We start from the raw sequence: 72,089 nt of genomic DNA on the forward strand, positions 1-72,089 counted from the left end.
ATGGATACATGTAGTTGGAACTCTAAATCAAACACGGTTTGTGCTAGCTCTTTGCATCTTGACACAATAAAGTAGGTCCAAGTTCTATCTCTATGGTTTGTTTCCTATTGATGTAGCCCTAAGCAGTGATGGCACAAATCACTTTCATGGAAAGGGGTTGCCAACGTTCCAAAAAACTACGAGTTTCATGAAATCTCAGCACACATTTTTTCACCCAATCTTGATGACACTTTCAGGTAATGATCAGTACCCCAATCCCACTTGGCTCACCAAATTTCGTTCTTCTAGGTTAAACCGTTCGTTGGCAGTAAGAGTTTTAAATTTTAGGTTTCACTCTGTTTTCTCCTATATGGATACATGTAGTTGGAACTCTAAATCAAAGACGGTTTGTGCTATCTCTTTGAATCTTGACACAATACAGTAGTTCCAAGTTCTATCTCTATGGTTTGTTTCCTATTGATATAGCCCTAAGCAGAGACTGGCGCAAATCACTTTCATGGAAAGGGGTTGCCAAGCTTCCAAAAAACACGAGTTTCCTGAAATCTCAGCACACATTTTTTCACCCAATCTTGATGACACTTTCAGGTAATGATCAGTACCCCAATCCAACTTGGCTCACCAAATTTCGTTCTTCTAGGTTAAACCGTTCGTTGGCCTTAACAGTTTTAATTTTTAGGTTTCACTCTGTTTCCCCGATATGGATACATGTAGTTGGAACTCTAAATCAAACACTGTTTGTGCTAGCTCTTTGAAACTTGACAAATAAAGAAGGTCCAAGTTCTATCTCTATGGTTTGTTTCCTGTTGATGTAGCCCTAAGCAGAGATGGCGCAAATCACTTTCATGGATAGGGGTTGCCAACCTTCCAAAAAACTACGAGTTTCCTGAAATCTCAGCACACATTTTTTCACCCAATCTTGATGACACTTTCAGGTAATGATCAGTACCCCAATCCCACTTTGCTCACCAAATTTCGTTCTTCTAGGTTAAACCGTTCTTTGGCAGTAACAGTTTTAAATTTTAGGTTTCACTCTGTTTTTTCCTATAAGGATTCATGTAGTTTGAACTCTAAATCAAACACGGTTTGTGCTGGCTCTTTGAAACTTGACACAATAGAGTAGTTCCAAATTCTATCTCTATGGTTTGTTTCCTATTGATGTAGCCCTAAGCAGAGACTGGCGCAAATCACTTACATGGAAAGGGTTTGCCAAGATTCCAAAAAACTACGCGATTCCTGAGATCTCAGCACACATTTTTTCACCCAATCTTGATGACACTTTCAGTTAATGATCAGTACCCCAATCCCACTTGGCTCACCAAATTTCGTTCTTCTAGGTTAAACCGTTCTTTGGCAGTAACAGTTTTAATTTTCAGGTTTCACTCTGTTTTCTCCTATATGGATACATGTAGTTGGAACTCTGAATCAAAGACGGTTTGTCCTAGCTCTTTGAAACTTGAAACAATAAAGTAGTTCCAAGTTCTATCTCTATGGTTTGTTTCCTATTGATGTAGCCCTAAGCAGAGGCGGGCGCAAATCACTTCCATGGAAAGGGGTTGCCAAGCTTCCAAAAAACTACTAGTTTCCTGAAATCTCAGCACACATATTTTCACCCAATCTTTATGACACTTTCAGGTAATGATCAGTACCCCAATCCCACTTGGCTCACCAAATTTCGTTCTTCTAGATTAAACCGTTCGTTGGCAGTAACAGTTTTAATTTTTAGGTTTCACTCTGTTTTCTCCGATATGGATACATGTAGTTGGAACTCTAAATCAAAGACGGTTTGTGCTAGCTCTTTGAATCTTGACACAATAAAGTAGTTCCAAGTTCTAACTCTATGGTTTGTTTCCTATTGATGTAGCCCTAAGCAGAGACTGGCGCAAATCACTTTCATGGAAAGGGGTTGCCAAGCTTCCAAAAAACCACGAGTTTCCTGAAATCTCAACACACATTTTTTCACCCAATCTTGATGACACTTTCAGTTAATGATCAGTACAACAATCCCACTTGGCTCACCAAATTTCGTTCTTCTAGGTTAAACCGTTCATTGGCAGTAACAGTTTTAAATTTTAGGTTTCACTCTGTTTTTTCCTATATGGATTCATGTAGTTTGAACTCTAAATCAAACACGGTTTGTGCTGGCTCTTTGAAACTTGACACAATAGAATAGTTCCAAATTCTATCTCTAAGGTTTGTTTCCTATTGATGTAGCCCTAAGCAGAGACTGGCGCAAATCCCTTACATGGAAAGGGGTTGCCAAGCTTCCAAAAAACTACGAGTTTCCTGAAACCTCAGCACACATTTTTTCACCCAATCTTGATGACACTTTCAGTTAATGATCAGTACCCCAATCCCACTTGGCTCACCAAATTTCGTTCTTCTAGGTTAAACCGTTCGTTGGCAGTAACAGTTTTAATTTTCAGGTTTCACTCTGTTTTCTCCTATATGGATACATGTAGTTGGAACTCTAAATCAAAGACGGTTTGTCCTAGCTCTTTGAAACTTGACACAATAAAGTAGTTCCAAGTTCTATCTCTATGGTTTGTTTCCTATTGATGTAGGCCTAAGCAGAGACGGGCGCAAATCACTTTCATGGAAAGGGGTTGCCAAGCTTCCAAAAAACTACGAGTTTCCTGAAATCTCAGCACACATTTTTTCACCCAATCTTTATGACACTTTCAGGTAATGATTAGTACCCCAATCCTACTTGGCTCACCAAATTTCGTTCTTCTAGGTTAAACCGTTCGTTGGCAGTAACAGTTTTAATTTTTAGGTTTCACTCTGTTTTCTCCTATATGGATACATGTAGTTGGAACTCTAAATCAAACACGGTTTGTGCTAGCTCTTTGAAACTTGACACAATAAAGTAGGTCCAAGTTCTATCTCTATGGTTTGTTTCCTATTGATGTAGCCCTAAGCAGAGATGGCGCAAATCACTTTCATGGAAAGGGGTTGCCAAGCTTCCAAAAAACTACGAGTTTCCTGAAATCTCAGCACACATTTTTTCACCCAATCTTGATGACACTTTCAGGTAATGATCAGTACCCCAATCCCACTTGGCTCACAAAATTTCGTTCTTCTAGGTTAAACCGTTCGTTGGCAGTAAGAGTTTTAATTTTCAGGTTTCACTCTGTTTTCTCCTATATGGATACATGTAGTTGGAACTCTAAATCAAAGACGGTTTGTGCTAGCTCTTTGAATCTTGACACAATAAAGTAGTTCCAAGTTCTAACTCTATGGTTTGTTTCCTATTGATGTAGCCCTAAGCAGAGACTGGCGCAAATCACTTTCATGGAAAGGGGTTGCCAAGCTTCCAAAAAACCACGAGTTTCCTGAAATCTCAACACACATTTTTTCACCCAATCTTGATGACACTTTCAGGTAATGATCAGTACCCCAATCCCACTTGGCTCACCAAATTTCGTTCTTCTAGGTTAAACCGTTCGTTGGCAGTAACAGTTTTAATTTTTAGGTTTCACTCTGTTTTCTCCGATATGGATACATGTAGTTGGAACTCTAAATCAAACACGGTTTGTGCTAGCTCTTTGCATCTTGACACAATAAAGTAGGTCCAAGTTCTATCTCTATGGTTTGTTTCCTATTGATGTAGCCCTAAGCAGTGATGGCACAAATCACTTTCATGGAAAGGGGTTGCCAACCTTCCAAAAAACTACGAGTTTCCTGAAATCTCAGCACACATTTTTTCACCCAATCTTGATGACACTTTCAGGTAATGATCAGTACCCCAATCCCACTTGGCTCACCAAATTTCGTTCTTCTAGGTTAAACAGTTCGTTGGCAGTAAGAGTTTTAATTTTTAGGTTTCACTCTGTTTTCTCCTATATGGATACATGTAGTTGGAACTCTAAATCAAAGACGGTTTGTGCTAGCTCTTTGAATCTTGACACAATAAAGTAGTTCCAAGTTCTATCTCTATGGTTTGTTTCCTATTGATATAGCCCTAAGCAGAGACTGGCGCAAATCACTTTCATGGAAAGGGGTTGCCAAGCTTCCAAAAAACACGAGTTTCCTGAAATCTCAGCACACATTTTTTCACCCAATCTTGATGACACTTTCAGGTAATGATCAGTACCCCAATCCAACTTGGCTCACCAAATTTCGTTCTTCTAGGTTAAACCGTTCGTTGGCCTTAACAGTTTTAATTTTTAGGTTTCACTCTGTTTTCTCCGATATGGATACATGTAGTTGGAACTCTAAATCAAACACTGTTTGTGCTAGCTCTTTGAAACTTGACACAATAAAGTAGTTCCAAATTCTATCTCTATGGTTTGTTTCCTGTTGATGTAGCCCAAAGCAGAGACTGGCGCAAATCACTTTCATGGAAAGGGGTTGCCAAGCTTCCAAAAAACCACGAGTTTCCTGAAATCTCAACACACATTTTTTCACCCAATCTTGATGACACTTTCAGGTAATGATCAGTACCCCAATCCCACTTGGCTCACCAAATTTCGTTCTTCTAGGTTAAACCGTTCGTTGGCAGTAACAGTTTTAATTTTTAGGTTTCACTCTGTTTTCTCCTATATGGATACATGTATTTGGAACTCTAAATCAAACACTGTTTGTGCTGGCTCTTTGAAACTTGACACAATAAAGTAGGTCCAAGTTCTATCTCTATGGTTTTTTTCCTATTGATGTAGCCCTAAGCAGAGATGGCGCAAATCACTTTCATGGAAAGGGGTTGCCAACCTTCCAAAAAACTACGAGTTTCCTGAAATCTCAGCACACATTTTTTCACCCAATCTTGATGACACTTTCAGGTAATGATCAGTACCCCAATCCCACTTGGCTCACCAAATTTCGTTCTTCTAGGTTAAACCGTTCGTTGGCAGTAACAGTTTTAAATTTTAGGTTTCACTCTGTTTTTTCCTATATGGATTCATGTAGTTTGAACTCTAAATCAAACACGGTTTGTGCTGGCTCTTTGAAACTTGACACAATAGAGTAGTTCCAAATTCTATCTCTATGGTTTGTTTCCTATTGATGTAGCCCTAAGCAGAGACTGGCGCAAATCACTTACATGGAAAGGGTTTGCCAAGATTCCAAAAAACTACGCGATTCCTGAAATCTCAGCACACATTTTTTCACCCAATCTTGATGACACTTTCAGTTAATGATCAGTACCCCAATCCCACTTGGCTCACCAAATTTCGTTCTTCTAGGTTAAACCGTTCTTTGGCAGTAACAGTTTTAATTTTCAGGTTTCACTCTGTTTTCTCCTATATGGATACATGTAGTTGGAACTCTAAATCAAAGACGGTTTGTCCTAGCTCTTTGAAACTTGAAACAATAAAGTAGTTCCAAGTTCTATCTCTATGGTTTGTTTCCTATTGATGTAGCCCTAAGCAGAGGCGGGCGCAAATCACTTCCATGGAAAGGGGTTGCCAAGCTTCCAAAAAACTACGAGTTTCCTGAAATCTCAGCACACATTTTTTCACCCAATCTTGATGACACTTTCAGGTAATGATCAGTACCCCAATCCCACTTGGCTCACCTATTTTCATTCTTCTAGGTTAAACCGTTCGTTGGCAGTAACAGTTTTAATTTTTAGGTTTCACTCTGTTTTCTCCTATATGGATACATGTAGTTGGAACTCTAAATCAAAGACGGTTTGTCCTGGCTCTTTGAAACTTGACACAATAGAGTAGTTCCAAATTCTATCTCTATGGTTTGTTTCCTATTGATGTAGCCCTAAGCAGAGACGGGCGCAAATCACTTTCATGGAAAGGGGTTGCCAAGCTTCCAAAAAACTACGAGTTTCCTGAAATCTCAGCACACATATTTTCACCCAATCTTTATGACACTTTCAGGTAATGATGAGTACCCCAATCCCACTTGGCTCACCAAATTTCGTTCTGCTAGGTTAAACCGTTCGTTGGCAGTAACAGTTTTAATTTTTAGGTTTCACTCTGTTTTCTCCGATATGGATACACGTAGTTGGAACTCTAAATCAAACACGGTTTGTGCTAGCTCTTTGAATCTTGACACAATAAAGTAGGTCCAAGTTCTATCTCTATGGTTTGTTTCCTATTGATGTAGTCCTAAGCAGAGATGGCGCAAATCACTTTCATGGAAAGGGGTTGCCAAGCTTCCAAAAAACTACGAGTTTCCTGAAATCTCAGCACACATTTTTTCTCCAATCTTGATGACACTTTCAGTTAATGATCAGCACCCCAATCCCACTTGGCTCACCAAATTTCGTTCTTCTGGGTTAAACCGTTCGTTGGCAGTAACGGTTTTAATTTTCAGGTTTCACTCTGTTTTCTCCTATATGGATACATGTAGTTGGAACTCTAAATCAAAGACGGTTTGTGCTAGCTCTTTGAATCTTGACACAATAAAGTAGTTCCAAGTTCTATCTCTATGGTTTGTTTCCTATTGATGTAGCCCTAAGCAGAGGCGGGCGCAAATCACTTCCATGGAAAGGGGTTGCCAAGCTTCCAAAAAACTACGAGTTTCCTGAAATCTCAGCACACATTTTTTCACCCAATCTTGATGACACTTTCAGGTAATGATCAGTACCCCAATCCCACTTGGCTCACCTATTTTCATTCTTCTAGGTTAAACCGTTCGTTGGCAGTAACAGTTTTAATTTTTAGGTTTCACTCTGTTTTCTCCTATATGGATACATGTAGTTGGAACTCTAAATCAAAGACGGTTTGTCCTGGCTCTTTGAAACTTGACACAATAGAGTAGTTCCAAATTCTATCTCTATGGTTTGTTTCCTATTGATGTAGCCCTAAGCAGAGACGGGCGCAAATCACTTTCATGGAAAGGGGTTGCCAAGCTTCCAAAAAACTACGAGTTTCCTGAAATCTCAGCACACATATTTTCACCCAATCTTTATGACACTTTCAGGTAATGATCAGTACCCCAATCCCACTTGGCTCACCAAATTTCGTTCTGCTAGGTTAAACCGTTCGTTGGCAGTAACAGTTTTAATTTTTAGGTTTCACTCTGTTTTCTCCGATATGGATACACGTAGTTGGAACTCTAAATCAAACACGGTTTGTGCTAGCTCTTTGAATCTTGACACAATAAAGTAGGTCCAAGTTCTATCTCTATGGTTTGTTTCCTATTGATGTAGTCCTAAGCAGAGATGGCGCAAATCACTTTCATGGAAAGGGGTTGCCAAGCTTCCAAAAAACTACGAGTTTCCTGAAATCTCAGCACACATTTTTTCTCCAATCTTGATGACACTTTCAGTTAATGATCAGCACCCCAATCCCACTTGGCTCACCAAATTTCGTTCTTCTGGGTTAAACCGTTCGTTGGCAGTAACGGTTTTAATTTTCAGGTTTCACTCTGTTTTCTCCTATATGGATACATGTAGTTGGAACTCTAAATCAAAGACGGTTTGTGCTAGCTCTTTGAATCTTGACACAATAAAGTAGTTCCAAGTTCTATCTCTATGGTTTGTTTCCTATTGATGTAGCCCTAAGCAGAGACTGGCGCAAATCACTTTCATGGAAAGGGGTTGCCAAGCTTCCAAAAAACCACGAGTTTCCTGAAATCTCAGCACACATTTTTTCACCCAATCTTGATGACACTTTCAGGTAATGATCACTAACCCAATCCCACTTGGCTAACCAAATTTCGTTCTTCTAGGTTAAACCGTTCATTGGCAGTAACCGTTTTAATTTTTAGATTTCACTCTATTTTCTCCTATATGGATACATGTAGTTGGAACTCTAAATCAAACACGGTTTGTGCTAGCTCTTTGAAACTTGACACAATAAAGTAGTTCCAAGTTCTAACTCTATGGTTTGTTTCCTATTGATGTAGCCCTAAGCAGAGACTGGCACAAATCACTTTCATGGAAAGGGGTTGCCAAGAATCCAAAAAACTACGAGTTTCCAGAAATCTCGGCACACATTTTTTCACCCTATCTTGATGACACTTTCAGGTAATGATCAGTATCCCAATCCCACTTGGCTCACCAAATTTCGTTCTTCTAGGTTAAACCGTTCATTGGCAGTAACAGTTTTAAATTTTAGGTTTCACTCTGTTTTTTCCTATATGGATTCATGTAGTTTGAACTCTAAATCAAACACGGTTTGTGCTGGCTCTTTGAAACTTGACACAATAGAATAGTTCCAAATTCTATCTCTAAGGTTTGTTTCCTATTGATGTAGCCCTAAGCACAGACTGGCGCAAATCCCTTACATGGAAAGGGGTTGCCAAGCTTCCAAAAAACTACGAGTTTCCTGAAATCTCAGCACACATTTTTTCACCCAATCTTGATGACACTTTCAGTTAATGATCAGTACCCCAATCCCACTTGGCTCACCAAATTTCGTTCTTCTAGGTTAAACCGTTCGTTGGCAGTAACAGTTTTAATTTTCAGGTTTCACTCTGTTTTCTCCTATATGGATACATGTAGTTGGAACTCTAAATCAAAGACGGTTTGTCCTAGCTCTTTGAAACTTGACACAATAAAGTAGTTCCAAGTTCTATCTCTATGGTTTGTTTCCTATTGATGTAGCCCTAAGCAGAGACGGGCGCAAATCACTTTCATGGAAAGGGGTTGCCAAGCTTCCAAAAAACTACGAGTTTCCTGAAATCTCAGCACACATTTTTTCACCCAATCTTTATGACACTTTCAGGTAATGATTAGTACCCCAATCCTACTTGGCTCACCAAATTTCGTTCTTCTAGGTTAAACCGTTCGTTGGCAGTAACAGTTTTAATTTTTAGGTTTCACTCTGTTTTCTCCTATATGGATACATGTAGTTGGAACTCTAAATCAAACACGGTTTGTGCTAGCTCTTTGAAACTTGACACAATAAAGTAGGTCCAAGTTCTATCTCTATGGTTTGTTTCCTATTGATGTAGCCCTAAGCAGAGATGGCGCAAATCACTTTCATGGAAAGGGGTTGCCAAGCTTCCAAAAAACTACGAGTTTCCTGAAATCTCAGCACATATTTTTTCACCCAATCTTGATGACACTTTCAGGTAATGATCAGTACCCCAATCCCACTTGGCTCACAAAATTTCGTTCTTCTAGGTTAAACCGTTCGTTGGCAGTAAGAGTTTTAATTTTCAGGTTTCACTCTGTTTTCTCCTATATAAATACATGTAGTTGGAACTCTAAATCAAAGACGGTTTGTGCTAGCTCTTTGAATCTTGACACAATAAAGTAGTTCCAAGTTCTAACTCTATGGTTTGTTTCCTATTGATGTAGCCCTAAGCAGAGACTGGCGCAAATCACTTTCATGGAAAGGGGTTGCCAAGCTTCCAAAAAACCACGAGTTTCCTGAAATCTCAACACACATTTTTTCACCCAATCTTGATGACACTTTCAGGTAATGATCAGTACCCCAATCCCACTTGGCTCACCAAATTTCGTTCTTCTAGGTTAAACCGTTCGTTGGCAGTAACAGTTTTAATTTTTAGGTTTCACTCTGTTTTCTCCGATATGGATACATGTAGTTGGAACTCTAAATCAAACACGGTTTGTGCTAGCTCTTTGCATCTTGACACAATAAAGTAGGTCCAAGTTCTATCTCTATGGTTTGTTTCCTATTGATGTAGCCCTAAGCAGTGATGGCACAAATCACTTTCATGGAAAGGGGTTGCCAACCTTCCAAAAAACTACGAGTTTCCTGAAATCTCAGCACACATTTTTTCACCCAATCTTGATGACACTTTCAGGTAATGATCAGTACCCCAATCCCACTTGGCTCACCAAATTTCGTTCTTCTAGGTTAAACCGTTCGTTGGCAGTAAGAGTTTTAATTTTTAGGTTTCACTCTGTTTTCTCCGATATGGATACATGTAGTTGGAACTCTAAATCAAACACTGTTTGTGCTAGCTCTTTGAAACTTGACACAATAAAGTAGGTCCAAGTTCTATCTCTATGGTTTGTTTCCTGTTGATGTAGCCCTATGCAGAGATGGCGCAAATCACTTTCATGGAAAGGGGTTGCCAAGCTTCCAAAAAACCACGAGTTTCCTGAAATCTCAGCACACATTTTTTCACCCAATCTTGATGACACTTTCAGTTAATGATCAGTACCCCAATCCCACTTGGCTCACCAAATTTCGTTCTTCTAGGTTAAACCGTTCATTGGCAGTAACAGTTTTAATTTTCAGGTTTCACTCTGTTTTCTCCTATATGGATACATGTAGTTGGAACTCTAAAGCAAAGACGGTTTGTCCTAGCTTTTGAAACTTGACACAATAAAGTAGTTCCAAGTTCTAACTCTATGGTTTGTTTCCTATTGATGTAGCCCTAAGCAGATAGGGGCGCAAATCACTTTCATGGAAAGGGGTTGCCAAGCTTCCAAAAAACTACGAGTTTCCTGAAATCTCAGCACACATTTTTTCACCCAATCTTGATGACACTTTCAGGCAATGATCAGTACCCCAATCCCACTTGGCTCACCACATTTTGTTCTTCTAGGTTAAACCGTTCGTTGGCAGTAACAGTTTTAATTTTCAGGTTTCACTCTGTTTTCTCCTATATGGATACATGTAGTTGGAACTCTAAATCAAAGACGGTTTGTCCTAGCTCTTTGAAACTTGACACAATAAAGTAGTTCCAAGTTCTATCTCTATGGTTTGTTTCCTATTGATGTAGCCCTAAGCAGATGCGGGCGCAAATCGCTTTCATGGAAATGGGTTGCCAAGCTTCCAAAAAACTACGAGTTTCCTGAAATCTCAGCACACATTTTTTCACCCAATCTTGATGACACTTTCAGGTAATGATCAGTACCCCAATTCCTCTTGGCTCACCAAATTTCGTTCTGCTAGGTTAAACCGTTCGTTGGCAGTAACAGTTTTAATTTTTAGGTTTCACTCTGTTTTCTCCTATATGGATACATGTAGTTGGAACTCTAAATCAAACATGGTTTGTGCTAGCTCTTTGAAACTTGACACAATAAAGTAGTTCCAAGTTCTAACTCTATGGTTTGTTTCCTATTGATGTAGCCCTAAGCAGAGACTGGCGCAAATCACTTTCATGGAAAGGGGTTGCCAAGAATCAAAAAAACTACGAGTTTCCAGATTTCTCGGCACACATTTTTTCACCCTATCTTGATGACACTTTCAGGTAATGATCAGTATCCCAATCCCACTTGGCTCACCAAATTTCGTTCTTCTAGGTTAAACCGTTCATTGGCAGTAACAGTTTTAAATTTTAAGTTTTACTCTGTTTTTTCCTATATGGATTCATGTAGTTTGAACTCTAAATCAAACACAGTTTGTGCTGGCTCTTTGAAACTTGACACAATAGAGTAGTTCCAAATTCTGTCTCTATGGTTTGTTTCCTATTGATGTAGCCCTAAGCAGAGACTGGCGCAAATCACTTACATGGAAAGGGGTTGCCAAGCTTCCAAAAAACTACGAGTTTCCTGAAATCTCAACACACATTTTTTCACCCAATCTTTATGACACTTTCAGGTAATGATCAGTACCCCAATCCCACTTGGCTCACCAGATTTCGTTATTCTAGGTTAAACCGTTCGTTGGCAGTAACAGTTTTAATTTTCAGGTTTCACTCTGTTTTCTCCTATATGGATACATGTAGTTGGAACTCTAAAGCAAAGACGGTTTGTCCTAGCTCTTTGAAACTTGACACAATAAAGTAGTTCCAAGTTCTATCTCTATGGTTTGTTTCCTATTGATGTAGCCCTAAGCAGAGACGGGCGCAAATCACTTTCATGGAAAGGGGTTGCCAAGCTTCCAAAAAACTACGAGTTTCCTGAAATCTCAGCACACATTTTTTCACCCAATCTTTATGACACTTTCAGGTAATGATCAGTACCCCAATCCCACTTGGCTCACCAAATTTCGTTCTGCTAGGTTAAACCGTTCTTTGGCAGTAACAGTTTTAATTTTTAGGTTTCACTCTGTTTTCTCCTATATGGATACATGTTGTTGGAACTCTAAATCAAACACGGTTTGTGCTAGCTCTTTGAATCTTGACACAATAAAGTAGGTCCAAGTTCTATCTCTATGGTTTGTTTCCTATTGATGTAGCCCTAAGCAGAGATGGAGCAAATCACTTTCATGGAAAGGGGTTGCCAAGCTTCCAAAAAACTACGAGTTTCCTAAAATCTCAGCACACATTTTTTCACCCAATTTTATGACACTTTCAGGTAATGATCAGGATCCCAATCCCACTTGGCTCACCAAATTTCGTTCTTCTAGGTTAAACCGTTCATTGGCAGTAACAGTTTTAAATTTTAAGTTTCACTTTGTTTTTTCCTATATGGATTCATGTAGTTTGAACTCTAAATCAAACACGGTTTGTGCTGCCTCTTTGAAACTTGACACAATAGAGAAGTTCCAAATTCTATCTCTATGGTTTGTTTCCTATTGATGTAGCCCTAAGCAGAGACTGGCGCAAATCACTTTCATGGAAAGGGGTTGCCAAGCTTCCAAAAAACCACGAGTTTCCTGAAATCTCAGCACACATTTTTTCACCCAATCTTGATGACACTTTCAGGTAATGATCACTAACCCAATCCCACTTGGCTCACCAAATTTCGTTCTTCTAGGTTAAACCGTTCGTTGGCAGTAACAGTTTTAATTTTCAGGTTTCACTCTGTTTTCTCCTATATGGATACATGTAGTTGGAACTCTAAATCAAAGACGGTTTGTCCTAGCTCTTTGAAACTTGACACAATAAAGTAGTTCCAAGTTCTATCTCTATGGTTTGTTTCCTATTGATGTAGCCCTAAGCAGAGACGGGCGCAAATCACTTTCATGGAAAGGGGTTGCCAAGCTTCCAAAAAACTACGAGTTTCCTGAAATCTCAGCACACATTTTTTCACCCAATCTTTATGACACTTTCAGGTAATGATTAGTACCCCAATCCTACTTGGCTCACCAAATTTCGTTCTTCTAGGTTAAACCGTTCGTTGGCAGTAACAGTTTTAATTTTTAGGTTTCACTCTGTTTTCTCCTATATGGATACATGTAGTTGGAACTCTAAATCAAACACGGTTTGTGCTAGCTCTTTGAAACTTGACACAATAAAGTAGGTCCAAGTTCTATCTCTATGGTTTGTTTCCTATTGATGTAGCCCTAAGCAGAGATGGCGCAAATCACTTTCATGGAAAGGGGTTGCCAAGCTTCCAAAAAACTACGAGTTTCCTGAAATCTCAGCACATATTTTTTCACCCAATCTTGATGACACTTTCAGGTAATGATCAGTACCCCAATCCCACTTGGCTCACAAAATTTCGTTCTTCTAGGTTAAACCGTTCGTTGGCAGTAAGAGTTTTAATTTTCAGGTTTCACTCTGTTTTCTCCTATATGGATACATGTAGTTGGAACTCTAAATCAAAGACGGTTTGTGCTAGCTCTTTGAATCTTGACACAATAAAGTAGTTCCAAGTTCTAACTCTATGGTTTGTTTCCTATTGATGTAGCCCTAAGCAGAGACTGGCGCAAATCACTTTCATGGAAAGGGGTTGCCAAGCTTCCAAAAAACCACGAGTTTCCTGAAATCTCAACACACATTTTTTCACCCAATCTTGATGACACTTTCAGTTAATGATCAGTACCCCAATCCCACTTGGCTCACCAAATTTCGTTCTTCTAGGTTAAACCGTTCGTTGGCAGTAACAGTTTTAATTTTCAGGTTTCACTCTGTTTTCTCCTATATGGATACATGTAGTTGGAACTCTAAATCAAAACGGTTTGTCCTAGCTCTTTGAAACTTGACACAATAAAGTAGTTCCAAGTTCTATCTCTATGGTTTGTTTCCTATTGATGTAGCCCTAAGCAGAGACGGGCACAAATCACTTTCATGGAAAGGGGTTGCCAAGCTTCCAAAAAACTACGAGTTTCCTGAAATCTCAGCACACATTTTTTCACCCAATCTTTATGACACTTAGAGGTAATGATCAGTACCCCAATCCCACTTGACTCACCAAATTTCGTTCTGCTAGGTTAAACCGTTCGTTGGCAGTAACAGTTTTAATTTTTAGGTTTCACTCTGTTTTCTCTTATATGGATACATGTAGTTGGAACTCTAAATCAAACACGGTTTTTGCTAGCTCTTTGAATCTTGACACAATAAAGTAGGTCCAAGTTCTATCTCTATGATTTGTTTCCTATTGATGTAGCCCTAAGCAGAGATGGCGCAAATCACTTTCATGGAAAGGGGTTGCCAACCTTCCAAAAAACTACGAGTTTCCTGAAATCTCAGCACACATTTTTTCACCCAATCTTGATGACACTTTCAGTTAATGATCAGTACCCCAATCCCACTTGGCTCACCAAATTTCGTTCTTCTAGGTTAAACCGTTCGTTGGCAGTAACAGTTTTAATTTTCAGGTTTCACTCTGTTTTCTCCTATATGGATACATGTAGTTGGAACTCTAAATCAAAGACGGTTTGTCCTAGCTCTTTGAAACTTGACACAATAAAGTAGTTCCAAGTTCTATCTCTATGGTTTGTTTCCTATTGATGTAGCCCTAAGCAGAGATGGGCGCAAATCACTTTAATGGAAAGGGGTTGCCAAGATTCCAAAAAACTATGAGTTTCCTGAAATCTCAGCACACATTTTTTCACCCAATCTTTATGACACTTTCAGGTAATGATCAGTACCCCAATCCCACTTGGCTCATCAAATTTCGTTCTTCTAGGTTAAACCGTTCGTTGGCAGTAACAGTTTTAATTTTTAGGTTTCACTCTGTTTTCTCCGATATGGATACATGTAGTTGGAACTCTAAATCAAAGACGGTTTGTCCTAGCTCTTTGAAACTTGACACAATAAAGTAGTTCCAAGTTCTAACTCTATGGTTTGTTTCCTATTGATGTAGCCCTAAGCAGAGACTGGTGCAAATCACTTTCATGGAAAGGGGTTGCCAAGAATCCAAAAAACTACGAGTTTCCAGAAATCTCGGCACACATTTTTTCACCCAATCTTGATGACACTTTCAGGTAATGATCAGTATCCCAATCCCACTTGGCTCACCAAATTTCGTTCTTCTAGTTTAAACCGTACATTGGCAGTAAGAGTTTTAAATTTTAGGTTTCACTCTGTTTTTTTCTATATGGATTCATGTATTTTGAACTCTAAATCAAACACGGTTTGTGCTGGCTCTTTGAAACTTGACACAATAGAGTAGTTCCAAATTCTATCTCTATGGTTTGTTTCCTATTGATGTAGCCCTAAGCAGAGACTGGCGCAAATCACTTACATGGAAAGGGGTTGCCAAGCTTCCAAAAAACTACGAGTTTCCTGAAATCTCAGCACACATTTTTTCACCCAAACTTGATGACACTTTCAGTTAATGATCAGTACCCCAATTCCACTTGGCTCACCAAATTTCGTTCTTCTAGGTTAAACCTTTCGTTGGCAGTAACAGTTTTAATTTCTAGGTTTCACTCTGTTTTCTCCTATATGGATACATGTAGTTGGAACTCTAAATCAAACACGGTTTGTGCTAGCTCTTTGAAACTTGACACACTAAAGTAGTTCCATTGTCTATCTCTATGGTATTTTTTCCTATTGATGTAGCCCTAAGAAGAGACCGGCCAAATCACTTTCATGTAATGGGGATGCCAAGCTTCCAAAAAACTAAGAGTTTCCTGAAATCTCAGCACACATTTTTTCACCCAATCATGATGACCCTATCAAGTAATGATCAGTACCCCAATCCCACTTGGCTCACCAAATTTTCTTATTTTAGGTTAAACTGTTCGTTGGCAGTAACAGTTTTAATTTTTAGGTTTCACACTGATTTCTCCTATATTGATACATGTAGTTGGAACTCTAAATCAAACACGGTTTGTGCTAGCTTTTTGAAACTTGAAACAATAAAGTAGTTCCAAGTTCTCTCTCTATGGTTTGTTTCCTATTGATGTAGGCCTAAGCAGAGACTGGCAGAAATCACTTTCATGGAAAGGGGTTGCCAAGCTTCCAAAAAACTACGAGTTTCCTGAAATCTCAGCACACATTTTTTCACCCAATCTTGATGACACTTTCAGGTAATGATCAGTACCCCAATCCCACTTGGCTCACCAAATTTCGTTCTTCTAGGTTAAACCTTTCGTTGGCAGTAACAGTTTTAAATTTTAGGTTTCACTCTGTTTTTTCCTATATGGATTCATGTATTTTGAACTCTAAATCAAACACGGTTTGTGCTGGCTCTTTGAAATTTGACACAATAGAGTAGTTCCAAATTCTATATCTATGGTTTGTTTCCTATTGATGTAGCCCTAAGCAGAGACTGGCGCAAATCACTTACATGGAAAGGGGTTGCCAAGCTTCCCCAAAACTACGAGTTTCCTGTAATCCCAGCACACATTTTTTCACCCAATCTTGATGACACTTTCAGTTAATGATCAGTACCCCAATCCCACTTGGCTCACCAAATTTCGTTCTTCTAGGTTAAACCGTTCGTTGGCAGTAACAGTTTTAATTTTCAGGTTTCACTCTGTTTTCTCCTATATGGATACATGTAGTTGGAACTCTAAATCAAAGACGGTTTGTGCTAGCTCTTTGAATCTTGACACAATAGAGTAGTTCCAAATTCTATCTCTATCACCAAATTTCGTTCTTCTAGGTTAAACCGTTCGTTGCCAGTAACAGTTTTAATTTTTAGGTTTCACGGTGTTTTCTCCTATATGGACACATGTAGTTGGAACTCTAAATCAAACACGATTTGTGCTAGCACTTTGAAACATGACACAATAAAGTAGTTCCAAGTTCTGTTTCAATGGTTTGTTTCCTATGGATGAAGCCCTAAGCAGAGACTGGCGCAAATCACTTTCATGGAAAGGGGTTGCCAACCTTCCAAAAAACTACGAGTTTCCTGAGATCTCAGCACACATTTTTTCACCCAATCTTGATGACACTTTCAGTTAATGATCAGTACCCCAATCCCACTTGGCTCACCAAATTTCGTTCTTCTAGGTTAAACCGTTCGTTGGCAGTAACAGTTTTAATTTTCAGGTTTCACTCTGTTTTCTCCTATATGGATACATGTAGTTGGAACTCTAAATCAAAGACGGTTTGCCCTAGCTCTTTGAAACTTGACACAATAAAGTAGTTCCAAGTTCTATCTCTATGGTTTGTTTCCTATTGATGTAGCCCTAAGCAGAGGCGGGCGCAAATCACTTTCATGGAAAGGGGTTGCCAAGCTTCCAAAAAACTACGAGTTTCCTGAAATCTCAGCACACATTTTTTCACCCAATCTTGATGACACTTTCAGGTAATGATCAGTACCCGAATCCCACTTGGCTCACCAAATTTCGTTCTTCTAGGTTAAACCGTTTGTTGGCAGTAAGAGTTTTAATTTTTAGGTTTCACTCTGTTTTCTCCGATATGGATACATGTAGTTGGAACTCTAAATCAAACACGGTTTGTGCTAGCTCTTTGAATCTTGACACAATAAAGTAGGTCCAAGTTCTATCTCTATGGTTTGTTTCCTATTGATGTAGCCCTAAGCAGAGATGGCGCAAATCACTTTCATGGAAAGGGGTTGCCAACCTTCCAAAAAACTACGAGTTTCCTGAAATCTCAGCGCACATTTTTTCACTCAATCTTTATGACACTTTCAGGTAATGATCAGTATCCCAATCCCACTTGGCTCACCAAATTTCGTTCTTCTAGGTTAAACTGTACATTGGCAGTAACAGTTTTAAATTTTAGGTTTCACTCTGTTTTCTCCTATATGGATTCATGTAGTTGGAACTCTAAATCAAACACGGTTTGTGCTGGCTCTTTGAAACTTGACACAATAGAGTAGTTCCAAATTCTATCTCTATGGTTTGTTTCCTATTGATGTAGCCCTAAGCAGAGACTGGCGCAAATCACTTACATGGAAAGGGGTTTCCAAGAATCCAAAAAACTACGAGTTTCCTGAAATCTCAGCACACATTTTTTCACCCAATCTTGATGACACTTTCAGTTAATGATCAGTACCCCAATCTCACTTGGCTCACCAAATTTCGTTCTTCTACGTTAAACCGTTCGTTGGCAGTAACAGTTTTAATTTTCAGGTTTCACTCTGTTTTCTCCTATATGGATACATGTAGTTGGAACTCTAAATCAAACACGGTTTGTGCTAGCTCTTTGAAACTTGACACAATAAAGTAGTTCCAAGTTCTGTCTCTATGGTTTGTTTCCTATTTATGTAGCCCTAAGCAGAGACGTGCGCACATCACTTTCATGGAAAGGGGTTGCCAAACTTCTAAAAAACTACGAGTTTCCTGAAATCTCAGCACACATTTTTTCACCCAATCTTTATGACACTTTCAGGTAATGATCAGTACCCCAATCCCACTTGGCTCACCAAATTTCGTTCTGCTAGGTTAAACCGTTCGTTGGCAGTAACAGTTTTAATTTTTAGGTTTCACTCTGTTTTCTCCTATATGGATACATGTAGTTGGAACTCTAAATCAAACACGGTTTGTGCTAGCTCTTTGAATCTTGACAAAATAAAGTAGGTCCAAGTTCTATCTCAATGGTTTGTTTCCTATTGATGTAGCCCTAAGCAGAGATGGCGCAAATCGCTTTCATGGAAAGGGGTTGCCAACCTTCCAAAAAACTACAAGTTTCCTGAAATCTCAGCACACATTTTTTCACTCAATCTTTATGACACTTTCAGGTAATGATCAGTATCCCAATCCCACTTGGCTCACCAAATTTCGTTCTTCTAGGTTAAACCGTACATTGGCAGTAACAGTTTTAAATTTTAGGTTTCACTCTGTTTTCTCCTATATGGATTCATGTAGTTTGAACTCTAAAACAAACACGGTTTGTGCTGGCTCTTTGAAACTTGACACAATAGAGTAGTTCCAAATTCTATCTCTATGGTTTGTTTCCTATTGATGTAGCCCTAAGCAGAGACTGGCGCAAATCACTTACATGGAAAGGGGTTTCCAAGAATCCAAAAAACTACGAGTTTCCTGAAATCTCAGCACACATTTTTTCACCCAATCTTGATGACACTTTCAGTTAATGATCAGTACCCCAATCTCACTTGGCTCACCAAATTTCGTTCTTCTACGTTAAACCGTTCGTTGGCAGTAACAGTTTTAATTTTCAGGTTTCACTCTGTTTTCTCCTATATGGATACATGTAGTTGGAACTCTAAATCAAAGACGGTTTGTCCTAGCTCTTTGAAACTTGACACAATAAAGTAGTTCCAAGTTCTATCTCTATGGTTTGTTTCCTATTGATGTAGCCCTAAGCAGAGACGGGCGCAAATCACTTTCATGGAAACGGGTTGCCAAGCTTCCAAAACTCTACGAGTTTCCTGAAATCTCAGCACACATTTTTTCACCCAATCTTGATGACACTTTCAGGTAATGATCAGTACCCCAATCCCACTTGGCTCACCAAATTTCGTTCTTCTAGGTTAAACCGTTCGTTGGCAGTAACAGTTTTAATTTTTAGGTTTCACTCTGTTTTCTCCGATATGGATACATGTAGTTGGAACTCTAAATCAAACACGGTTTGTGCTAGCTCTTTGAATCTTGACACAATAAAGTAGTTCCAAGTTCTATCTCTATGGTTTGTTTCCTATTGATGTAGCCCTAAGCAGAGACGTGCGCACATCACTTTCATGGAAAGGGGTTGCCAAGCTTCCAAAAAACTACGAGTTTCCTGAAATCTCAGCACACATTTTTTCACCCAATCTTTATGACACTTTCAGGTAATGATCAGTACCCCAATCCCACTTGGCTCACCAAATTTCGTTCTGCTAGGTTAAACCGTTCGTTGGCAGTAACAGTTTTAATTTTTAGGTTTCACTCTGTTTTCTCCGATATGGATACATGTAGTTGGAACTCTAAATCAAACACGGTTTGTGCTAGCTCTTTGAATCTTGACACAATAAAGTAGGTCCAAGTTCTATCTCTATGGTTTGTTTCTTATTGATGTAGCCCTAAGCAGAGACTGGCGCAAATCACTTTCATGGAAAGGGGTTTCCAAAAATCCAAAAAACTACGAGTTTCCAGAAATCTCGGCACACATTTTTTCACCCTATCTTGATGACACTTTCAGGTAATGATCAGGATCCCAATCCCACTTGGCTCACCAAATTTCGTTCTTCTAGGTTAAACCGTTCATTGGCAGTAACAGTTTTAAATTTTAAGTTTCACTCTGTTTTTTCCTATATGGATTCATGTAGTTTGAACTCTAAATCAAACACGGTTTGTGCTGGCTCTTTGAAACTTGACACAATAGAGTAGTTCCAAATTCTATCTCTATGGTTTGTTTCCTATTGATGTAGCCCTAAGCAGAGACTGGCGCAATACACTTACATGGAAAGGGGTTGCCAAGCTTCCAAAAAACTACGAGTTTCCTGAAATCTCAACACACATTTTTTCACCCAATCTTGATGACACTTTCAGGTAATGATCAGTACTCCAATCCCACTTGGCTCACCAAATTTCGTTCTTCTAGGTTAAACCGTTCGTTGGCAGTAACAGTTTAAATTTTCAGGTTTCACTCTGTTTTCTCCTATATGGATACATGTAGTTGGAACTCTAATGCAAAGACGGTTTGTCCTAGCTCTTTGAAACTTGACACAATAAAGTAGTTCCAAGATCTATCTCTATGGTTTGTTTCCTATTGATGTAGCCCTAAGCAGAGACGTGCGCACATCACTTTCATGGAAAGGGGTTGCCAAGCTTCCAAAAAACTACGAGTTTCCTGAAATCTCAGCACACATTTTTTCACCCAATCTTTATCACACTTTCAGGTAATGATCAGTACCCCAATCCCACTTGGCTCACCAAATTTCGTTCTGCTAGGTTAAACCGTTCGTTGGCAGTAACAGTTTTAATTTTTAGGTTTCACTCTGTTTTCTCCTATATGGATACATGTAGTTGGAACTCTAAATCAAACACGGTTTGTAGTAGCTCTTTGAATCTTGACACAATAAAGTAGGTCCAAGTTCTATCTCTATGGTTTGTTTCCTATTGATGTAGCCCTAAGCAGAGATGGCGCAAATCGCTTTCATGGAAAGGGGTTGCCAACCTTCCAAAAAACTACGAGTTTTTTGAAATCTCAGCACACATTTTTTCACTCAATCTTTATGACACTTTCAGGTAATGATCAGTATCCCAATCCCACTTGGCTCACCAAATTTCGTTCTTCTAGGTTAAACCGTACATTGGCAGTAACAGTTTTAAATTTTAGGTTTCACTCTGTTTTCTCCTATATGGATTCATGTAGTTTAAACTCTAAATCAAACACGGTTTGTGCTGGCTCTTTGAAACTTGACACAATAGAGTAGTTCCAAATTCTATCTCTATGGTTTGTTTCCTATTGATGTAGCCCTAAGCAGAGACTGGCGCAAATCACTTACATGGAAAGGGGTTGCCAAGCTTGCAAAAAACTACGAGTTTCCTGAAATCTCAGCACACATTTTTTCACCCAATCTTGATGACACTTTCAGTTAATGATCAGTACCCCAATCTCACTTGGCTCACCAAATTTCGTTCTTCTACGTTAAACCGTTCGTTGGCAGTAACAGTTTTAATTTTCAGGTTTCACTCTGTTTTCTCCTATATGGATACATGTAGTTGGAACTCTAAATCAAAGACGGTTTGTCCTAGCTCTTTGAAACTTGACACAATAAAGTAGTTCCAAGTTCTATCTCTATGGTTTGTTTCCTATTGATGTAGCCCTAAGCAGAGACGGGCGCAAATCACTTTCATGGAAACGGGTTGCCAAGCTTCCAAAACTCTACGAGTTTCCTGAAATCTCAGCACATATTTTTTCAACCAATCTTGATGACACTTTCAGGTAATGATCAGTACCCCAATCCCACTTGGCTCACCAAATTTCGTTCTTCTAGGTTAAACCGTTCGTTGGCAGTAACAGTTTTAATTTTTAGGTTTCACTCTGTTTTCTCCGATATGGATACATGTAGTTGGAACTCTAAATCAAACACGGTTTGTGCTAGCTCTTTGAATCATGACACAATAAAGTAGTTCCAAGTTCTATCTCTATGGTTTGTTTCCTATTGATGTAGCCCTAAGCAGAGACGTGCGCACATCACTTTCATGGAAAGGGGTTGCCAAGCTTCCAAAAAACTACGAGTTTCCTGAAATCTCAGCACACATTTTTTCACCCAATCTTGATGACACTTTCAGGTAATGATCAGTACCCCAATCCCACTTGGCTCACCAAATTTCGTTCTGCTAGGTTAAACCGTTCGTTGGCAGTAACAGTTTTAATTTTTAGGTTTCACTCTGTTTTCTCCGATATGGATACATGTATTTGGAACTCTAAATCAAACACTGTTTGTGCTAGCTCTTTGAATCTTGACACAATAAAGTAGGTCCAAGTTCTATCTCTATGGTTTGTTTCCTATTGATGTAGCCCTAAGCAGAGATGGCGCAAATCGCTTTCATGGAAAGGGGTTGCCAACCTTCCAAAAAACTACGAGTTTTTTGAAATCTCAGCACACATTTTTTCACTCAATCTTTATGACACTTTCAGGTAATGATCAGGATCCCAATCCCACTTGGCTCACCAAATTTCGTTCTTCTAGGTTAAACCGTTCATTGGCAGTAACAGTTTTAAATTTTAAGTTTCACTTTGTTTTTTCCTATATGGATTCATGTAGTTTGAACTCTAAATCAAACACGGTTTGTGCTGGCTCTTTGAAACTTGACACAATAGAGTAGTTCCAAATTCTATCTCTATGGTTTGTTTCCTATTGATGTAGCCCTAAGGAGAGACTGGCGCAAATCACTTACATGGAAAGGGGTTGCCAAGCTACCAAAAAACTACGAGTTTCCTGAAATCTCAACACACATTTTTTCACCCAATTTGATGACACTTTCAGTTAATGATCAGTACCCCAATACCACTTGGCTCACCAAATTTCGTTCTTCTAGGTTAAACCGTTCGTTGGCAGTAACAGTTTTAATTTTCAGGTTTCACTCTGTTTTCTCCTATATGGATACATGTAGTTGGAACTCTAAATCAAAGACGGTTTGTCCTAGCTCTTTGAAACTTGACACAATAAAGTAGTTCCAAGTTCTATCTCTATGGTTTGTTTCCTATTGATGTAGCCCTAAGCAGAGACGGGCGCAAATCACTTTCATGGAAAGGGGTTGCCAAGCTTCCAAAAAACTACGAGTTTCCTGAAATCTCAGCACACATTTTTTCACCCAATCTTGATGACACTTTCAGGTAATGATCAGTACCCCAATCCCACTTGGCTCACCAAATTTCGTTCTTCTAGGTTAAACCGTTCGTTGGCAGTAACAGTTTCAATTTTTAGGTTTCACTCTGTTTTCTCCGATATGGATACATGTAGTTGGAACTCTAAATCAAACACGGTTTGTGCTAGCTCTTTGAATCTTGACACAATAAAGTAGGTCCAAGTTCTATCTCTATGGTTTGTTTCCTATTGATGTAGCCCTAAGCAGAGATGGCGCAAATCGCTTTCATGGAAAGGGGTTGCCAATCTTCCAAAAAACTACGAGTTTCCTGAAATCTCAGCACACATTTTTTCACTCAATCTTTATGACACTTTCAGGTAATGATCAGTATCCCAATCCCACTTGGCTCACCAAATTTCGTTCTTCTAGGTTAAACCATACATTGGCAGTAACAGTTTAAAATTTTAGGTTTCACTCTGTTTTCTCCTATATGGATTCATGTAGTTTGAACTCTAAATCAAACACGGTTTGTGCTGGCTCTTTGAAACTTGACACAATAGAGTAGTTCCAAATTCTATCTCTATGGTTTGTTTCCTATTGATGTAGCCCTAAGCAGAGACTGGCGCAAATCACTTACATGGAAAGGGGTTTCCAAGAATCCAAAAAACTACGAGTTTCCTGAAATCTCAGCACACATTTTTTCACCCAATCTTGATGACACTTTCAGTTAATGATCAGTACCCCAGTCTCACTTGGCTCACCAAATTTCGTTCTTCTACGTTAAACCGTTCGTTGGCAGTAACAGTTTTAATTTTCAGGTTTCACTCTGTTTTCTCCTATATGGATACATGTAGTTGGAACTCTAAATCAAAGACGGTTTGTCCTAGCTCTTTGAAACTTGACACAATAAAGTAGTTCCAAGTTCTATCTCTATGGTTTGTTTCCTATTGATGTAGCCCTAAGCAGAGACGGGTGCAAATCACTTTCATGGAAACGGGTTGCCAAGCTTCCAAAACTCTACGATTTTCCTGAAATCTCAGCACACATTTTTTCACCCAATCTTGATGACACTTTCAGGTAATGATCAGTACCCCAATCCACTTGGCTCACCAAATTTCGTTCTTCTAGGTTAAACCGTTCATTGGCAGTAACAGTTTTAATTTTTAGGTTTCACTCTGTTTTCTCCGATATGGATACATGTAGTTGGAACTCTAAATCAAACACGGTTTGTGCTAGCTATTTGAAACTTGACACAATAAAGTAGTTCCAAGTTCTAACTCTATGGTTTGTTTCCTATTGATGTAGCCCTAAGCAGAGAGTGGCGCAAATCACTTTTATGGAAAGGGGTTGCCAAGAATCCAAAAAACTACGAGTTTCCAGAAATCTTGGCACACATTTTTTCACCCAAACTTGATGACACTTTCAGTTAATGATCAGTACCGCAATCCCACTTGGCTCACCAAATTTCGTTCTTCTAGTTTAAACCGTTCGTTGGCAGTAACAGTTTTAATTTTCAGGTTTCACTCTGTTTTCTCCGATATGGATACATGTAGTTGGAACTCTAAATCAAAGACGGTTTGTCCTAGCTCTTTGAAACTTGACACAATAAAGTAGTTCCAAGTTCTATCTCTATGGTTTGTTTCCTATTGATGTAGCCCTAAGCAGAGACGGGCGCAAATCACTTTCATGGAAAGGGGTTGCCAAGCTTCCAAAAAACTACGAGTTTCCTGAAATCTCAGCACACATTTTTTCACCCAATCTTGATGACACTTTCAGGTAATGATGAGTACCCCAATCCCACTTGGGTCACCAAATTTCGTTCTTGTAGGTTAAACCGTTCGTTGGCAGTAACAGTTTTAATTTTTAGGTTTCACTCTGTTTTCTCCGATATGGATACATGTAGTTGGAACTCTAAATCAAACACGGTTTGTGCTAGCTCTTTGAATCTTGACACAATAAAGTAGGTCCAAGTTCTATCTCTATGGTTTGTTTCCTATTGATGTAGCCCTAAGCAGAGATGGCGCAAATCACTTTCATGGAAAGGGGTTGCCAACCTTCCAAAAAACTACGAGTTTCCTGAAATCTCAGCACACATTTTTTCACCCAATCTTGATGACACTTTCAGTTAATGATCAGTACCCCAATCCCACTTGGCTCACCAAATTTCGTTCTTCTAGGTTAAACCGTTCGTTGGCAGTAAGAGTTTTAATTTTTAGGATTCACTCTGTTTTCTCCTATATGGATACATGTAGTTGGAACTCTAAATCAAAGACGGTTTGTGCTAGCTCTTTGAATCTTGACACAATAAAGTAGTTCCAAGTTCTATCTCTATGGTTTGTTTCTTATTGATGTAGCCCTAAGCAGAGAATGGCGCAAATCACTTTCATGGAAAGGGGTTTCCAAAAATCCAAAAAACTACGAGTTTCCAGAAATCTCGGCACACATTTTTTCACCCTATCTTGATGACATTTCCAGGTAATGATCAGGATCCCACTCCCACTTGGCTCACCAAATTTCGTTCTTCTAGGTTAAACCGTTCATTGGCAGTAACAGTTTTAAATTCTAAGTTTCACTCTGTTTTTTCCTATATGGATTCATGTAGTTTGAACTCTAAATCAAACACGGTTTGTGCTGGCTCTTTGAAACTTGACACAATAGAGTAGTTCCAAATTCTATCTCTATGGTTTGTTTCCTATTGATGTAGCCCTAAGCAGAGACTGGCGCAAATCACTTACATGGAAAGGGGTTGCCAAGCTTCCAAAAAACTACGAGTTTCCTGAAATCTCAACACACATTTTTTCACCCAATCTTGATGACACTTTCAGGTAATGATCAGTACCCCAATCCCACTTGGCTCACCAAATTTCGTTCTTCTAGGTTAAACCGTTCGTTGGCAGTAACAGTTTTAATTTTCAGGTTTCACTCTGTTTTCTCCTATATGGATACATGTAGTTGGAACTCTAAAGCAAAGACGGTTTGTCCTAGCTCTTTGAAACTTGACACAATAAAGTAGTTCCAAGTTCTATCTCTATGGTTTGTTTCCTATTGATGTAGCCCTAAGCAGAGACGTGCGCACATCACTTTCATGGAACGGGGTTGCCAAGCTTCCAAAAAACTACGAGTTTCCTGAAATCTCAGCACACATTTTTTCACCCAATCTTTATGACACTTTCAGGTAATGATCAGTACCCCAATCCCACTTGGCTCACCAAATTTCTTTCTGCTAGGTTAAACCGTTCGTTGGCAGTAACAGTTTTAATTTTTAGGTTTCACTCTGTTTTCTCCTATATGGATACATGTAGTTGGAACTCTAAATCAAACACGGTTTGTGCTAGCTCTTTGAATCTTGACACAATAAAGTAGGTCCAAGTTCTATCTCTATGGTTTGTTTCCTATTGATGTAGCCCTAAGCAGAGATGGCGCAAATCGCTTTCATGGAAAGGGGTTGCCAACCTTCCAAAAAACTACGAGTTTTTTGAAATCTCAGCACACATTTTTTCACTCAATCTTTATGACACTTTCAGGTAATGATCAGTATCCCAATCCCACTTGGCTCACCAAATTTCGTTCTTCTAGGTTAAACCGTACATTGGCAGTAACAGTTTTAAATTTTAGGTTTCACTCTGTTTTCTCCTATATGGATTCATGTAGTTTGAACTCTAAATCAAACAAGGTTTGTGCTGGCTCTTTGAAACTTGACACAATAGAGTAGTTCCAAATTCTATCTCTATGGTTTGTTTCCTATTGATGTAGCCCTAAGCAGAGACTGGCGCAAATCACTTACATGGAAAGGGGTTGCCAAGCTTCCAAAAAACTACGAGTTTCCTGAAATCTCAGCACACATTTTTTCACCCAATCTTGATGACACTTTCAGTTAATGATCAGTACCCCAATCTCACTTGGCTCACCAAATTTCGTTCTTCTACGTTAAACCGTTCGTTGGCAGTAACAGTTTAAATTTTCAGGTTTCACTCTGTTTTCTCCTATATGGATACATGTATTTGGAACTCTAAATCAAAGACGGTTTGTCCTAGCTCTTTGAAACTTGACACAATAAAGTAGTTCCAAGTTCTATCTCTATGGTTTGTTTCCTATTGATGTAGCCCTAAGCAGAGACGTGCGCACATCACTTTCATGGAAAGGGGTTGCCAAGCTTCCAAAAAACTACGAGTTTCCTGAAATCTCAGCACACATTTTTTCACCCAATCTTGATGACACTTTCAGGTAATGATCAGTACCCCAATCCCACTTGGCTCACCAAATTTCGTTCTTCTAGGTTAAACCGTTCGTTTGCAGTAGCAGTTTTAATTTTTAGGTTTCACTCTGTTTTCTCCGATATGGATACATGTAGTTGGAACTCTAAATCAAACACGGTTTGTGCTAGCTCTTTGAATCTTGACACAATAAAGTAGGTCCAAGTTCTATCTCTATGGTTTGTTTCTTATTGATGTAGCCCTAAGCAGAGACTGGCGCAAATCACTTTCATGGAAAGGGGTTTCCAAAAATCCAAAAAACTACGAGTTTCCAGAAATCTCGGCACACATTTTTTCACCCTATCTTGATGACACTTTCAGGTAATGATCAGGATCCCAATCCCACTTGGCTCACCAAATTTCGTTCTTCTAGGTTGAACCGTTCATTGGCAGTAACAGTTTTAAATTTTAAGTTTCACTCTGTTTTTTCCTATATGGATTCATGTAGTTTGAACTCTAAATCAAACACGGTTTGTGCTGGCTCTTTGAAACTTGACACAATAGAGTAGTTCCAAATTCTATCTCTATGGTTTGTTTCCTATTGATGTAGCCCTAAGCAGAGACTGGCGCAATACACTTACATGGAAAGGGGTTGCCAAGCTTCCAAAAAACTACGAGTTTCCTGAAATCTCAACACACATTTTTTCACCCAATCTTGATGACACTTTCAGGTAATGATCAGTACCCCAATCCCACTTGGCTCACCAAATTTCGTTCTTCTAGGTTAAACCGTTCGTTGGCAGTAACAGTTTAAATTTTCAGGTTTCACTCTGTTTTCTCCTATATGGATACATGTAGTTGGAACTCTAATGCAAAGACGGTTTGTCCTAGCTCTTTGAAACTTGACACAATAAAGTAGTTCCAAGTTCTATCTCTATGGTTTGTTTCCTATTGATGTAGCCCTAAGCAGAGACGTGCGCACATCACTTTCATGGAAAGGGGTTGCCAAGCTTCCAAAAAACTACGAGTTTCCTGAAATCTCAGCACACATTTTTTCACCCAATCTTTATCACACTTTCAGGTAATGATCAGTACCCCAATCCCACTTGGCTCACCAAATTTCGTTCTGCTAGGTTAAACCGTTCGTTGGCAGTAACAGTTTTAATTTTTAGGTTTCACTCTGTTTTCTCCTATATGGATACATGTAGTTGGAACTCTAAATCAAACACGGTTTGTGCTAGCTCTTTGAATCTTGACACAATAAAGTAGGTCCAAGTTCTATCTCTATGGTTTGTTTCCTATTGATGTAGCCCTAAGCAGAGATGGCGCAAATCGCTTTCATGGAAAGGGGTTGCCAACCTTCCAAAAAACTACGAGTTTTTTGAAATCTCAGCACACATTTTTTCACTCAATCTTTATGACACTTTCAGGTAATGATCAGTATCCCAATCCCACTTGGCTCACCAAATTTCGTTCTTCTAGGTTAAACCGTACATTGGCAGTAACAGTTTTAAATTTTAGGTTTCACTCTGTTTTCTCCTATATGGATTCATGTAGTTTGAACTCTAAATCAAACAAGGTTTGTGCTGGCTCTTTGAAACTTGACACAATAGAGTAGTTCCAAATTCTATCTCTATGGTTTGTTTCCTATTGATGTAGCCCTAAGCAGAGACTGGCGCAAATCACTTACATTGAAAGGGGTTGCCAAGCTTCCAAAAAACTACGAGTTTCCTGAAATCTCAGCACACATTTTTTCACCCAATCTTGATGACACTTTCAGTTAATGATCAGTACCCCAATCTCACTTGGCTCACCAAATTTCGTTCTTCTACGTTAAACCGTTCGTTGGCAGTAACAGTTTTAATTTTCAGGTTTCACTCTGTTTTCTCCTATATGGATACATGTATTTGGAACTCTAAATCAAAGACGGTTTGTCCTAGCTCTTTGAAACTTGACACAATAAAGTAGTTCCAAGTTCTATCTCTATGGTTTGTTTCCTATTGATGTAGCCCTAAGCAGAGACGGGCACAAATCACTTTCATGGAAAGGGGTTGCCAAGCTTCCAAAAAACTACGAGTTTCCTGAAATCTCAGCACACATTTTTTCACCCAATCTTGATGACACTTTCAGGTAATGATCAGTACCCCAATCCCACTTGGTTCACCAAATTTCGTTCTTCTAGGTTAAACCGTTCGTTTGCAGTAACAGTTTTAATTTTTAGGTTTCACTCTGTTTTCTCCGATATGGATATATGTAGTTGGAACTCTAAATCAAACACGGTTTGTGCTAGCTCTTTGAATCTTGACACAATAAAGTAGGTCCAAGTTCTATCTCTATGGTTTGTTTCTTATTGATGTAGCCCTAAGCAGAGACTGGCGCAAATCACTTTCATGGAAAGGGGTTTCCAAAAATCCAAAAAACTACGAGTTTCCAGAAATCTCGGCACACATTTTTTCACCCTATCTTGATGACACTTTCAGGTAATGATCAGGATCCCAATCCCACTTGGCTCACCAAATTTCGTTCTTCTAGGTTAAACCGTTCATTGGCAGTAACAGTTTTAAATTCTAAGTTTCACTCTGTTTTTTCCTATATGGATTCATGTAGTTTGAACTCTAAATCAAACACGGTTTGTGCTGGCTCTTTGAAACTTGACACAATAGAGTAGTTCCAAATTCTATCTCTATGGTTTGTTTCCTATTGATGTAGCCCTAAGCAGAGACTGGCGCAAATCACTTACATGGAAAGGGGTTGCCAAGCTTCCAAAAAACTACGAGTTTCCTGAAATCTCAACACACATTTTTTCACCCAATCTTGATGACACTTTCAGGTAATGATCAGTACCCCAATCCCACTTGGCTCACCAAATTTCGTTCTTCTAGGTTAAACCGTTCGTTGGCAGTAACAGTTTTAATTTTCAGGTTTCACTCTGTTTTCTCCTATATGGATACGTGTAGTTGGAACTCTAAAGCAAAGACGGTTTGTCCTAGCTCTTTGAAACTTGACACAATAAAGTAGTTCCAAGTTCTATCACTATGGTTTGTTTCCTATTGAAGTAGCCCTAAGCAGAGACGTGCGCACATCACTTTCATGGAAAGGGGTTGCCAAGCTTCCAAAAAACTACGAGTTTCCTGAAATCTCAGCACACATTTTTTCACCCAATCTTTATGACACTTTCAGGTAATGATCAGTACCCCAATCCCACTTGGCTCACCAAATTTCGTTCTGCTAGGTTAAACCATTCGTTGGCAGTAACAGTTTTAATTTTTAGGTTTCACTCTGTTTTCTCCTATATGGATACATGTAGTTGTAACTCTAAATCAAACACGGTTTGTGCTAGCTCTTTGAATCTTGACACAATAAAGTAGGTCCAAGTTCTATCTCTATGGTTTGTTTCCTATTGATGTAGCCCTAAGCAGAGATGGCGCAAATCGCTTTCATGGAAAGGGGTTGCCAACCTTCCAAAAAACTACGAGTTTTTTGAAATCTCAGCACACATTTTTTCACTCAATCTTTATGACACTTTCAGGTAATGATCAGTATCCCAATCCCACTTGGCTCACCAAATTTCGTTCTTCTAGGTTAAACCGTACATTGGCAGTAACAGTTTTAAATTTTAGGTTTCACTCTGTTTTCTCCTATATGGATTCATGTACTTTGAACTCTAAATCAAACACGGTTTGTGCTGGCTCTTTGAAACTTGACACAATAGAGTAGTTCCAAATTCTATCTCTATGGTTTGTTTCCTATTGATGTAGCCCTAAGCAGAGACTGGCGCAAATCACTTACATGGAAAGGGGTTGCCAAGCTTCCAAAAAACTACGAGTTTCCTGAAATCTCAGCACACATTTTTTCACCCAATCTTGATGACACTTTCAGTTAATGATCAGTACCCCAATCTCACTTGGCTCACCAAATTTCGTTCTTCTACGTTAAACCGTTCGTTGGCAGTAACAGTTTTAATTTTCAGGTTTCACTCTGTTTTCTCCTATATGGATACATGTAGTTGGAACTCTAAATCAAAGACGGTTTGTCCTAGCTCTTTGAAACTTGACACAATAAAGTAGTTCCAAGTTCTATCTCTATGGTTTGTTTCCTATTGATGTAGCCCTAAGCAGAGACGTGCGCACATCACTTTCATGGAAAGGGGTTGCCAAGCTTCCAAAAAACTACGAGTTTCCTGAAATCTCAGCACACATTTTTTCACCCAATCTTGATGACACTTTCAGGTAATGATCAGTACCCCAATCCCACTTGGCTCACCAAATTTCGTTCTTCTAGGTTAAACCGTTCGTTTGCAGTAGCAGTTTTAATTTTTAGGTTTCACTCTGTTTTCTCCGATATGGATACATGTAGTTGGAACTCTAAATCAAACACGGTTTGTGCTAGCTCTTTGAATCTTGACACAATAAAGTAGGTCCAAGTTCTATCTCTATGGTTTGTTTCTTATTGATGTAGCCCTAAGCAGAGACTGGCGCAAATCACTTTCATGGAAAGGGGTTTCCAAAAATCCAAAAAACTACGAGTTTCCAGAAATCTCGGCACACATTTTTTCACCCTATCTTGATGACACTTTCAGGTAATGATCAGGATCCCAATCCCACTTGGCTCACCAAATTTCGTTCTTCTAGGTTGAACCGTTCATTGGCAGTAACAGTTTTAAATTTTAAGTTTCACTCTGTTTTTTCCTATATGGATTCATGTAGTTTGAACTCTAAATCAAACACGGTTTGTGCTGGCTCTTTGAAACTTGACACAATAGAGTAGTTCCAAATTCTATCTCTATGGTTTGTTTCCTATTGATGTAGCCCTAAGCAGAGACTGGCGCAATACACTTACATGGAAAGGGGTTGCCAAGCTTCCAAAAAACTACGAGTTTCCTGAAATCTCAACACACATTTTTTCACCCAATCTTGATGACACTTTCAGGTAATGATCAGTACCCCAATCCCACTTGGCTCACCAAATTTCGTTCTTCTAGGTTAAACCGTTCGTTGGCAGTAACAGTTTAAATTTTCAGGTTTCACTCTGTTTTCTCCTATATGGATACATGTAGTTGGAACTCTAATGCAAAGACGGTTTGTCCTAGCTCTTTGAAACTTGACACAATAAAGTAGTTCCAAGTTCTATCTCTATGGTTTGTTTCCTATTGATGTAGCCCTAAGCAGAGACGTGCGCACATCACTTTCATGGAAAGGGGTTGCCAAGCTTCCAAAAAACTACGAGTTTCCTGAAATCTCAGCACACATTTTTTCACCCAATCTTTATCACACTTTCAGGTAATGATCAGTACCCCAATCCCACTTGGCTCACCAAATTTCGTTCTGCTAGGTTAAACCGTTCGTTGGCAGTAACAGTTTTAATTTTTAGGTTTCACTCTGTTTTCTCCTATATGGATACATGTAGTTGGAACTCTAAATCAAACACGGTTTGTGCTAGCTCTTTGAATCTTGACACAATAAAGTAGGTCCAAGTTCTATCTCTATGGTTTGTTTCCTATTGATGTAGCCCTAAGCAGAGATGGCGCAAATCGCTTTCATGGAAAGGGGTTGCCAACCTTCCAAAAAACTACGAGTTTTTTGAAATCTCAGCACACATTTTTTCACTCAATCTTTATGACACTTTCAGGTAATGATCAGTATCCCAATCCCACTTGGCTCACCAAATTTCGTTCTTCTAGGTTAAACCGTACATTGGCAGTAACAGTTTTAAATTTTAGGTTTCACTCTGTTTTCTCCTATATGGATTCATGTAGTTTGAACTCTAAATCAAACACGGTTTGTGCTGGCTCTTTGAAACTTGACACAATAGAGTAGTTCCAAATTCTCTCTCTATGGTTTGTTTCCTATTGATGTAGCCCTAAGCAGAGACTGGCGCAAATCACTTACATGGAAAGGGGTTGCCAAGCTTCCAAAAAACTACGAGTTTCCTGAAATCTCAGCACACATTTTTTCACCCAATCTTGATGACACTTTCAGTTAATGATCAGTACCCCAATCTCACTTGGCTCACCAAATTTCGTTCTTCTACGTTAAACCGTTCGTTGGCAGTAACAGTTTTAATTTTCAGGTTTCACTCTGTTTTCTCCTATATGGATACATGTAGTTGGAACTCTAAATCAAAGACGGTTTGTCCTAGCTCTTTGAAACTTGACACAATAAAGTTGTTCCAAGTTCTATCTCTATGGTTTGTTTCCTATTGATGTAGCCCTAAGCAGAGACGGGCGCAAATCACTTTCATGGAAACGGGTTGCCAAGCTTCCAAAACTCTACGAGTTTCCTGAAATCTCAGCACACATTTTTTCACCCAATCTTGATGACACTTTCAGGTAATGATCAGTACCCCAATCCCACTTGGCTCACCAAATTTCGTTCTTCTAGGTTAAACCGTTCGTTGGCAGTAACAGTTTTAATTTTTAGGTTTCACTCTGTTTTCTCCGATATGGATACATGTAGTTGGAACTCTAAATCAAACACGGTTTGTGCTAGCTCTTTGAATCTTGACACAATAAAGTAGTTCCAAGTTCTATCTCTATGGTTTGTTTCCTATTGATGTAGCCCTAAGCAGAGACGTGCGCACATCACTTTCATGGAAAGGGGTTGCCAAGCTTCCAAAAAACTACGAGTTTCCTGAAATCTCAGCACACATTTTTTCACCCAATCTTTATGACACTTTCAGGTAATGATCAGTACCCCAATCCCACTTGGCTCACCAAATTTCGTTCTGCTAGGTTAAACCGTTCGTTGGCAGTAACAGTTTTAATTTTTAGGTTTCACTCTGTTTTCTCCGATATGGATACATGTATTTGGAACTCTAAATCAAACACGGTTTGTGCTAGCTCTTTGAAAGTTGACACAATAAAGTAGTTCCAAGTTCTATCTCTATGGTTTGTTTCCTATTTATGTAGCCCTAAGCAGAGACGTGCGCACATCACTTTCATGGAAAGGGGTTGCCAAACTTCTAAAAAACTACGAGTTTCCTGAAATCTCAGCACACATTTTTTCACCCAATCTTTATGACACTTTCAGGTAATGATCAGTACCCCAATCCCACTTGGCTCACCAAATTTCGTTCTGCTAGGTTAAACCATTCGTTGGCAGTAACAGTTTTAATTTTTAGGTTTCACTCTGTTTTCTCCTATATGGAAACATTTAGTTGGAACTCTAAATCAAACACGGTTTGTGCTAGCTCTTTGAATCTTGACACAATAAAGTAGGTCCAAGTTCTATCTCTATGGTTTGTTTCCTATTGATGTAGCCCTAAGCAGAGATGGCGCAAATCGCTTTCATGGAAAGGGGTTGCCAACCTTCCAAAAAACTACGAGTTTTTTGAAATCTCAGCACACATTTTTTCACTCAATCTTTATGACACTTTCAGGTAATGATCAGTATCCCAATCCCACTTGGCTCACCAAATTTCGTTCTTCTAGGTTAAACCGTACATTGGCAGTAACAGTTTTAAATTTTAGGTTTCACTCTGTTTTCTCCTATATGGATTCATGTAGTTTGAACTCTAAATCAAACACGGTGTGTGCTGGCTCTTTGAAACTTGACACAATAGAGTAGGTCCAAATTCTATCTCTATGGTTTGTTTCCTATTGATGTAGCCCTAAGCAGAGACTGGCGCAAATCACTTACATGGAAAGGGGTTGCCAAGCTTCCAAAAAACTACGAGTTTCCTGAAATCTCAGCACACATTTTTTCACCCAATCTTGATGACACTTTCAGTTAATGATCAGTACCCCAATCTCACTTGGCTCACCAAGTTTCGTTCTTCTACGTTAAACCGTTCGTTGGCAGTAACAGTTTTAATTTTCAGGTTTCACTCTGTTTTCTCCTATATGGATACATGTAGTTGGAACTCTAAATCAAAGACGGTTTGTCCTAGCTCTTTGAAACTTGACACAATAAAGTAGTTCCAAGTTCTATCTCTATGGTTTGTTTCCTATTGATGTAGCCCTAAGCAGAGACTGGCGCAATACACTTATATGGAAAGGGGTTGCCAAGCTTCCAAAAAACTACGAGTTTCCTGAAATCTCAACACACATTTTTTCACCCAATCTTGATGACACTTTCAGGTAATGATCAGTACCCCAATCCCACTTGGCTCACCAAATTTCGTTCTTCTAGGTTAAACCGTTCGTTGGCAGTAACAGTTTTAATTTTTAGGTTTCACTCTGTTTTCTCCGTTATGGATACATGTAGTTGGAACTCTAAATCAAACACGGTTTGTGCTAGCTCTTTGAATCTTGACACAATAAAGTAGGTCCAAGTTCTATCTCTATGGTTTGTTTCCTATTGATGTAGCCCTAAGCAGAGATGGCGCAAATCGCTTTCATGGAAAGGGGTTTCCAAAAATCCAAAAAACTACGAGTTTCCAGAAATCTCGGCACACATTTTTTCACCCTATCTTGATGACACTTTCAGGTAATGATCAGGATCCCAATCCCACTTGGCTCACCAAATTTCGTTCTTCTAGGTTGAACCGTTCATTGGCAGTAACAGTTTTAAATTTTAAGTTTCACTCTGTTTTTTCCTATATGGATTCATGTAGTTTGAACTCTAAATCAAACACGGTTTGTGCTGGCTCTTTGAAACTTGACACAATAGAGTAGTTCCAAATTCTATCTCTATGGTTTGTTTCCTATTGATGTAGCCCTAAGCAGAGACTGGCGCAATACACTTACATGGAAAGGGGTTGCCAAGCTTCCAAAAAACTACGAGTTTCCTGAAATCTCAACACACATTTTTTCACCCAATCTTGATGACACTTTCAGGTAATGATCAGTACCCCAATCCCACTTGGCTCACCAAATTTCGTTCTTCTAGGTTAAACCGTTCGTTGGCAGTAACAGTTTAAATTTTCAGGTTTCACTCTGTTTTCTCCTATATGGATACATGTAGTTGGAACTCTAATGCAAAGACGGTTTGTCCTAGCTCTTTGAAACTTGACACAATAAAGTAGTTCCAAGTTCTATCTCTATGGTTTGTTTCCTATTGATGTAGCCCTAAGCAGAGACGTGCGCACATCACTTTCATGGAAAGGGGTTGCCAAGCTTCCAAAAAACTACGAGTTTCCTGAAATCTCAGCACACATTTTTTCACCCAATCTTTATCACACTTTCAGGTAATGATCAGTACCCCAATCCCACTTGGCTCACCAAATTTCGTTCTGCTAGGTTAAACCGTTCGTTGGCAGTAACAGTTTTAATTTTTAGGTTTCACTCTGTTTTCTCCTATATGGATACATGTAGTTGGAACTCTAAATCAAACACGGTTTGTGCTAGCTCTTTGAATCTTGACACAATAAAGTAGGTCCAAGTTCTATCTCTATGGTTTGTTTCCTATTGATGTAGCCCTAAGCAGAGATGGCGCAAATCGCTTTCATGGAAAGGGGTTGCCAACCTTCCAAAAAACTACGAGTTTTTTGAAATCTCAGCACACATTTTTTCACTCAATCTTTATGACACTTTCAGGTAATGATCAGTATCCCAATCCCACTTGGCTCACCAAATTTCGTTCTTCTAGGTTAAACCGTACATTGGCAGTAACAGTTTTAAATTTTAGGTTTCACTCTGTTTTCTCCTATATGGATTCATGTAGTTTGAACTCTAAATCAAACACGGTTTGTGCTGGCTCTTTGAAACTTGACACAATAGAGTAGTTCCAAATTCTCTCTCTATGGTTTGTTTCCTATTGATGTAGCCCTAAGCAGAGACTGGCGCAAATCACTTACATGGAAAGGGGTTGCCAAGCTTCCAAAAAACTACGAGTTTCCTGAAATCTCAGCACACATTTTTTCACCCAATCTTGATGACACTTTCAGTTAATGATCAGTACCCCAATCTCACTTGGCTCACCAAATTTCGTTCTTCTACGTTAAACCGTTCGTTGGCAGTAACAGTTTTAATTTTCAGGTTTCACTCTGTTTTCTCCTATATGGATACATGTAGTTGGAACTCTAAATCAAAGACGGTTTGTCCTAGCTCTTTGAAACTTGACACAATAAAGTTGTTCCAAGTTCTATCTCTATGGTTTGTTTCCTATTGATGTAGCCCTAAGCAGAGACGGGCGCAAATCACTTTCATGGAAACGGGTTGCCAAGCTTCCAAAACTCTACGAGTTTCCTGAAATCTCAGCACACATTTTTTCACCCAATCTTGATGACACTTTCAGGTAATGATCAGTACCCCAATCCCACTTGGCTCACCAAATTTCGTTCTTCTAGGTTAAACCGTTCGTTGGCAGTAACAGTTTTAATTTTTAGGTTTCACTCTGTTTTCTCCGATATGGATACATGTAGTTGGAACTCTAAATCAAACACGGTTTGTGCTAGCTCTTTGAATCTTGACACAATAAAGTAGTTCCAAGTTCTATCTCTATGGTTTGTTTCCTATTGATGTAGCCCTAAGCAGAGACGTGCGCACATCACTTTCATGGAAAGGGGTTGCCAAGCTTCCAAAAAACTACGAGTTTCCTGAAATCTCAGCACACATTTTTTCACCCAATCTTTATGACACTTTCAGGTAATGATCAGTACCCCAATCCCACTTGGCTCACCAAATTTCGTTCTGCTAGGTTAAACCGTTCGTTGGCAGTAACAGTTTTAATTTTTAGGTTTCACTCTGTTTTCTCCGATATGGATACATGTATTTGGAACTCTAAATCAAACACGGTTTGTGCTAGCTCTTTGAAAGTTGACACAATAAAGTAGTTCCAAGTTCTATCTCTATGGTTTGTTTCCTATTTATGTAGCCCTAAGCAGAGACGTGCGCACATCACTTTCATGGAAAGGGGTTGCCAAACTTCTAAAAAACTACGAGTTTCCTGAAATCTCAGCACACATTTTTTCACCCAATCTTTATGACACTTTCAGGTAATGATCAGTACCCCAATCCCACTTGGCTCACCAAATTTCGTTCTGCTAGGTTAAACCATTCGTTGGCAGTAACAGTTTTAATTTTTAGGTTTCACTCTGTTTTCTCCTATATGGAAACATTTAGTTGGAACTCTAAATCAAACACGGTTTGTGCTAGCTCTTTGAATCTTGACACAATAAAGTAGGTCCAAGTTCTATCTCTATGGTTTGTTTCCTATTGATGTAGCCCTAAGCAGAGATGGCGCAAATCGCTTTCATGGAAAGGGGTTGCCAACCTTCCAAAAAACTACGAGTTTTTTGAAATCTCAGCACACATTTTTTCACTCAATCTTTATGACACTTTCAGGTAATGATCAGTATCCCAATCCCACTTGGCTCACCAAATTTCGTTCTTCTAGGTTAAACCGTACATTGGCAGTAACAGTTTTAAATTTTAGGTTTCACTCTGTTTTCTCCTATATGGATTCATGTAGTTTGAACTCTAAATCAAACACGGTGTGTGCTGGCTCTTTGAAACTTGACACAATAGAGTAGGTCCAAATTCTATCTCTATGGTTTGTTTCCTATTGATGTAGCCCTAAGCAGAGACTGGCGCAAATCACTTACATGGAAAGGGGTTGCCAAGCTTCCAAAAAACTACGAGTTTCCTGAAATCTCAGCACACATTTTTTCACCCAATCTTGATGACACTTTCAGTTAATGATCAGTACCCCAATCTCACTTGGCTCACCAAATTTCGTTCTTCTACGTTAAACCGTTCGTTGGCAGTAACAGTTTTAATTTTCAGGTTTCACTCTGTTTTCTCCTATATGGATACATGTAGTTGGAACTCTAAATCAAAGACGGTTTGTCCTAGCTCTTTGAAACTTGACACAATAAAGTAGTTCCAAGTTCTATCTCTATGGTTTGTTTCCTATTGATGTAGCCCTAAGCAGAGACTGGCGCAATACACTTATATGGAAAGGGGTTGCCAAGCTTCCAAAAAACTACGAGTTTCCTGAAATCTCAACACACATTTTTTCACCCAATCTTGATGACACTTTCAGGTAATGATCAGTACCCCAATCCCACTTGGCTCACCAAATTTCGTTCTTCTAGGTTAAACCGTTCGTTGGCAGTAACAGTTTTAATTTTTAGGTTTCACTCTGTTTTCTCCGTTATGGATACATGTAGTTGGAACTCTAAATCAAACACGGTTTGTGCTAGCTCTTTGAATCTTGACACAATAAAGTAGGTCCAAGTTCTATCTCTATGGTTTGTTTCCTATTGATGTAGCCCTAAGCAGAGATGGCGCAAATCGCTTTCATGGAAAGGGGTTGCCAACCTTCCAAAAAACTACGAGTTTCCTGAAATCTCAGCACACATTTTTTCACTCAATCTTTATGACACTTTCAGGTAATGATCAGTATCCCAATCCCACTTGGCTCACCAAATTTCGTTCTTCTAGGTTAAACTGTACATTGGCAGTAACAGTTTTAAATTTTAGGTTTCACTCTGTTTTCTCCTATATGGATTCATGTAGTTTGAACTCTAAATCAAACACGGTTTGTGCTGGCTCTTTGAAACTTGACACAATAGAGTAGTTCCAAATTCTATCTCTATGGTTTGTTTCCTATTGATGTAGCCCTAAGCAGAGACTGGCGCAAATCACTTACATGGAAAGGGGTTTCCAAGAATCCAAAAAACTACGAGTTTCCTGAAATCTCAGCACACATTTTTTCACCCAATCTTGATGACACTTTCAGTTAATGATCAGTACCCCAATCTCACTTGGCTCACCAAATTTCGTTCTTCTACGTTAAACCGTTCGTTGGCAGTAACAGTTTTAAATTTCAGGTTTCACTCTGTTTTCTCCTATATGGATACATGTAGTTGGAACTCTAAATCAAAGACGGTTTGTCCTAGCTCTTTGAAACTTGACACAATAAAGTAGTTCCAAGTTCTATCTCTATGGTTTGTTTCCTATTGATGTAGCCCTAAGCAGAGACGGGCGCAAATCACTTTCATGGAAACGGGTTGCCAAGCTTCCAAAACTCTACGAGTTTCCTGAAATCTCAGCACACATTTTTTCACCCAATCTTGATGACACTTTCAGGTAATGATCAGTACCCCAATCCCACTTGGCTCACCAAATTTCGTTCTTCTAGGTTAAACCGTTCGTTGGCAGTAACAGTTTTAATTTTTAGGTTTCACTCTGTTTTCTCCGATATGGATACATGTAGTTGGAACTCTAAATCAAACACGGCTTGTGCTAGCTCTTTGAATCTTGACACAATAAAGTAGTTCCAAGTTCTATCTCTATGGTTTGTTTCCTATTGATGTAGCCCTAAGCAGAGACGTGCGCACATCACTTTCATGGAAAGGGGTTGCCAAGCTTCCAAAAAACTACGAGTTTCCTGAAATCTCAGCACACATTTTTTCACCCAATCTTTATGACACTTTCAGGTAATGATCAGTACCCCAATCCCACTTGGCTCACCAAATTTCGTTCTGCTAGGTTAAACCGTTCGTTTGCAGTAACAGTTTTAATTTTTAGGTTTCACTCTGTTTTCTCCGATATGGATACATGTATTTGGAACTCTAAATCAAACACGGTTTGTGCTAGCTCTTTGAAACTTGACACAATAAAGTAGTTCCAAGTTCTATCTCTATGGTTTGTTTCCTATTTATGTAGCCCTAAGCAGAGACGTGCGCACATCACTTTCATGGAAAGGGGTTGCCAAACTTCTAAAAAACTACGAGTTTCCTGAAATCTCAGCACACATTTTTTCACCCAATCTTTATGACACTTTCAGGTAATGATAAGTACCCCAATCCAACTTGGCTCACCAAATTTCGTTCTGCTAGGTTAAACCGTTCGTTGGCAGTAACAGTTTTAATTTTTAGGTTTCACTCTGTTTTCTCCTATATGGAAACATGTAGTTGGAACTCTAAATCAAACACGGTTTGTGCTAGCTCTTTGAATCTTGACACAATAAAGTAGGTCCAAGTTCTATCTCTATGGTTTGTTTCCTATTGATGTAGCCCTAAGCAGAGATGGCGCAAATCGCTTTCATGGAAAGGGGTTGCCAACCTTCCAAAAAACTACGAGTTTTTTGAAATCTCAGCACACATTTTTTCACTCAATCTTTATGACACTTTCAGGTAATGATCAGTATCCCAATCCCACTTGGCTCACCAAATTTCGTTCTTCTAGGTTAAACCGTACATTGGCAGTAACAGTTTTAAATTTTAGGTTTCACTCTGTTTTCTCCTGTATGGATTCATGTAGTTTGAACTCTAAATCAAACACGGTGTGTGCTGGCTCTTTGAAACTTGACACAATAGAGTAGGTCCAAATTCTATCTCTATGGTTTGTTTCCTATTGATGTAGCCCTAAGCAGAGACTGGCGCAAATCACTTACATGGAAAGGGGTTGCCAAGCTTCCAAAAAACTACGAGTTTCCTGAAATCTCAGCACACATTTTTTCACCCAATCTTGATGACACTTTCAGTTAATGATCAGTACCCCAATCTCACTTGGCTCACCAAATTTCGTTCTTCTACGTTAAACCGTTCGTTGGCAGTAACAGTTTTAATTTTCAGGTTTCACTCTGTTTTCTCCTATATGGATACATGTAGTTGGAACTCTAAATCAAAGACGGTTTGTCCTAGCTCTTTGAAACTTGACACAATAAAGTAGTTCCAAGTTCTATCTCTATGGTTTGTTTCCTATTGATGTAGCCCTAAGCAGAGACGGGCGCAAATCACTTTCATGGAAACAGGTTGCCAAGCTTCCAAAACTCTACGAGTTTCCTGAAATCTCAGCACACATTTTTTCACCCAATCTTGATGACACTTTCAGGTAATGATCAGTACCCCAATCCCACTTGGCTCACCAAATTTCGTTCTTCTAGGTTAAACCGTTCGTTGGCAGTAACAGTTTCAATTTTTAGGTTTCACTCTGTTTTCTCCGATATGGATACATGTAGTTGGAACTCTAATTCAAACACGGTTTGTGCTAGCTCTTTGAATCTTGACACAATAAAATAGTTCCAAGTTCTATCTCTATGGTTTGTTTCCTATTGATGTAGCCCTAAGCAGAGACGTGCGCACATCACTTTCATGGAAAGGGGTTGCCAAGCTTCCAAAAAACTACGAGTTTCCTGAAATCTCAGCACACATTTTTTCACCCAATCTTTATGACACTTTCAAGTAATGATCAGTACCCCAATCCCACTTGGCTCACCAAATTTCGTTCTGCTAGGTTAAACCGTTCGTTGGCAGTAACAGTTTTAATTTTTAGGTTTCACTCTGTTTTCTCCTATATGGATACATGTAGTTGGAACTCTAAATCAAACACGGTTTGTGCTAGCTCTTTGAATCTTGACACAATAAAGTAGGTCCAAGTTCTATCTCAATGGTTTGTTTCCTATTGATGTAGCCCTAAGCAGAGATGGCGCAAATCGCTTTCATGGAAAGGGGTTGCCAACCTTCCAAAAAACTACGAGTTTCCTGAAATCTCAGCACACATTTTTTCACTCAATCTTTATGACACTTTCAGGTAATGATCAGTATCCCAATCCCACTTGGCTCACCAAATTTCGTTCTTCTAGGTTAAACCGTACATTGGCAGTAACAGTTTTAAATTTTAGGTTTCACTCTGTTTTCTCCTATATGGATTCATGTAGTTTGAACTCTAAATCAAACACGGTTTGTGCTGGCTCTTTGAAACTTGACACAATAGAGTAGTTCCAAATTCTATCTCTATGTTTTGTTTCCTATTGATGTAGCCCTAAGCAGAGACTGGCGCAAATCACTTACATGGAAAGGGGTTTCCAAGAATCCAAAAAACTACGAGTTTCCTGAAATCTCAGCACACATTTTTTCACCCAATCTTGATGACACTTTCAGTTAATGATCAGTACCCCAATCTCACTTGGCTCACCAAATTTCGTTCTTCTACGTTAAACCGTTCGTTGGCAGTAACAGTTTTAATTTTCAGGTTTCACTCTGTTTTCTCCTATATGGATACATGTAGTTGGAACTCTAAATCAAAGACGGTTTGTCCTAGCTCTTTGAAACTTGACACAATAAAGTAGTTCCAAGTTCTATATCTATGGTTTGTTTCCTATTGATGTAGCCCTAAGCAGAGACGGGCGCAAATCACTTTAATGGAAACGGGTTGCCAAGCTTCCAAAACTCTACGAGTTTCCTGAAATCTCAGCACACATTTTTTCACCCAATCTTGATGACACTTTCAGGTAATGATCAGTACCCCAATCCCACTTGGCTCACCAAATTTCGTTCTTCTAGGTTAAACCGTTCGTTGGCAGTAACAGTTTTAATTTTTAGGTTTCACTCTGTTTTCTCCGATATGGATACATGTAGTTGGAACTCTAAATCAAACACGGTTTGTGCTAGCTCTTTGAATCTTGACACAATAAAGTAGTTTCAAGTTCTATCTCTATGGTTTGTTTCCTATTGATGTAGCCCTAAGCAGAGACTGGCGCAAATCACTTTCATGGAAAGGGGTTGCCAAGCTTCCAAAAAACTACGAGTTTCCTGAAATCTCAGCACACATTTTTTCACCCAATCTTTATGACACTTTCAGTTAATGATCAGTACCCCAATCCCACTTGGCTCACCAAATTTCGTTCTGCTAGGTTAAACCGTTCGTTGGCAGTAACAGTTTTAATTTTTAGGTTTCACTCTGTTTTCTCCGATATGGATACATGTATTTGGAACTCTAAATCAAACACGGTTTGTGCTAGCTCTTTGAAACTTGACACAATAAAGTAGTTCCAAGTTCTATCTCTATGGTTTGTTTCCTATTTATGTAGCCCTAAGCAGAGACGTGCGCACATCACTTTCATGGAAAGGGGTTGCCAAGCTTCTAAAAAACTACGAGTTTCCTGAAATCTCAGCACACATTTTTTCACCCAATCTTTATGACACTTTCAGGTAATGATCAGTACCCCAATCCCACTTGGCTCACCAAATTTCGTTCTGCTAGGTTAAACCGTTCGTTGGCAGTAACAGTTTTAATTTTTAGGTTTCACTCTGTTTTCTCCTATATGGAAACATGTAGTTGGAACTCTAAATCAAACACGGTTTGTGCTGGCTCTTTGAATCTTGACACAATAAAGTAGGTCCAAGTTCTATCTCTATGGTTTGTTTCCTATTGATGTAGCCCTAAGCAGAGATGGCGCAAATCGCTTTCATGGAAAGGGGTTGCCAACCTTCCAAAAAACTACGAGTTTTTTGAAATCTCAGCACACATTTTTTCACTCAATCTTTATGACACTTTCAGGTAATGATCAGTATCCCAATCCCACTTGGCTCACCAAATTTCGTTCTTCTAGGTTAAACCGTACATTGGCAGTAACAGTTTTAAATTTTAGGTTTCACTCTGTTTTCTCCTATATGGATTCATGTAGTTTGAACTCTAAATCAAACACGGTTTGTGCTGGCTCTTTGAAACTTGACACAATAGAGTAGGTCCAAATTCTATCTCTATGGTTTGTTTCCTATTGATGTAGCCCTAAGCAGAGACTGGCGCAAATCACTTACATGGAAAGGGGTTGCCAAGCTTCCAAAAAACTACGAGTTTCCTGAAATCTCAGCACACATTTTTTCACCCAATCTTGATGACACTTTCAGTTAATGATCAGTACCCCAATCTCACTTGGCTCACCAAATTTCGTTCTTCTACGTTAAACCGTTCGTTGGCAGTAACAGTTTTAATTTTCAGGTTTCACTCTGTTTTCTCCTATATGGATACATGTAGTTGGAACTCTAAATCAAAGACGGTTTGTCCTAGCTCTTTGAAACTTAACACAATAAAGTAGTTCCAAGTTCTATCTCTATGGTTTGTTTCCTATTGATGTAGCCCTAAGCAGAGACGGTCGCAAATCACTTTCATGGAAACGGGTTGCCAAGCTTCCAAAACTCTACGAGTTTCCTGAAATCTCAGCACACATTTTTTCACCCAATCTTGATGACACTTTCAGGTAATGATCAGTACCCCAATCCCACTTGGCTCACCAAATTTCGTTCTTCTAGGTTAAACCGTTCGTTGGCAGTAACAGTTTCAATTTTTAGGTTTCACTCTGTTTTCTCCGATATGGATACATGTAGTTGGAACTCTAATTCAAACACGGTTTGTGCTAGCTCTTTGAATCTTGACACAATAAAATAGTTCCAAGTTCTATCTCTATGGTTTGTTTCCTATTGATGTAGCCCTAAGCAGAGACGTGCGCACATCACTTTCATGGAAAGGGGTTGCCAAGCTTCCAAAAAACTACGAGTTTCCTGAAATCTCAGCACACATTTTTTCACCCAATCTTTATGACACTTTCAAGTAATGATCAGTACCCCAATCCCACTTGGCTCACCAAATTTCGTTCTGCTAGGTTAAACCGTTCGTTGGCAGTAACAGTTTTAATTTTTAGGTTTCACTCTGTTTTCTCCTATATGGATACATGTAGTTGGAACTCTAAATCAAACACGGTTTGTGCTAGCTCTTTGAATCTTGACACAATAAAGTAGGTCCAAGTTCTATCTCAATGGTTTGTTTCCTATTGATGTAGCCCTAAGCAGAGATGGCGCAAATCGCTTTCATGGAAAGGGGTTGCCAACCTTCCAAAAAACTACGAGTTTCCTGAAATCTCAGCACACATTTTTTCACTCAATCTTTATGACACTTTCAGGTAATGATCAGTATCCCAATCCCACTTGGCTCACCAAATTTCGTTCTTCTAGGTTAAACCGTACATTGGCAGTAACAGTTTTAAATTTTAGGTTTCACTCTGTTTTCTCCTATATGGATTCATGTAGTTTGAACTCTAAATCAAACACGGTTTGTGCTGGCTCTTTGAAACTTGACACAATAGAGTAGTTCCAAATTCTATCTCTATGTTTTGTTTCCTATTGATGTAGCCCTAAGCAGAGACTGGCGCAAATCACTTACATGGAAAGGGGTTTCCAAGAATCCAAAAAACTACGAGTTTCCTGAAATCTCAGCACACATTTTTTCACCCAATCTTGATGACACTTTCAGTTAATGATCAGTACCCCAATCTCACTTGGCTCACCAAATTTCGTTCTTCTACGTTAAACCGTTCGTTGGCAGTAACAGTTTTAATTTTCAGGTTTCACTCTGTTTTCTCCTATATGGATACATGTAGTTGGAACTCTAAATCAAAGACGGTTTGTCCTAGCTCTTTGAAACTTGACACAATAAAGTAGTTCCAAGTTCTATATCTATGGTTTGTTTCCTATTGATGTAGCCCTAAGCAGAGACGGGCGCAAATCACTTTAATGGAAACGGGTTGCCAAGCTTCCAAAACTCTACGAGTTTCCTGAAATCTCAGCACACATTTTTTCACCCAATCTTGATGACACTTTCAGGTAATGATCAGTACCCCAATCCCACTTGGCTCACCAAATTTCGTTCTTCTAGGTTAAACCGTTCGTTGGCAGTAACAGTTTTAATTTTTAGGTTTCACTCTGTTTTCTCCGATATGGATACATGTAGTTGGAACTCTAAATCAAACACGGTTTGTGCTAGCTCTTTGAATCTTGACACAATAAAGTAGTTTCAAGTTCTATCTCTATGGTTTGTTTCCTATTGATGTAGCCCTAAGCAGAGACTGGCGCAAATCACTTTCATGGAAAGGGGTTGCCAAGCTTCCAAAAAACTACGAGTTTCCTGAAATCTCAGCACACATTTTTTCACCCAATCTTTATGACACTTTCAGTTAATGATCAGTACCCCAATCCCACTTGGCTCACCAAATTTCGTTCTGCTAGGTTAAACCGTTCGTTGGCAGTAACAGTTTTAATTTTTAGGTTTCACTCTGTTTTCTCCGATATGGATACATGTATTTGGAACTCTAAATCAAACACGGTTTGTGCTAGCTCTTTGAAACTTGACACAATAAAGTAGTTCCAAGTTCTATCTCTATGGTTTGTTTCCTATTTATGTAGCCCTAAGCAGAGACGTGCGCACATCACTTTCATGGAAAGGGGTTGCCAAGCTTCTAAAAAACTACGAGTTTCCTGAAATCTCAGCACACATTTTTTCACCCAATCTTTATGACACTTTCAGGTAATGATCAGTACCCCAATCCCACTTGGCTCACCAAATTTCGTTCTGCTAGGTTAAACCGTTCGTTGGCAGTAACAGTTTTAATTTTTAGGTTTCACTCTGTTTTCTCCTATATGGAAACATGTAGTTGGAACTCTAAATCAAACACGGTTTGTGCTGGCTCTTTGAATCTTGACACAATAAAGTAGGTCCAAGTTCTATCTCTATGGTTTGTTTCCTATTGATGTAGCCCTAAGCAGAGATGGCGCAAATCGCTTTCATGGAAAGGGGTTGCCAACCTTCCAAAAAACTACGAGTTTTTTGAAATCTCAGCACACATTTTTTCACTCAATCTTTATGACACTTTCAGGTAATGATCAGTATCCCAATCCCACTTGGCTCACCAAATTTCGTTCTTCTAGGTTAAACCGTACATTGGCAGTAACAGTTTTAAATTTTAGGTTTCACTCTGTTTTCTCCTATATGGATTCATGTAGTTTGAACTCTAAATCAAACACGGTTTGTGCTGGCTCTTTGAAACTTGACACAATAGAGTAGGTCCAAATTCTATCTCTATGGTTTGTTTCCTATTGATGTAGCCCTAAGCAGAGACTGGCGCAAATCACTTACATGGAAAGGGGTTGCCAAGCTTCCAAAAAACTACGAGTTTCCTGAAATCTCAGCACACATTTTTTCACCCAATCTTGATGACACTTTCAGTTAATGATCAGTACCCCAATCTCACTTGGCTCACCAAATTTCGTTCTTCTACGTTAAACCGTTCGTTGGCAGTAACAGTTTTAATTTTCAGGTTTCACTCTGTTTTCTCCTATATGGATACATGTAGTTGGAACTCTAAATCAAAGACGGTTTGTCCTAGCTCTTTGAAACTTAACACAATAAAGTAGTTCCAAGTTCTATCTCTATGGTTTGTTTCCTATTGATGTAGCCCTAAGCAGAGACGGTCGCAAATCACTTTCATGGAAACGGGTTGCCAAGCTTCCAAAACTCTACGAGTTTCCTGAAATCTCAGCACACATTTTTTCACCCAATCTTGATGACACTTTCAGGTAATGATCAGTACCCCAATCCCACTTGGCTCACCAAATTTCGTTCTTCTAGGTTAAACCGTTCGTTGGCAGTAACAGTTTCAATTTTTAGGTTTCACTCTGTTTTCTCCGATATGGATACATGTAGTTGGAACTCTAAATCAAACACGGTTTGTGCTAGCTCTTTGAATCTTGACACAATAAAATAGTTCCAAGTTCTATCTCTATGGTTTGTTTCCTATTGATGTAGCCCTAAGCAGAGACGTGCGCACATCACTTTCATGGAAAGGGGTTGCCAAGCTTCCAAAAAACTACGAGTTTCCTGAAATCTCAGCACACATTTTTTCACCCAATCTTTATGACACTTTCAGGTAATGATCAGTACCCCAATCCCACTTGGCTCACCAAATTTCGTTCTGCTAGGTTAAACCGTTCGTTGGCAGTAACAGTTTTAATTTTTAGGTTTCACTCTGTTTTCTCCTATATGGATACATGTAGTTGGAACTCTAAATCAAACACGGTTTGTGCTAGCTCTTTGAATCTTGACACAATAAAGTAGGTCCAAGTTCTATCTCAATGGTTTGTTTCCTATTGATGTAGCCCTAAGCAGAGATGGCGCAAATCGCTTTCATGGAAAGGGGTTGCCAACCTTCCAAAAAACTACGAGTTTCCTGAAATCTCAGCATACATTTTTTCACTCAATCTTTATGACACTTTCAGGTAATGATCAGTATCCCAATCCCACTTGGCTCACCAAATTTCGTTCTTCTAGGTTAAACCGTACATTGGCAGTAACAGTTTTAAATTTTAGGTTTCACTCTGTTTTCTCCTATATGGATTCATGTAGTTTGAACTCTAAATCAAACACGGTTTGTGCTGGCTCTTTGAAACTTGACACAATAGAGTAGTTCCAAATTCTATCTCTATGGATTGTTTCCTATTGATGTAGCCCTAAGCAGAGACTGGCGCAAATCACTTACATGGAAAGGGGTTTCCAAGAATCCAAAAAACTACGAGTTTCCTGAAATCTCAGCACACATTTTTTCACCCAATCTTGATGACACTTTCAGTTAATGATCAGTACCCCAATCTCACTTGGCTCACCAAATTTCGTTCTTCTACGTTAAACCGTTCGTTGGCAGTAACAGTTTTAATTTTCAGGTTTCACTCTGTTTTCTCCTATATGGATACATGTAGTTGGAACTCTAAATCAAAGACGGTTTGTCCTAGCTCTTTGAAACTTGACACAATAAAGTAGTTCCAAGTTCTATCTCTATGGTTTGTTTCCTATTGATGTAGCCCTAAGCAGAGACGGGCGCAAATCACTTTAATGGAAACGGGTTGCCAAGCTTCCAAAACTCTACGAGTTTCCTGAAATCTCAGCACACATTTTTTCACCCAATCTTGATGACACTTTCAGGTAATGATCAGTACCCCAATCCCACTTGGCTCACCAAATTTCGTTCTTCTAGGTTAAACCGTTCGTTGGCAGTAACAGTTTTAATTTTTAGGTTTCACTCTGTTTTCTCCGATATGGATACATGTAGTTGGAACTCTAAATCAAACACGGTTTGTGCTAGCTCTTTGAATCTTGACACAATAAAGTAGTTTCAAGTTCTATCTATATGGTTTGTTTCCTATTGATGTAGCCCTAAGCAGAGACTGGCGCAAATCACTTACATGGAAAGGGGTTGCCAAGCTTCCAAAAAACTACGAGTTTCCTGAAATCTCAGCACACATTTTTTCACCCAATCTTTATGACACTTTCAGTTAATGATCAGTACCCCAATCCCACTTGGCTCACCAAATTTCGTTCTGCTAGGTTAAACCGTTCGTTGGCAGTAACAGTTTTAATTTTTAGGTTTCACTCTGTTTTCTCCGATATGGATACATGTATTTGGAACTCTAAATCAAACACGGTTTGTGCTAGCTCTTTGAAACTTGACACAATAAAGTAGTTCCAAGTTCTATCTCTATGGTTTGTTTCCTATTTATGTAGCCCTAAGCAGAGACGTGCGCACATCACTTTCATGGAAAGGGGTTGCCAAGCTTCTAAAAAACTACGAGTTTCCTGAAATCTCAGCACACATTTTTTCACCCAATCTTTATGACACTTTCAGGTAATGATCAGTACCCCAATCCCACTTGGCTCACCAAATTTCGTTCTGCTAGGTTAAACCGTTCGTTGGCAGTAACAGTTTTAATTTTTAGGTTTCACTCTGTTTTCTCCTATATGGAAACATGTAGTTGGAACTCTAAATCAAACACGGTTTGTGCTGGCTCTTTGAATCTTGACACAATAAAGTAGGTCCAAGTTCTATCTCTATGGTTTGTTTCCTATTGATGTAGCCCTAAGCAGAGATGGCGCAAATCACTTTCATGGAAAGGGGTTGCCAAGCTTCCAAAAAACTACGAGTTTCCTGAAATCTCAGCACACATTTTTTCACCCAATCTTTATGACACTTTCAGGTAATGATCAGTACCCCAATCCCACTTGGCTCACCAAATTTCGTTCTGCTAGGTTAAACCGTTCGTTGGCGGTAACAGTTTTAATTTTTAGGTTTCACTCTGTTTTCTCCTATATGGATACATGTAGTTGGAACTCTAAATCAAACACGGTTTGTGCTAGCTCTTTGAATCTTGACACAATAAAGTAGGTCCAAGTTCTATCTCAATGGTTTGTTTCCTATTGATGTAGCCCTAAGCAGAGATGGCGCAAATCGCTTTCATGGAAAGGGGTTGCCAACCTTCCAAAAAACTACGAGTTTCCTGAAATCTCAGCACACATTTTTTCACTCAATCTTTATGACACTTTCAGGTAATGATCAGTATCCCAATCCCACTTGGCTCACCAAATTTCGTTCTTCTAGGTTAAACCGTACATTGGCAGTAACAGTTTTAAATTTTAGGTTTCACTCTGTTTTCTCCTATATGGATTCATGTAGTTTGAACTCTAAATCAAACACGGTTTGTGCTAGCTCTTTGAATCTTGACACAATAAAGTAGTTCCAAGTTCTATCTCTATGGTTTGTTTCCTATTGATGTAGCCCTAAGCAGAGACGGTCGCAAATCACTTTCATGGAAACGGGTTGCCAAGCTTCCAAATCTCTACGAGTTTCCTGAAATCTCAGCACACATTTTTTCACCCAATCTTGATGACACTTTCAGGTAATGATCAGTACCCCAATCCCACTTGGCTCACCAAATTTCGTTCTTCTAGGTTAAACCGTTCGTTGGCAGTAACAGTTTTAATTTTTAGGTTTCACTCTGTTTTCTCCGATATGGGTACATGTAGTTGGAACTCTAAATCAAACACGGTTTGTGCTAGCTCTTTGAATCTTGACACAATAAAGTAGTTCCAAGTTCTATCTCTATGGTTTGTTTCCTATTGATGTAGCCCTAAGCAGAGACGTGCGCACATCACTTTCATGGAAAGGGGTTGCCAAGCTTCCAAAAAACTACGAGTTTCCTGAAATCTCAGCACACATTTTTTCACCCAATCTTTATGACACTTTCAGGTAATGATCAGTACCCCAATCCCACTTGGCTCACCAAATTTCGTTCTGCTAGGTTAAACCGTTCGTTGGCAGTAACAGTTTTAATTTTTAGGTTTCACTCTGTTTTCTCCGATATGGATACATGTATTTGGAACTCTAAATCAAACACGGTTTGTGCTAGCTCTTTGAAACTTGACACAATAAAGTAGTTCCAAGTTCTATCTCTATGGTTTGTTTCCTATTTATGTAGCCCTAAGCAGAGACGTGCGCACATCACTTTCATGGAAAGGGGTTGCCAAGCTTCTAAAAAACTACGAGTTTCCTGAAATCTCAGCACACATTTTTTCACCCAATCTTTATGACACTTTCAGGTAATGATCAGTACCCCAATCCCACTTGGCTCACCAAATTTCGTTCTGCTAGGTTAAACCGTTCGTTGGCAGTAACAGTTTTAATTTTTAGGTTTCACTCTGTTTTCTCCGATATGGATACATGTAGTTGGAACTCTAAATCAAACACGGTTTGTGCTAGCTCTTTGAATCTTGACACAATAAAGTAGGTCCAAGTTCTATCTCTATGGTTTGTTTCCTATTGATGTAGCCCTAAGCAGAGATGGCGCAAATCGCTTTCATGGAAAGGGGTTGCCAACCTTCCAAAAAACTACGAGTTTTTTGAAATCTCAGCACACATTTTTTCACTCAATCTTTATGACACTTTCAGGTAATGATCAGTATCCCAATCCCACTTGGCTCACCAAATTTCGTTCTTCTAGGTTAAACCGTACATTGGCAGTAACAGTTTTAAATTTTAGGTTTCACTCTGTTTTCTCCTATATGGATTCATGTAGTTTGAACTCTAAATCAAACACGGTTTGTGCTGGCTCTTTGAAACTTGACACAATAGAGTAGGTCAAAATTCTATCTCTATGGTTTGTTTCCTATTGATGTAGCCCTAAGCAGAGACTGGCGCAAATCACTTACATGGAAAGGGGTTGCCAAGCTTCCAAAAAACTACGAGTTTCCTGAAATCTCAGCACACATTTTTTCACCCAATCTTGATGACACTTTCAGTTAATGATCAGTACCCCAATCTCACTTGGCTCACCAAATTTCGTACTTCTACGTTAAACCGTTCGTTAGCAGTAACAGTTTTAATTTTCAGGTTTCACTCTGTTTTCTCCTATATGGATACATGTAGTTGGAACTCTAAATCAAAGACGGTTTGTCCTAGCTCTTTGAAACTTGACACAATAAAGTAGTTCCAAGTTCTATCTCTATGGTTTGTTTCCTATTGATGTAGCCCTAAGCAGAGACGGGCGCAAATCACTTTCATGGAAAGGGGTTGCCAAGCTTCCAAAAAATTACGAGTTTCCTAAAATCTCAGCACACATTTTTTCACCCAATCTTGATGACACTTTCAGGTAATGATCAGTACCCCAATCCCACTTGGCTCACCAAATTTCGTTCTTCTAGGTTAAACCGTTCGTTGGCAGTAAGAGTTTTAATTTTTAGGTTTCACTCTGTTTTCTCCTATATGGATACATGTAGTTGGAACTCTAAATCAAAGACGGTTTGTGCTAGCTCTTTGAATCTTGACACAATAAAGTAGGTCCAAGTTCTATCTCTATGGTTTGTTTCCTATTGATGTAGCCCTAAGCAGAGATGGCTCAAATCACTTTCATGGAAAGGGGTTGCCAACCTTCCAAAAAACTACGAGTTTCCTGAAATCTCAGCACACATTTTTTTAACCCAATCTTGATGACACTTTCAGGTAATGATCACTACCCCAATCCCACTTGGCTAACCAAATTTCGTTCTTCTAGGTTAAACCGTTCGTTGGCAGTAACAGTTTTAATTTTTAGATTTCACTCTATTTTCTCCTATATGGATACATGTAGTTGGAACTCTAAATCAAACACGGTTTGTGCTAGCTCTTTGAATCTTGACACAATAAAGTAGTTCCAAGATCTAACTCTATGGTTTGTTTCCTATTGATGTAGCCCTAAGCAGAGACTGGCACAAATCACTTTCATGGAAAGGGGTTGCCAAGAATCCAAAAAACTACGAGTTTCCAGAAATCTCGGCACACATTTTTTCACCCTATCTTGATGACACGTTCAGGTAATGATCAGTATCCCAATCCCACTTGGCTCACCAAATTTCGTTCTTCTAGGTTAAACCGTTCATTGGCAGTAACAGTTTTAAATTTTAGGTTTCACTCTGTTTTTTCCTATATGGTTTCATGTAGTTTGAACTCTAAATCAAACACGGTTTGTGCTGGCTCTTTGAAACTTGACACAATAGAGTAGTTCCAAATTCTATCTCTAAGGTTTGTTTCCTATTGATGTAGCCCTAAGCAGAGACTGGCGCAAATCCCTTACATGGAAAGGGGTTGCCAAGCTTCCAAAAAACTACGAGTTTCCTGAAATCTCAGCACACATTTTTTCACCCAATCTGGATGACACTTTCAGTTAAAGATCAGTACCCCAATCCCACTTGGCTCACCAAATTTCGTTCTTCTAGGTTAAACCGTTCGTTGGCAGTAACAGTTTTAATTTTCAGGTTTCACTCTGTTTTCTCCTATATGGATACATGTAGTTGGAACTTTAAATCAAAGACGGTTTTTCCTAGCTCTTTGAAACTTGACACAATAAAGTAGTTCCAAGTTCTATCTCTATGGTTTGTTTCCTATTGATGTAGCCCTAAGCACAGGCGGGCGCAAATCACTTTCATGGAAGGGGGTTGCCAAGCTTCCAAAAAACTACGAGTTTCCTGAAATCTCAGCACACATTTTTTCACCCAATCTTGATGACACTTTCAGGTAATGATCAGTACCCCAATCCCACTTGGCTCACCAAATTTCGTTCTTCTAGGTTAAACCGTTCGTTGGCAGTAACAGTTTTAATTTTTAGGTTTCACTCTGTTTTCTCCGATATGGATACATGTAGTTGGAACTCTAAATCAAACACTGTTTGTGCTACCTCTTTGAAACTTGACACAATAAAGTAGTTCCAAGTTCTATCTCTATGGTTTGTTTCCTATTGATGTAGCCCTAAGCAGAGGCGGGCGCAAATCACTTTCATGGAAAGGGGTTGCCAACCTTCCAAAAAACTACGAGTTTCCTGAAATCTCAGCACACATTTTTTCACCCAATCTTGATGACACTTTCAGGTAATGATCAGTACCGCAATCCCACTTGGCTCACAAAATTTCGTTCTTCTAGGTTAAACCGTTCGTTGGCAGTAAGAGTTTTAATTTTTAGGTTTCACTCTGTTTTCTCCTATATGGATACATGTAGTTGGAACTCTAAATCAAAGACGGTTTGTGCTAGCTCTTTGAATCTTGACACAATAAAGTAGTTCCAAGTTCTAACTCTATGGTTTGTTTCCTATTGATGTAGCCCTAAGCAGAGACTGGCGCAAATCACTTTCATGGAAAGGGGTTGCCAAGCTTCCAAAAAACCACGAGTTTCCTGAAATCTCAACACACATTTTTTCACCCAATCTTGATGACACTTTCAGGTAATGATCAGTACCCCAATCCCACTTGGCTCACCAAATTTCGTTCTGCTAGGTTAAACCGTTCGTTGGCAGTAACAGTTTTAATTTTTAGGTTTCACTCTGTTTTCTCCTATATGGATACATGTAGTTGGAACTCTAAATCAAACACGGTTTGTGCTAGCTCTTTGAATCTTGACACAATAAAGTAGGTCCAAGTTCTATCTCTATGGTTTGTTTCCTATTGATGTAGCCCTAAGCAGAGATGGCGCAAATCACTTTCATGGAAAGGGGTTGCCAACCTTCCAAAAAACTACGAGTTTCCTGAAATCTCAGCACACATTTTTTCACCCAATCTTGATGACACTTTCAGTTAAAGATCAGTACCCCAATCCCACTTGGCTCACCAAATTTCGTTCTTCTAGGTTAAACCGTTCGATGGCAGTAACAGTTTTAATTTTCAGGTTTCACTCTGTTTTCTCCTATATGGATACATGTAGTTGGAACTCTAAATCAAAGACGGTTTGTCCTAGCTCTTTGAAACTTGACACAATAAAGTAGTTCCAAGTTCTATCTCTATGGTTTGTTTCCTATTGATGTAGCCCTAAGCAGAGGCGGGCGCAAATCACTTTCTTGGAAAGGGGTTGCCAAGCTTCCAAAAAACTACGAGTTTCCTGAAATCTCAGCACACATTTTTTCACCCAATCTTGATGACACTTTCAGGTAATGATCAGTACCCCAATCCCACTTGGCTCACCAAATTTCGTTCTTCTAGGTTAAACCGTTCGTTGGCAGTACAGTTTTAATTTTTAGGTTTCACTCTGTTTTCTCCGATATGGATACATGTAGTTGGAACTCTAAATCAAACACGGTTTGTACTAGCTCTTTGAATCTTGACACAATAAAGTAGGTCCAAGTTCTATCTCTATGGTTTGTTTCCTATTGATGTAGCCCTAAGCAGAGATGGCGCAAATCACTTTCATGGAAAGGGGTTGCCAACCTTCCAAAAAACTACGAGTTTCCTGAAATCTCAGCACACATTTTTTCACCCAATCTTGATGACACTTTCAGTTAATGATCAGTACCCCAATCCCACTTGGCTCACCAAATTTCGTTCTTCTAGGTTAAACCGTTCGTTGGCAGTAACAGTTTTAATTTTCAGGTTTCACTCTGTTTTCTCCTATATGGATACATGTAGTTGGAACTCTAAATCAAAGACGGTTTGTCCTAGCTCTTTGAAACTTGACACAATAAAGTAGTTCCAAGTTCTATCTCTATGGTTTGTTTCCTATTGATGTAGCCCTAAGCAGAGGCGGGCGCAAATCACTTTCATGGAAGGGGGTTGCCAAGCTTCCAAAAAACTACGAGTTTCCTGAAATCTCAGCACACATTTTTTCACCCAATCTTGATGACACTTTCAGGTAATGATCAGTACCCCAATCCCACTTGGCTCACCAAATTTCGTTCTTCTAGGTTAAACCGTTCGTTGGCAGTAAGAGTTTTAATTTTCAGGTTTCACTCTGTTTTCTCCTATATGGATACATGTAGTTGGAACTCTAAATCAAAGACGGTTTGTCCAAGCTCTTTGAAACTTGACACAATAAAGTAGTTCCAAGTTCTATCTCTATGGTTTGTTTCCTTTTGATGTAGCCCTAAGCAGAGGCGGGCGCAAATCACTTTCATGGAAAGGGGTTGCCAAGCTTCCAAAAAACTACGAGTTTCCTGAAATCTCAGCACACATTTTTTCACCCAATCTTGATGACACTTTCAGGTAATGATCAGTACCGAAATCCCACTTGGCTCACCAAATTTCGTTCTTCTAGGTTAAACCGTTCGTTGGTAGTAACAGTTTTAATTTTTAGGTTTCACTCTGTTTTCTCCTATATGGATACATGTAGTTGGAACTCTAAATCAAAGACGGTTTGTCCTAGCTCTTTGAAACTTGACACAATAAAGTAGTTCCAAGTTCTATCTCTATGGTTTGTTTCCTATTGATGTAGCCCTAAGCAGAGACGGGCGCAAATCACTTTCATGGAAAGGGGTTGCCAAGCTTCCAAAAAACTACGAGTTTCCTGAAATCTCAGCACACATATTTTCCCCCAATCTTTATGACACTTTCAGGTAATGATCAATACCCCAATCCCACTTGGCTCACCAAATTTCGTTCTTCTAGGTTAAACCGTTCGTTGGCAGTAACAGTTTTAATTTTTAGGTTTCACTCTGTTTTCTCCGATATGGATACATGTAGTTGGAACTCTAAATCAAACACTGTTTGTGCTAGCTCTTTGAAACTTGACACAATAAAGTAGGTCCAAGTTCTATCTCTATGGTTTGTTTCCTATTGATGTAGCCCTAAGCAGAGATGGCGCAAATCACTTTCATGGAAAGGGGTTGCCAACCTTCCAAAAAACTACGAGTTTCCTGAAATCTCAGCACACATTTTTTCACCCAATCTTGATGACACTTTCAGGTAATGATCAGTACCGCAATCCCACTTGGCTCACAAAATTTCGTTCTTCTAGGTTAAACCATTCGTTGGCAGTAAGAGTTTTAATTTTTAGGTTTCACTCTGTTTTCTCCTATATGGATACATGTACTTGGAACTCTAAATCAAAGACGGTTTGTGCTAGCTCTTTGAATCTTGACACTATAAAGTAGTTCCAAGTTCTAACTCTATGGTTTGTTTCCTATTGATGTAGCCCTAAGCAGAGACTGGCGCAAATCACTTTCATGGAAAGGGGTTGCCAAGCTTCCAAAAAACTACGAGTTTCCTGAAATCTCAGCACACATTTTTTCACCCAATCTTGATGACACTTTCAGTTAATGATCAGTACCCCAATCCCACTTGGCTCGCCAAATTTCGTTCTTCTAGGTTAAACCGTTCGTTGGCAGTAACAGTTTTAATTTTCAGGTTTCACTCTGTTTTCTCCTATATGGATACATGTAGTTGGAACTCTAAATCAAAGACGGTTTGTCCTAGCTCTTTGAAACTTGACACAATAAAGTAGTTCCAAGTTCTATCTCTATGGTTTGTTTCCTATTGATGTAGTCCTAAGCAGAGACGGGCGCAAATCACTTTAATGGAAAGGGGTTGCCAAGCTTCCAAAAAACTACGAGTTTCCTGAAATCTCAGCACACATTTTTTCACCCAATCTTTATGACACTTTCAGCTAATGATCAGTACCCCAATCCCACTTGGCTCACCAAATTTCGTTCTGCTAGGTTAAACCGTTCGTTGGCAGTAACAGTTTTAATTTTTAGGTTTCACTCTGTTTTCTCCTATATGGATACATGTAGTTGGAACTCTAAATCAAACACGGTTTGTGCTAGCTCTTTGAATCTTGACACAATAAAGTAGGTCCAAGTTCTATCTCTATGGTTTGTTTCCTATTGATGTAGCCCTAAGCAGAGATGGCGCAAATCACTTTCATGGAAAGGGGTTGCCAACCTTCCAAAAAACCACGAGTTTCCTGAAATCTCAGCACACATTTATTCACCCAATCTTGATGACACTTTCAGTTAATGATCAGTACCCCAATCCCACTTGGCTCACCAAATTTCGTTCTTCTAGGTTAAACCATTCGTTGGCAGTAACAGTTTTAATTTTCAGGTTTCACTCTGTTTTCTCCTATATGGATACATGTAGTTGGAACTCTAAATCAAAGACGGTTTGTCCTAGCTCTTTGAAACTTGACACAATAAAGTAGTTCCAAGTTCTATCTCTATGGTTTGTTTCCTATTGATGTAGCCCTAAGCAGAGGCGGGCGCAAATCACTTTCATGGAAAGGGGTTGCCAAGCTTCCAAAAAACTACGAGTTTCCTGAAATCTCAGCACACATTTTTTCACCCAATCTTGATGACACTTTCAGGTAATGATCAGTACCCCAATCCCACTTGGCTCACCAAATTTCGTTCTTCTAGGTTAAACCGTTCGTTGGCAGTAACAGTTTTAATTTTTAGGTTTCACTCTGTTTTCTCCGATATGGATACATGTAGTTGGAACTCTAAATCAAACACGGTTTGTGCTAGCTCTTTGAATCTTGACACAATAAAGTAGGTCCAAGTTCTATCTCTATGCTTTGTTTCCTATTGATGTAGCCCTAAGCAGAGATGGCGCAAATCACTTTCATGGAAAGGGGTTGCCAACCTTCCAAAAAACTACGAGTTTCCTGAGATCTCAGCACACATTTTTTCACCCAATCTTGATGACACTTTCAGTTAATGATCAGTACCCCAATCCCACTTGGCTCACCAAATTTCGTTCTTCTAGGTTAAACCGTTCGTTGGCAGTAACAGTTTTAATTTTCAGGTTTCACTCTGTTTTCTCCTATATGGATACATGTAGTTGGAACTCTAAATCAAAGACGGTTTGTCCTAGCTCTTTGAAACTTGACACAATAAAGTAGTTCCAAGTTCTATCTCTATGGTTTGTTTCCTATTGATGTAGCCCTAAGCAGAGGCAGGCGCAAATCACTTTCATGGAAGGGGGTTGCCAAGCTTCCAAAAAACTACGAGTTTCCTGAAATCTCAGCACACATTTTTTCACCCAATCTTGATGACACTTTCAGGTAATGATCAGTACCCCAATCCCACTTGGCTCACCAAATTTCGTTCTTCTAGGTTAAACCGTTCGTTGGCAGTAACAGTTTTAATTTTTAGGTTTCACTCTGTTTTCTCCGATATGGATACATGTAGTTGGAACTCTAAATCGAACACGGTTTGTGCTAGCTCTTTGAATCTTGACACAATAAAGTAGATCCATGTTCTATCTCTATGGTTTGTTTCCTATTGATGTAGCCTTAAGCAGAGATGGCGCAAATCACTTTCATGGAAAGGGGTTGCCAACCTTCCAAAAAACTACGAGTTTCCTGAAATCTCAGCACACATTTTTTCACCCAATCTTGATGACACTTTCAGGTAATGATCAGTACCGCAATCCCACTTGGCTCACAAAATTTCGTTCTTCTAGGTTAAACCGTTCGTTGGCAGTAAGAGTTTTAATTTTTAGGTTTCACTCTGTTTTCTCCTATATGGATACATGTAGTTGGAACTCTAAATCAAAGACGGTTTGTGCTAGCTCTTTGAATCTTGACACAATAAAGTAGTTCCAAGTTCTAACTCTATGGTTTGTTTCCTATTGATGTAGCCCTAAGCCGAGACTAGCGCAAATCACTTTCATGGAAAGGGGTTGCCAAGCTTCCAAAAAACCACGAGTTTCCTGAAATCTCAACACACATTTTTTAACCCAATCTTGATGACACTTTCAGTTAATGATCAGTACCCCAATCCCACTTGGCTCACCAAATTTCGTTCTTCTAGGTTAAACCGTTCGTTGGCAGTAACAGTTTTAATTTTCAGGTTTCACTCTGTTTTCTCCTATATGGATACATGTAGTTGGAACTCTAAATCAAAGATGGTTTGTCCTAGCTCTTTGAAACTTGACACAATAAAGTAGTTCCAAGTTCTATCTCTATGGTTTGTTTCCTATTGATGTAGCCCTAAGCAGAGACGGGCGCAAATCACTTTCATGGAAAGGGGTTGCCAAGCTTCCAAAAAACTACGAGTTTCCTGTAATCTCAGCACACATTTTTTCACCCAATCTTGATGACACTTTCAGGTAATGATCAGTACCCCAATCCCACTTGGCTCACCAAATTTCGTTCTTCTAGGTTAAACCGTTCGTTGGCAGTAACAGTTTTAATTTTTAGGTTTCACTCTGTTTTCTCCGATATGGATACATGTAGTTGGAACTCTAAATCAAAGACGGTTTGTCCTAGCTCTTTGAAACTTGACACAATAAAGTAGTTCCAAGTTCTAACTCTATGGTTTGTTTCCTATTGATGTAGCCCTAAGCAGAGACTGGCGCAAATCACTTTCATGGAAAGGGGTTGCCAAGAATCCAAAAAACTACGAGTTTCCAGAAATCTCGGCACACATTTTTTCACCCAATCTTGATGACACTTTCAGGTAATGATCAGTATCCCAATCCCACTTGGCTCACCAAATTTCGTTCTTCTAGTTTAAACCGTACATTGGCAGTAACAGTTTTAAATTTTAGGTTTCACTCTGTTTTTTCCTATATGGATTCATGTATTTTGAACTCTAAATCAAACACGGTTTGTGCTGGCTCTTTGAAACTTGACACAATAGAGTAGTTCCAAATTCTATCTCTATGGTTTGTTTCCTATTGATGTAGCCCTAAGCAGAGACTGGCGCAAATCACTTACATGGAAAGGGGTTGCCAAGCTTCCAAAAAACTACGAGTTTCCTGAAATCTCAGCACACATTTTTTCACCCAATCTTGATGACACTTTCAGTTAATGATCAGTACCCCAATTCCACTTGGCTCACCAAATTTCGTTCTTCTAGGTTAAACCCTTCGTTGGCAGTAACAGTTTTAATTTTCAAGTTTCACTCTGTTTTCTCCTATATGGATACATGTAGTTGGAACTCTAAATCAAAGACGGTTTGTCCTAGCTCTTTGAAACTTGACACAATAAAGTAGTTCCAAGTTCTATCTCTATGGTTTGTTTCCTATTGATGTAGCCCTAAGCAGAGGCGGGCGCAAATCACTTTCATGGAAAGGGGTTGCCAAGCTTCCAAAAAACTACGAGTTTCCTGAAATCTCAGCACACATTTTTTCACCCAATCTTGATGACACTTTCAGGTAATGATCAGTACCCGAATCCCACTTGGCTCACCAAATTTCGTTCTTCTAGGTTAAACCGTTTGTTGGCAGTAAGAGTTTTAATTTTTAGGTTTCACTCTGTTTTCTCCGATATGGATACATGTAGTTGGAACTCTAAATCAAACACGGTTTGTGCTAGCTCTTTGAATCTTGACACAATAAAGTAGGTCCAAGTTCTATCTCTATGGTTTGTTTCCTATTGATGTAGCCCTAAGCAGAGATGGCGCAAATCACTTTCATGGAAAGGGGTTGCCAACCTTCCAAAAAACTACGAGTTTCCTGAAATCTCAGCGCACATTTTTTCACCCAATCTTGATGACACTTTCAGGTAATGATCAGTACCCCAATCCCACTTGGCTCACCAAATTTCGTTCTTCTAGGTTAAACCGTTCGTTGGCAGTAAGAGTTTTAATTTTTAGGTTTCACTCTGTTTTCTCCTATATGGATACATGTAGTTGGAACTCTAAATCAAAGACGGTTTGTGCTAGCTCTTTGAAACTTGACACAATAAAGTAGTTCCAAGTTCTATCTCTATGGTTTGTTTCCTATTGATGTAGCCCTAAGCAGAGACTGGCGCAAATCACTTTCATGGAAAGGGGTTGGCAAGCTTCCAAAAAACTACGAGTTTCCTGAAATCTCAGCACACATTTTTTCACCCAATCTTGATGACACTTTCATGTAATGATCAGTACCCCAATCCCACTTGGCTCACCAAATTTCCTTCTTCTAGGTTAAACTGTTCGTTGGCAGTAACAGTTTTAATTTTTAGGTTTCACTCTGTTTTCTCATATATGGATACATGTAGTTGGCACTCTAAATCAAACACGGCTTGTGCTAGCTCTTTGAAACTTGACACAATAAAAGAGTTCCAAGTTCTATCTCTATGGATTGTTTCCTATTGATGTAGGCCTAAGCAGACACTGGCGGAAATCACTTTCATGGAAAGGGGATGCTAGGTTTCCAAAAAACTACGAGTTTCCTGAAATCTCAGCACACATTTTTTCATCCAATCTTGATGACAGTTTCAGGTAATGATCAGTACCCCAATCCCACTTGGCTCACCAAATTTGTTCTTCTAGGTTAAACCTTTCGTTGGCAGTAACAGTTTTAATTTCTAGGTTTCACTCTGTTTTCTCCTATATGGATACATGTAGTTGGAACTCTAAATCAAACACGGTTTGTGCTAGCTGTTTGAAACTTGACACACTAAAGTAGTTCCATTGTCTATCACTATGGTATTTTTTCCTATTGATGTAGCCCTAAGAAGAGACCGGCCAAATCACTTTCATGTAATGGGGATGCCAAGCTTCCAAAAAACTAAGAGTTTCCTGAAATCTCAGCAAACATTTTTTCACCCAATCATGATGACCCTATCAAGTAATGATCAGTATCCCAATCCCACTTGGCTCACCAAATTTTCTTATTTTAGGTTAAACTGTTCGTTGGCAGTAACAGTTTTAATTTTTAGGTTTCACACTGATTTCTCCTATATTGATACATGTAGTTGGAACTCTAAATCAAACACGGTTTGTGCTAGCTTTTTGAAACTTGAAACAATAAAATAGTTCCAAGTTCTCTCTCTATGGTTTGTTTCCTATTGATGTAGGCCTAAGCAGAGACTGGCAGAAATCACTTTCATGGAAAGGGGTTGCCAAGCTTCCAAAAAACTACGAGTTTCCTGAAATCTCAGCACACATTTTTTCACCCAATCTTGATGACACTTTCAGGTAATGATCAGTACCCCAATCCCACTTGGCTCACCAAATTTTGTTCTTCTAGGTTAAACCTTTCGTTGGCAGTAACAGTTTTAAATTTTAGATTTCACTCTGTTTTTTCCTATATGGATTCATGTATTTTGAACTCTAAATCAAACACGGTTTGTGCTGGCTCTTTGAAATTTGACACAATAGAGTAGTTCCAAATTCTATCTCTATGGTTTGTTTCCTATTGATGTAGCCCTAAGCAGAGACTGGCGCAAATCACTTACATGGAAAGTGGTTGCCAAGCTTCCCAAAAACTACGAGTTTCCTGTAATCCCAGCACACATTTTTTCACCCAATCTTGATGACACTTTCAGTTAATGATCAGTACCCCAATCCCACTTGGCTCACCAAATTTCGTTCTTCTAGGTTAAACCGTTCGTTGGCAGTAACAGTTTTAATTTTCAGGTTTCACTCTGTTGTTTCCTATATGGATACATGTATTTGGAACTCTAAATCAAAGACGGTTTGTCCTAGCTCTTTGAAACTTGACACAATAAAGTAGTTCCAAGTTCTATCTCTATGGTTTGTTTCCTATTGATGTAGCCCTAAGCAGAGACGGGCGCAAATCACTTTCATGGAAAGGGGTTGCCAAGCTTCCAAAAAACTACGAGTTTCCTGAAATCTCAGCACACATTTTTTCATCCAATCTTGATGACACTTTCAGTTAATGATCAGTACACCAATCCCACTTGGCTCACCAAATTTCGTTCTTCTAGGTTAAACCGTTCGTTGGCAGTAACAGTTTTAATTTTTAGGTTTCACTCTGTTTTCTCCGATATGGATACATGTAGTTGGAACTCTAAATCAAAGACGGTTTGTCCTAGCTCTTTGAAACTTGACACAATAAAGTAGTTCCAAGTTCTAACTCTATGGTTTGTTTCCTATTGATGTAGCCCTAAGCAGAGACTGGCGCAAATCACTTTCATTGAAAGGGGTTGCCAAGAATCCAAAAAACTACGAGTTTCCAGAAATCTCGGCACACATTTTTTCACCCAATCTTGATGACACTTTCAGGTAATGATCAGTATCCCAATCCCACTTGGCTCACCAAATTTCATTCTTCTAGTTTAAACCGTACATTGGCAGTAACAGTTTTAAATTTTAGGTTTCACTCTGTTTTTTCCTATATGGATTCATGTATTTTGAACTCTAAATCAAACACGGTTTGTGCTGGCTCTTTGAAACTTGACACAATAGAGTAGTTCCAAATTCTATCTCTATGGTTTGTTTCCTATTGATGTAGCCCTAAGCAGAGACTGGCGCAAATCACTTACATGGAAAGGGGTTGCCAAGCTTCCAAAAAACTACGAGTTTCCTGAAATCTCAGCACACATTTTTTCACCCAATCTTGATGACACTTTCAGTTAATGATCAGTACCCCAATTCCACTTGGCTCACCAAATTTCGTTCTTCTAGGTTAAACCCTTCGTTGGCAGTAACAGTTTTAATTTTCAAGTTTCACTCTGTTTTCTCCTATATGGATACATGTAGTTGGAACTCTAAATCAAAGACGGTTTGTCCTAGCTCTTTGAAACTTGACACAATAAAGTAGTTCCAAGTTCTATCTCTATGGTTTGTTTCCTATTGATGTAGCCCTAAGCAGAGGCGGGCGCAAATCACTTTCATGGAAAGGGGTTGCCAAGCTTCCAAAAAACTACGAGTTTCCTGAAATCTCAGCACACATTTTTTCACCCAATCTTGATGACACTTTCAGGTAATGATCAGTACCCGAATCCCACTTGGCTCACCAAATTTCGTTCTTCTAGGTTAAACCGTTTGTTGGCAGTAAGAGTTTTAATTTTTAGGTTTCACTCTGTTTTCTCCGATATGGATACATGTAGTTGGAACTCTAAATCAAACACGGTTTGTGCTAGCTCTTTGAATCTTGACACAATAAAGTAGGTCCAAGTTCTATCTCTATGGTTTGTTTCCTATTGATGTAGCCCTAAGCAGAGATGGCGCAAATCACTTTCATGGAAAGGGGTTGCCAACCTTCCAAAAAACTACGAGTTTCCTGAAATCTCAGCGCACATTTTTTCACCCAATCTTGATGACACTTTCAGGTAATGATCAGTACCCCAATCCCACTTGGCTCACCAAATTTCGTTCTTCTAGGTTAAACCGTTCGTTGGCAGTAAGAGTTTTAATTTTTAGGTTTCACTCTGTTTTCTCCTATATGGATACATGTAGTTGGAACTCTAAATCAAAGACGGTTTGTGCTAGCTCTTTGAAACTTGACACAATAAAGTAGTTCCAAGTTCTATCTCTATGGTTTGTTTCCTATTGATGTAGCCCTAAGCAGAGACTGCCGCAAATCACTTTCATGGAAAGGGGTTGGCAAGCTTCCAAGAAACTACGAGTTTCCTGAAATCTCAGCACACATTTTTTCACCCAATCTTGATGACACTTTCAGGTAATGATCAGTACCCGAATCCCACTTGGCTCACCAAATTTCGTTCTTCTAGGTTAAACCGTTTGTTGGCAGTAAGAGTTTTAATTTTTAGGTTTCACTCTGTTTTCTCCGATATGGATACATGTAGTTGGAACTCTAAATCAAACACGGTTTGTGCTAGCTCTTTGAATCTTGACACAATAAAGTAGGTCCAAGTTCTATCTCTATGGTTTGTTTCCTATTGATGTAGCCCTAAGCAGAGATGGCGCAAATCACTTTCATGGAAAGGGGTTGCCAACCTTCCAAAAAACTACGAGTTTCCTGAAATCTCAGCGCACATTTTTTCACCCAATCTTGATGACACTTTCAGGTAATGATCAGTACCCCAATCCCACTTGGCTCACCAAATTTCGTTCTTCTAGGTTAAACCGTTCGTTGGCAGTAAGAGTTTTAATTTTTAGGTTTCACTCTGTTTTCTCCTATATGGATACATGTAGTTGGAACTCTAAATCAAAGACGGTTTGTGCTAGCTCTTTGAAACTTGACACAATAAAGTAGTTCCAAGTTCTATCTCTATGGTTTGTTTCCTATTGATGTAGCCCTAAGCAGAGACTGCCGCAAATCACTTTCATGGAAAGGGGTTGGCAAGCTTCCAAGAAACTACGAGTTTCCTGAAATCTCAGCACACATTTTTTCACCCAATCTTGATGACACTTTCATGTAATGATCAGTACCCCAATCCCACTTGGCTCACCAAATTTCCTTCTTCTAGGTTAAACTGTTCGTTGGCAGTAACAGTTTTAATTTTTAGGTTTCACTCTGTTTTCTCATATATGGATACATGTAGTTGGCACTCTAAATCAAACACGGCTTGTGCTAGCTCTTTGAAACTTGACACAATAAAAGAGTTCCAAGTTCTATCTCTATGGATTGTTTCCTATTGATGTAGGCCTAAGCAGACACTGGCGGAAATCACTTTCATGGAAAGGGGATGCTAGGTTTCCAAAAAACTACGAGTTTCCTGAAATCTCAGCACACATTTTTTCATCCAATCTTGATGACAGTTTCAGGTAATGATCAGTACCCCAATCCCACTTGGCTCACCAAATTTGTTCTTCTAGGTTAAACCTTTCGTTGGCAGTAACAGTTTTAATTTCTAGGTTTCACTCTGTTTTCTCCTATATGGATACATGTAGTTGGAACTCTAAATCAAACAGGGTTTGTGCTAGCTGTTTGAAACTTGACACACTAAAGTAGTTCCATTGTCTATCACTATGGTATTTTTTCCTATTGATGTAGCCCTAAGAAGAGACCGGCCAAATCACTTTCATGTAATGGGGATGCCAAGCTTCCAAAAAACTAAGAGTTTCCTGAAATCTCAGCAAACATTTTTTCACCCAATCATGATGACCCTATCAAGTAATGATCAGTATCCCAATCCCACTTGGCTCACCAAATATTCTTATTTTAGGTTAAACTGTTCGTTGGCAGTAACAGTTTTAATTTTTAGGTTTCACACTGATTTCTCCTATATTGATACATGTAGTTGGAACTCTAAATCAAACACGGTTTGTGCTAGCTTTTTGAAACTTGAAACAATAAAATAGTTCCAAGTTCTCTCTCTATGGTTTGTTTCCTATTGATGTAGGCCTAAGCAGAGACTGGCAGAAATCACTTTCATGGAAAGGGGTTGCCAAGCTTCCAAAAAACTACGAGTTTCCTGAAATCTCAGCACACATTTTTTCACCCAATCTTGATGACACTTTCAGGTAATGATCAGTACCCCAATCCCACTTGGCTCACCAAATTTCGTTCTTCTAGGTTAAACCTTTCGTTGGCAGTAACAGTTTTAAATTTTAGATTTCACTCTGTTTTTTCCTATATGGATTCATGTATTTTGAACTCTAAATCAAACACGGTTTGTGCTGGCTCTTTGAAATTTGACACAATAGAGTAGTTCCAAATTCTATCTCTATGGTTTGTTTCCTATTGATGTAGCCCTAAGCAGAGACTGGCGCAAATCACTTACATGGAAAGGGGTTGCCAAGCTTCCCAAAAACTACGAGTTTCCTGTAATCCCAGCACACATTTTTTCACCCAATCTTGATGACACTTTCAGTTAATGATCAGTACCCCAATCCCACTTGGCTCACCAAATTTCGTTCTTCTAGGTTAAACCGTTCGTTGGCAGTAACAGTTTTAATTTTCAGGTTTCACTCTGTTGTTTCCTATATGGATACATGTATTTGGAACTCTAAATCAAAGACGGTTTGTCCTAGCTCTTTGAAACTTGACACAATAAAGTAGTTCCAAGTTCTATCTCTATGGTTTGTTTCCTATTGATGTAGCCCTAAGCAGAGACGGGCGCAAATCACTTTCATGGAAAGGGGTTGCCAAGCTTCCAAAAAACTACGAGTTTCCTGAAATCTCAGCACACATTTTTTCATCCAATCTTGATGACACTTTCAGTTAATGATCAGTACACCAATCCCACTTGGCTCACCAAATTTCGTTCTTCTAGGTTAAACCGTTCGTTGGCAGTAACAGTTTTAATTTTTAGGTTTCACTCTGTTTTCTCCGATATGGATACATGTAGTTGGAACTCTAAATCAAAGACGGTTTGTCCTAGCTCTTTGAAACTTGACACAATAAAGTAGTTCCAAGTTCTAACTCTATGGTTTGTTTCCTATTGATGTAGCCCTAAGCAGAGACTGGCGCAAATCACTTTCATTGAAAGGGGTTGCCAAGAATCCAAAAAACTACGAGTTTCCAGAAATCTCGGCACACATTTTTTCACCCAATCTTGATGACACTTTCAGGTAATGATCAGTATCCCAATCCCACTTGGCTCACCAAATTTCATTCTTCTAGTTTAAACCGTACATTGGCAGTAACAGTTTTAAATTTTAGGTTTCACTCTGTTTTTTCCTATATGGATTCATGTATTTTGAACTCTAAATCAAACACGGTTTGTGCTGGCTCTTTGAAACTTGACACAATAGAGTAGTTCCAAATTCTATCTCTATGGTTTGTTTCCTATTGATGTAGCCCTAAGCAGAGACTGGCGCAAATCACTTACATGGAAAGGGGTTGCCAAGCTTCCAAAAAACTACGAGTTTCCTGAAATCTCAGCACACATTTTTTCACCCAATCTTGATGACACTTTCAGTTAATGATCAGTACCCCAATTCCACTTGGCTCACCAAATTTCGTTCTTCTAGGTTAAACCCTTCGTTGGCAGTAACAGTTTTAATTTTCAAGTTTCACTCTGTTTTCTCCTATATGGATACATGTAGTTGGAACTCTAAATCAAAGACGGTTTGTCCTAGCTCTTTGAAACTTGACACAATAAAGTAGTTCCAAGTTCTATCTCTATGGTTTGTTTCCTATTGATGTAGCCCTAAGCAGAGGCGGGCGCAAATCACTTTCATGGAAAGGGGTTGCCAAGCTTCCAAAAAACTACGAGTTTCCTGAAATCTCAGCACACATTTTTTCACCCAATCTTGATGACACTTTCAGGTAATGATCAGTACCCGAATCCCACTTGGCTCACCAAATTTCGTTCTTCTAGGTTAAACCGTTTGTTGGCAGTAAGAGTTTTAATTTTTAGGTTTCACTCTGTTTTCTCCGATATGGATACATGTAGTTGGAACTCTAAATCAAACACGGTTTGTGCTAGCTCTTTGAATCTTGACACAATAAAGTAGGTCCAAGTTCTATCTCTATGGTTTGTTTCCTATTGATGTAGCCCTAAGCAGAGATGGCGCAAATCACTTTCATGGAAAGGGGTTGCCAACCTTCCAAAAAACTACGAGTTTCCTGAAATCTCAGCGCACATTTTTTCACCCAATCTTGATGACACTTTCAGGTAATGATCAGTACCCCAATCCCACTTGGCTCACCAAATTTCGTTCTTCTAGGTTAAACCGTTCGTTGGCAGTAAGAGTTTTAATTTTTAGGTTTCACTCTGTTTTCTCCTATATGGATACATGTAGTTGGAACTCTAAATCAAAGACGGTTTGTGCTAGCTCTTTGAAACTTGACACAATAAAGTAGTTCCAAGTTCTATCTCTATGGTTTGTTTCCTATTGATGTAGCCCTAAGCAGAGACTGCCGCAAATCACTTTCATGGAAAGGGGTTGGCAAGCTTCCAAAAAACTACGAGTTTCCTGAAATCTCAGCACACATTTTTTCACCCAATCTTGATGACACTTTCATGTAATGATCAGTACCCCAATCCCACTTGGCTCACCAAATTTCCTTCTTCTAGGTTAAACTGTTCGTTGGCAGTAACAGTTTTAATTTTTAGGTTTCACTCTGTTTTCTCATATATGGATACATGTAGTTGGCACTCTAAATCAAACACGGTTTGTGCTAGCTCTTTGAATCTTGACACAATAAAGTAGGTCCAAGTTCTATCTCTATGGTTTGTTTCCTATTGATGTAGCCCTAAGCAGAGATGGCGCACATCACTTTCATGGAAAGGGGTTGCCAACCTTCCAAAAAACTACGAGTTTCCTGAAATATCAGCACATATTTTTTCACCCAATCTTTATGACACTTTCAGGTAATGATCAGTACCCCAATCCCACTTGGCTCACCAAATTTCGTTCTTCTAGGTTAAACCGTTCGTTGGCAGTAAGAATTTTAATTTTTAGGTTTCACTCTGTTTTCTCCTATATGGATACATGTAGTTGGAACTCTAAATCAAACACGGCTTGTGCTAGCTCTTTGAATCTTGACACAATAAAGTAGGTCCAAGTTCTATCTCTATGGTTTGTTTCCTATTGATGTAGCCCTAAGCAGAGATGGCGCAAATCACTATCATGGAAAGGGGTTGCCAACCTTCCAAAAAACTACGAGTTTCCTGAAATCTCAGCGCACATTTTTTCACCCAATCTTGATGACACTTTCAGGTAATGATCAGTACCCGAATCCCACTTGGCTCACCAAATTTCGTTCTTCTAGGTTAAACCGTTTGTTGGCAGTAAGAGTTTTAATTTTTAGGTTTCACTCTGTTTTCTCCGATATGGATACATGTAGTTGGAACTCTAAATCAAACACGGTTTGTGCTAGCTCTTTGAATCTTGACACAATAAAGTAGGTCCAAGTTCTATCTCTATGGTTTGTTTCCTATTGATGTAGCCCTAAGCAGAGATGGCGCAAATCACTTTCATGGAAAGGGGTTGCCAACCTTCCAAAAAACTACGAGTTTCCTGAAATCTCAGCGCACATTTTTTCACCCAATCTTGATGACACTTTCAGGTAATGATCAGTACCCCAATCCCACTTGGCTCACCAAATTTCGTTCTTCTAGGTTAAACCGTTCGTTGGCAGTAAGAGTTTTAATTTTTAGGTTTCACTCTGTTTTCTCCTATATGGATACATGTAGTTGGAACTCTAAATCAAAGACGGTTTGTGCTAGCTCTTTGAAACTTGACACAATAAAGTAGTTCCAAGTTCTATCTCTATGGTTTGTTTCCTATTGATGTAGCCCTAAGCAGAGACTGCCGCAAATCACTTTCATGGAAAGGGGTTGGCAAGCTTCCAAAAAACTACGAGTTTCCTGAAATCTCAGCACACATTTTTTCACCCAATCTTGATGACACTTTCATGTAATGATCAGTACCCCAATCCCACTTGGCTCACCAAATTTCCTTCTTCTAGGTTAAACTGTTCGTTGGCAGTAACAGTTTTAATTTTTAGGTTTCACTCTGTTTTCTCATATATGGATACATGTAGTTGGCACTCTAAATCAAACACGGTTTGTGCTAGCTCTTTGAATCTTGACACAATAAAGTAGGTCCAAGTTCTATCTCTATGGTTTGTTTCCTATTGATGTAGCCCTAAGCAGAGATGGCGCACATCACTTTCATGGAAAGGGGTTGCCAACCTTCCAAAAAACTACGAGTTTCCTGAAATATCAGCACATATTTTTTCACCCAATCTTTATGA

This window comes from Spermophilus citellus (assembly GCF_964194105.1).
Source record: "Spermophilus citellus genome assembly, chromosome: 6".
Classification (NCBI taxonomy): Eukaryota; Metazoa; Chordata; class Mammalia; order Rodentia; family Sciuridae; genus Spermophilus; species Spermophilus citellus.